The sequence below is a fragment of the Triticum urartu genome, chromosome 3 (assembly GCF_003073215.2).
Source record: "Triticum urartu cultivar G1812 chromosome 3, Tu2.1, whole genome shotgun sequence".
Lineage (NCBI taxonomy): Eukaryota > Viridiplantae > Streptophyta > Magnoliopsida > Poales > Poaceae > Triticum > Triticum urartu.
Window position 1 is genome coordinate 72,711,577 of NC_053024.1, and position 72,089 is coordinate 72,783,665.

At 44.3% G+C, this 72,089-nt stretch overlaps 3 protein-coding genes across 3 annotated transcripts; 1 reads left to right on the forward strand and 2 right to left on the reverse strand.

Annotated features, from left to right (window-relative positions):
• The first annotated feature begins 10,537 nt into the window (after positions 1-10,537).
• Positions 10,538-11,566, forward strand: LOC125548004 (probable WRKY transcription factor 51). The gene has a single exon (XM_048711719.1). The coding sequence runs from the start codon at positions 10,633-10,635 to the stop codon at positions 11,305-11,307; it is 675 nt and encodes a 224-aa protein (XP_048567676.1). The 5' UTR covers positions 10,538-10,632; the 3' UTR covers positions 11,308-11,566.
• Positions 11,567-17,806: 6,240 nt separating this feature from the next.
• Positions 17,807-20,301, reverse strand: LOC125542942 (probable WRKY transcription factor 72). The gene is made up of 4 exons (XM_048706171.1): positions 19,983-20,301; positions 19,725-19,796; positions 18,949-19,530; positions 17,807-18,826 (listed from the first exon to the last, which is right to left on the reverse strand). Exons 1-4 carry the CDS (start codon positions 20,043-20,045, stop codon positions 18,071-18,073), a joined length of 1,473 nt encoding a protein of 490 aa, XP_048562128.1. The 5' UTR covers positions 20,046-20,301; the 3' UTR covers positions 17,807-18,070.
• Positions 20,302-28,636: 8,335 nt separating this feature from the next.
• LOC125542943 (guanine nucleotide-binding protein subunit beta-like protein) lies at positions 28,637-35,803 on the reverse strand. Its single transcript, XM_048706172.1, has 8 exons — positions 35,502-35,803; positions 33,953-34,139; positions 33,730-33,818; positions 32,272-32,377; positions 30,187-30,395; positions 29,948-29,990; positions 29,531-29,790; positions 28,637-29,434 (listed from the first exon to the last, which is right to left on the reverse strand). The coding sequence occupies exons 1-8, from the start codon at positions 35,663-35,665 to the stop codon at positions 29,047-29,049; spliced, it is 1,446 nt and encodes a 481-aa protein (XP_048562129.1). The 5' UTR covers positions 35,666-35,803; the 3' UTR covers positions 28,637-29,046.
• Positions 35,804-72,089: the final 36,286 nt, after the last annotated feature.

Here is a 72,089-nt window from a genome sequence, read left to right on the forward strand (position 1 = left end):
AGAACTCGTGAGATAAGTTAGTATAAATCAACGCAAAACCTTATCATTCTCTACTATAGAAAATCACTAAAATTATAATTTGACATTGCATACTAAATGACTCTGCATATTTAATAGTCCTATCCTCAAATAGAATCATTAAACAAGCAAACATAACAGCAATCTGTCTAAACAGGATAGTCTGTAAAGAATGCAAGAGGAATCATACTTCCCTAACTCCAAAAATTCTAAAACATTACCAAACTTTAGATAATTTTTTGTTACTCATTGTGTAAAAATTTCAATATTTTATCATGTTCTGACTATTCACAAATATTCAAAACATAATAGCAAACTTTCTGTTTTTAAAACAGCAACATATGGACTTGAAAAAATAAGCATGGTAAAGGCTATACTTGACCTTTTTATTGAAATAAAAGATGCAAAACATTACTATAAATTACAGCAAGCAAATATTAATAAAATAAAATGACGCTCCAAGCAAAACTCATATCATGTGGTGAGTAAAAATATAGCTCCAAGTAAAGTTACCGATGAACAAAGACGAAAGAGGGGATGCCATCCGGGGCACCCCCAAGCTTAGATGCTTGGTTGTCCTTAAATATTACCTTGGGGTGACTTGGGAATCCCCAAGCTTAGGATATTGCCACTCCTTATTCCGTAGTCCATCGAATCTTTACCCAAAACTTGAGAACTTCACAACACAAAACTTAACAGAAAACTCGTAAGCTCCGTTAGTATAAGAAAGCAAATCACCACTTAGGTACTGTCAAGACATGATTCATAATTTTTCTCACATGATGCCTACTGTGCCCTATCATTTTTACAATTTATATTAAGCAATATAAGCCATAGAAACTAGAAAACAAGCAAACTATGCATCGAAAACAGAATCTGTCAAAAACAGGACAGTCTGTAGTAATCTGTAGCTCTCGAATACTTATATAACTCCAAAAGTTATGAGAAATTAGGAAAACATGAGCAATTTATTCATTAATCTTCTGCAAAAAGAATCAGTATTTTATCACGATTCTGTTAAAAATGGGAATTGTTTACCTGAGCGCAAAAGTTTCTGTTTTTCAGCAAGATCAAATCAACTATCACCGTAAGCCCTCCCAAATGTCTTCCTTGGCACTTTGTTTAAACAAAAGCTATAAAACATGATTACTATAGTATCTTAATCATGTGAACACACAAAAACAGTAGGGGTAAATATTGGGTTGTCTCCCAACAAGCACTTTTCTTTAATGCCTTTTTAGCTAGGCATGACGATTTCAATGATGCTCACATAAAAGATAAGAATCGGAACATAAAGAGAGCATCATGAAGAATATTACTAGCACATTTAAATCTAACCCAATTACTATGCATAGGGATTTTGTGAGCAAACAATTTATGGGAACAAGAATCAACTAGCATAGGAAAGCAAAACAAGCATAACTTCAAGATTTTAAGCACATAGAGAGGAAACTTGATATTATTGCAATTCCTACGAGCATATATTCCTCCCTCATCATAATTTTCAGTAGCATCATGAATGAATTCAACAATATAACCATCACATAAAGCATTCTTTTCATGATTCATAAGCATAGAAAATTTACTACTCTCCACATAAGCAAAATTCTTCTCATTCATAATAGTTGGAGCAAACTCAACAAAATAACTATCATGTGAGGCATAATCTAATTGAAAGTTAAAATCATGATGACAAGTTTCATGGATATCATTATTCTTTATAGCATACATGTCATCACAATAATCATCATAGATAGGAGGGATGCTTTCATCATAATAAATTTGCTCATCAAAACTTGGGCGACAAAAAATATCATCTTCATCAAACATAGAATCCCCAAGCTTGTGGCTTTGCATATCATTAGCATCATGGATATTCAAAGAATTCATACTAACAACATTGCAATCATGCTCATCATCCAAAGATTTAGTGCCAAACATTTTAATACATTCTTCTTCTAACACTTTGGCACAATTATCGGAATCCTTATTTTCACGAAAGACATTAAAAAGATGAAGCATATGAGGCAACCTTAATTCACTTTTTTGTAGTTTTCTTTTATAGACTAAACTAGTGATAAAACAAAAAATTAAAAGATTCGATTGCAAGATCTAAAGATATACCTTCAAGCGCTAACCTCCCCGGCAACGCCGCCAGAAAAGAGCTTGATCTCTACTACACAACCTTCTTCTTGTAGACGTTGTTGGGCCTCCAAGTGCAGAGGTATGTAGGACAGTAGCAGATTTCCCTCAAGTGGATGACCTAAATTTATCAATCCGTGGTAGGCGTAGGATGAAGATTGTCTCTCTCCAACAACCAAGCAACCAAATAACAAAGAGTCTCTTGTGTCCCCAACACACCTAATACAATGGTAAATTGTATAGGTGCACTACTTCGGCGAAGAGATGGTGATACAAGTGCAATATGGATGGTATATATAGGTTTTTATAATCTGAAATTATAAAAACAGCAAGGTAACTAATGATAAAAGTGAGCGAAAACGGTATTGCTTGCAATGTTTCGAAACAAGGCCTAGGGTTCATACTTTCACTAGTGCAAGTTCTCTCAACAATAATAACATAATTAGATCATATAGCAATCCCTCAACATGCAAGAAAGAGTCCCTCCAAAGTCACTAATAGCGGAGAACAAACGAAGAGATTATTGTAGGGTACGAAACCACCTCAAAGTTATTCTTTCTGATCAATCCATTGGGCTATTCCTATAAGTGTCACAAACAGCCCTAGAGTTCGTAGTAAAATAGCACCTTAAGACACAAATCAACCAAAACCCTAATGTCACCTAGATACTCCAATGTCACCACAAGTATCCACGGGTATGATTATACGATATGTATCACACAATCTTAGATTCATCTATTCAACCAACACAAAGAACTTCAAAGAGTGCCCCAAAGTTTCTATCGGAGAGTCAAGACGAAAACGTGTGCCAACCCCTATGCATAGATTCCCAAGGTCACGGAACCCGCAAGTTGATCACCAAAACATACATCAAGTGGATCAATAGAATACCCCATTATCACCACGGGTATCCCACGCAAGACATACATCAAGTGTTCTCAAATCCTTAAAGACTCAATCAGATAAGATAACTTCAAAGGGAAAACTCAATCCATTACAATAAGGTAGAGGGGGAGAAACATCATAAGATCCAACTATAGTAGCAAAGCTCGCGGTACATCAAGATCATGCCAAATCAAGAACACGAGAGAGAGAGAGAGAGAGAGAGAGATCAAACACATGGCTACTGGTACATACTCTCAGCCCCGAGGGTGAACTACTCCCTCCTCGTCATGGAGAGCACCGGGATGATGAAGATGGCTACCGGTGATGGATCCCCCCTCCGGCATGGTGCCGGGACAGGGTCCCGATTGCTTTTTGGTGGCTACAGAGGTTTGCGGCAGCGAAACTCCGGGTCTAGGTTTCTTTTCGGGGGTTTCTGTATTTATAGGAATTTTTGGCGTCAGTCCCATGTCAGGGGGGTCTCCGAGTCATCCATGAGGCAGGGGGCGCGCCCGGGGGGTAGGGTGCACCCTCCACCCTCGTAGATGGCTCGGGACTCTTCTGACCCAACTATTTTACTCCAGGGGCTTCTTTTGGTCCATAAACAATTATCAAAAATTGGCACGTCAATTGGACTCCGTTTGGTATTCCTTTTCTATAGAACTCAAAAACAAGGAAAAAAACATAAACTAGCATTGGGCTCTATTAATAGGTTAGTCCCAAAAATCATATAAAATAGCATATAAATGCATATAAAACATCCTAGATGGATAATATAATAGCATGGAACAATCAAAAATTATAGATACGTTGGAGACGTATCAATGACATCCATCGGTGGGACGATGGCTGCTAGGCACTGTCGTGGCATGCATGATGACCATCAGTGGGACGACGGTGGTCGGAAGCGACATGATGGTGTCTTCCCTTTCGGCGATTTCTCCTTTGGCTGCCTAGTTCTATATGAGTAGGTCGGTAGAGTGTTGTAGGGTGACTATAGTGGCACACATCATAGATGTATTCTTTCTAAGGTGAAAACCCATAATCTTGCCTTCTCACTTGATTAGGCAATGTCGATGTCCATGTGTCATTACATTGTTGAAGGTGTTGGTTTCAAGATCTACTCCGGGACGATAACCCTTAGTCTAACATCTAGTTGGAGCATCTAACATCGACACACAAGCGGTTGTTTCTTCCTGGAGGCATTGTCTTGGAGCGTTGCACCTTTGTATGCTAATATGTCGCCGTAGATTTGAGGGTGCTATCATGAGGCATGTCCTATGTGGATGGCCTCATGTTTGTCCTCTTTATAATCTGATTTTCAGAAATTATTGATAATTAATAACATATAGTTGTGTGCATCACGCTATGCTGAGGCCGAACGTCTTTTCCTCTGTTTGAAAAAAAATTCACTCGCAATGGAGCCGGACGAGATTACACACTCTCGTGACAGCCCTCGAGGTGTATGCAACTATTATGTATGCGCAACGTCTTTTCCTCTATTTGAAAAAAATTCACTCGCAATGGAGCCGGACGAGATTACACACTCTCGTGACAGCCCTCGAGGTGTATGCAACTATTATGTATGCGCACACAGTCGCACACCACACTTGACTTGATTGTGCACACGGCCAACCTCTCACAGGTTCCTGATAGCTATAAATGATGGTCTTCCATCGCCAAACCTAATCGGGTACTGGTAAACATTGAAAACTCATTTAGGCGAACATCAATAACAATAATATATATCCAACGGTGGGCTGGGTGTGCGTGTTTGTCCCTCTCAAACCACCATTTAGAGTGGCGTATTTCGAAGTTGACTGATTTCAGTTCGTTATCAATCAAATTTTGCACCATACAAACAACAACGACACACAACGCCATCAAGTTGATTGATTTTCAGTTTGGTATCGATCAATTTTTTGCACCATACATACACCAACACACGACATTATAAAATAAAAACCCTTTTTACATGATTTCCAAACCTTAATAGCAGTCTTGCTTGGTACGATTTACATGTTTTAGAATTTGTAGAAACAAATGCAACATGCTTATATTACTTGTGCTAGATAGAGATTTTACACAAAATCACATAAAAGAATTACACCCAAAACTTACTATATATTCTCTTTATAGGAAAATTACACCAAGAAATATATAGCATTTTACAACTATTAATATTTTGCATCATAGCTGCATGGCATTTCGTATACATTTGTCGAGTTATTTTAATGATGCATACTTATATACATAGCTGAGCAAATCGAACAATTAATCCGTCATCTAAGATGCGTTCACAAAGTCAAAATAAAATAAATACAATACATGCATGCCACTAATATATATCTATATCTATATATCTATACAAAAATAAAAAGAGAGAGTTGCGGAGATGCAACAAATCTCACATGTTCAATTGTATCTATCCAGCGTCTATGTCCGTCCGATGTTTTAGCATTAAATATGTTTAGCACTAACACATTTAGCACCTTTCACTAGTTAATATCATGTCCAATATCAACGTTAGTGTTAACCGAGTAATTATATACCCTACTAAATATCTTGACTATATATTAATGTGTAATACAATTAATACCTTGCATAATATCAACATGCATTGCACATACACAATTTACTAGTGGCAACAAAGCATGAAGATCATTCCCGTATGTCAGTGAACCAGGAAAGGCAGTCCAGAAAAACATGCATGTATACCCACTAGTACTAATTATGACTCATAACTAACAACAGTTTATACAATTAATTCCAAATCAAACACATGCCTAAAACAATCAAGTCGGCACGCATGCATGTAATTACCGCCACCCTAATTTTTTTCTTTTACTTCCCTCCTTTTTTTTCTTTTCTTTGCGAGGGTGTTACTTTTGCCTTACCTCCGGTATACAATGTGAATGCATGCATCTATCCCTATGTCTAGATGAATCTCCAATGAGTAAATCGTGAGACACCACTAGCAAATATCGCGTAGCTGGCTATTTAGTCTTCACCTTCATAATAACTTAACTTGTGTAAGCTTCAAAACATAAGCAAGATTTACTAGTTGTTGGCACAATGCAATAACAAGAGTTTAACAGTTAACCAAACGACAACTCATGCAAAAGTTGTCAATCAAAAGAGCTATAAAACTTTTCATTTGAAAACCTCAATTGCAACCTTGTGGCCCAAGATTTCGATGCAACCCAGCTAACCAAATGGGCCAAAAATGCATCCTAAAGGCCTGGGGGGGGGGGGGGGGGGGGGGGGGGGGGGGATGCAACACATCGGAAGTGCATGCAACTTCTATTTATGTGCAGACAATGACACACTACGAGATTGTGCGCGCGCCCAACATTTCACCGGCACCCGTTGGCCTTACCCATAAGTGGCATTTTTCCGTTGACAAACCTAATTGTTTGGTAGGGTATTGGGAAACATTGAAAACTTGTTTAGGTGAACACCAGTCATAATGTACATCCAATAGTGGGATTGGTGTGTGTGGTTGTCCCTCTAAAACCACCATTTGGGGGCTATCTATTTAGAAGTTGATCGATTTCAGTTTGTTATCAATCAATTTTTTGCACCATACAAACAACGACACATGCCACTATCAAGTTGATTGATTTTAAGTTCGGTATCAATCAAAATTTTGCACCATACATACAATGACACATAACATTATAATTAAAAACCCACTTTACATGATTTTGAAACCTCAATTGCAGCCTTTCTTGGTATGATTCGCCCACTTCAAAACTTGTAAAAACAAATGTAATAGGCTTGCTTGCACTAGATAAAGATTTTACACAAAAACACATAAAACTTTACACCAGGAACTTACTATTGTATGCATGGGAAAATTACAGCAAGAACTGTATGCCATTTTACAACTATAAAGATATTGCATCATAGTTGCATAGCATTTCACATACATTTGCAAAGTTATTTTAATGATGCATATTTGTTTATATAAAAAAAGCAAATCAAGCAATTAAGCCACAATCTAAAATGCTTCATGAAGTCAAAATAAAATAGAATACAATATGTGCACGCCACTATTGCCAACAACGAAGGGAGATCATTCTCGTAAGTCACTGAACCAAGAAATGCAGTCCAGAAAAAAGGTGCATGCATACCCACCGGTACTAATTATGACTCGTAACTAACAACAATTGATACAATCAATTTCCAAATCAAACACGTGCCGGAAACGATCAAGTCGGCGCGCACGCATGTAGTTACCATCATCCTAAAAAAAATTATGTCCCGCCTTTTTCTTTTCTTTGGAGGGTGTTACTTCCGCCTTTCTCGACTAATCTTCAATGAGGAAGCGAGACATCGCTGTTAAATATTGCTTGACTGTCTATTCAAGCTTCACCTTTATGATAATAATAATTATTTAAGCTTAAAAAAGAAGCAAGATTTACTATCCGTTAGCGCACCACAACAAGGGTTTACAAGTTAACGGAATGACAACATATGCAGAAGCTGGCAGTGGGAGCGTTATAAAAGCTTTCGGTTCAAAACCTCAATTGCCGCCATGCAGGACAAGATTTTGGTGTAGCCCAGCTAATCAAATGGGCCAAAAAGGTATCCCAAGGTGCAGGTAACGCAACACATCGGAAGTGTATGAAACTGCTATTTACATGCCCATCCTTTCACGTGCTCACAGTGGCCTTAGCTATAAATGACGATCTCCCATCGCCAAGCATAATCGTCTGGTAGGGTATTGGCAAACGTTGAAAACTAGTTTAGGTGAGTACTAGTTACATCCAATGGTGGGTTGGGGTGTCCCTCTAAAACCACCATTTGGGGGTTATCTATTTAGAAGTTGACTAATTTTCAGTTTGTTGTCAATCATTTTATTTTTTTGCACCAGACAAACAACTACACATGCCACTTGTAAGTTGATTGATTTTCAATTCGGCATCAATCAAAATTTTGCACCATACATACAACGACAGATGACGTTATTATAACTAAAAGACCCACTTTACGTGATTTCAAAACCTCAATTACAGCCTTGCTTGGTATGATTTACCTGTTTTAGCACTGGTAAAAACAATATAATGTACTACTTCTGCTAGATAAAGATTTTACAGAATAACACATAAGAAATTACACCAGGAACTTACTATTGTCTGTATATATGGGAAAATTATAGTAGGAACCGCAGTAGCATTTTACGACCATAAAGATTTTAGGTGTTGCTAGGTCTCAGTCGGCTAAGATTTAACAAAGTCTCAATCATGTGACATATCATGAAAAAATAAAATCTGAAAAGAAAATTTTGCACGGATCTCGAAGTATGATCTAACGAATATAGCGCCGACTGAGACATAACAAAGTCTAAGTCGACTGAGACTTAGCAAGATCGAAAGATTTTGTATCATAGTTGCATAGCATTTCACATGCAATTGCCTAGTTCTTTTAATGACGTTTATTTCTTTATATAAATGAGCAAGTTGAGCAATTAAGCCACCATCCAAAATGCGTTCATGAAGTCAAAAATAAATAAAATAAGTACGTGCATGCCACTAATGACAACAACAAAGGGAGATCATTCCCGTACGTCGAAAAGCTGTCCAGAAAAAGATGCATGCGTACCACTAGTACTAATTAATACTTTTTTAAAAAAAGTACTAATTAATACTCGTAACTGTAACAACGATTGATACAATTAATATCCAAATCAAACACACGAGGAAAACGGTCAAGTCCGCATGCACGCATGTAACTATTTTTACCCTTTTTTTCTAAATTTTCTTTGGACCTGATAAGTGTAATATGTGTGACACAAACATATGGCAACTTCAAATGTTTTTTATGACAAGTTAGTGACGTGAGGATAGCAAATTTGTTTTTTTTTTAGAAATGAGGATAGCAAATTTAGTTGTCAAGCATGACAACTTTTTTTCGGATGGCAGTTTCAGTTTCTTTTTGATTTTTTTTTTGATGGCAACTTTAGTTGTAATAAAAAAGTCAGGGTCGGAGTACTTCGTGCCTCACATGTGATATTTATCAGTTTGGATTTTTTTTACAGTTTTGCTAAAGCACATCTAGATGTGCCATAAGTATTGCAAATCTAAGTCATATGTCATTGATCTTACATTAAGATTCGTGTGAATATTTTCTTTCTCTTTTTTTTTCTCTTTATGATTGATTCACTTACTTAGATGTGCAATAACTAGAGCACATCTAGATGTACCTTAGACACACTCTTTGTTTTACTTCCCCCTTTCTTTTTCTTTGCAAGGGTGTTACTTCCGCCTTACTTCCGGTATACAATACAAATCCATGCATCTATCCGCATGTCCGGATGAATCTTCAATGAGGAAAGCGCGAGACACCACTGTCATATATCGCCGGCTGGCTACACAATCTTCACCTTCATGATAACATGAATTATTTAATAAGCTTCAAAAAGGTAGCAAGATTACTAGCGGTTGGCGAGCCACAAGATTTACAAGAGCTTTGCAGTGAACCAAACGACAACATATGCAAAAACTGCCAGCGGAGAGAGTTATAACACCTTTCATTTCAAAATAGTAATTACTCGGTGCTAAGAACTAGACATATTGGATGCTGTTTTTATTCTTCTTAAAATCAGCTAAGAATTGAGTCGAGACTATGGCTACTCAATTGCTGGCTAGAGAGTAGGCTAGCTAGGTGGCGCTTGTCTGATAGACTACCCTGGTCAGGTGCACCGCACGTACACAAAATTAAGAGTTAGTGGGATTCGATCGACCGGCCGGCCGGTGCAATGGACTTGACCGCCAACGCTAATTTGGACCCGAAAAGCTCTTCAACTGGATTTTGGGTGTACTCCACTGTTGCGGATTTGAGCGCCGTTGTCTCGTTGTCATCACATGTACGTAGTATTGTTTTCTTCAATTTCGCGTATCTGAGCCCGATGTTTATACGTACGTAGTATTATTTTCTCGCCAGAGCACCGATGTCTCGTTGTCATTACAACAGTGGAGTACTACACCCAAAATCCAGCTGACGAAGATCGTGATGGACCGGCCGATCGATCGGACGGCGAGGAACGTACATAGATGGATACATATACTTATCCTGTACGATCGTGGATGGCCGTGGCTATGCAATGGCGGCGCTGCGCGCCGGCCTGTGGCAACCGCCGGCGTACTGCAGCCAATTAAACGACGCACGCCGGCCGGGGCCATCCATCGGCGGCCACAACGGTCCAGATGAATGATCCAAAGGCCACATTTAAGTCTCCTCTTGACTAGCCAGGCCGGCCGTTGCTTCTCCGGACTGCCCGGCCGCCCGCCCGCCCGGCCGGTCCACGTCGGGGATAATCCGAAAGCGCACGCGCACGTACGCCCCCATCACGGGCGCCACAGCGATCAAATCGCCATGTGACTAGCTGACGCGACGCGACACCATCGGAACCTTCACCGTACGTACCCGCCGCGTGAAGCATCCATGAAGCTCGCCGGCCGTTCGTGGCTAGTATAAATCGCGGGCCATGCCGCGGGGAATTCCGTCAAAGCAGTTAGCTCAGGCCCACCGCCGCCCACCACTAACGTAGCACGCTAGTACGTAGCTCGTCTGTGCACTGCACTCATGGCAGCTTCGCTGGGACTTACCGGCCATGAGACCAGCTACCCGGCCCACCCGGCGGCCTCCTCCTTGTACAACTTCCAAGCCGGTGATCCCTTCGCGGCAGCGGCGGGCGGTGCCGCGGAGCTGAGCTTCCCGGAGCTCGTGGACGCCGCTCGGCCCTCCGACTACTCGCTGCTTCCGGCGTTCGGCGCCGCTGGAGGCGAGGCGATGAACATGTACGAGCGGAGTGTCGTCTTCCCTATGACGACCTCCTACTACTGCGACGGCGCCGGGATGTTCGACGGCGACGCTTCGGCGAGGGCGAGAGGAGGAGGGATCGGTGCTATGGCGGGGCGGCCGTCGGGGAGGATCGGGTTCCGGACTCGGTCGGAGGTGGAGGTGCTAGACGACGGGTTTCGGTGGAGGAAGTACGGCAAGAAGGCGGTGAAGAGCAGCCCCAACCTGCGCAACTACTACCGGTGCTCCGCCGAGGGGTGCGGGGTGAAGAAGCGGGTCGAGCGCGACCGCGACGACCCGCACTACGTCCTCACCACCTACGACGGCGTCCACAACCACGTCACCCCCGGCAGCACGCCGAGGGCGTCCCCGGCGTACTCGGCGCCGGCGGCACCCGCTTGGACCTGGAGCGAGCTGCATGCGGCGGCGGCGGGGGCTCACTCCTCGGAGTCCTACTGAACTGAGCTACTGATCGATCAGTACGAGTACGTAGCTGTGGTTAGTTTTATGATCGATTACGGTTCAGAAATCTCACGGATGCATGTATACGATTTGTTGCCTTGATGGTGGTGTGCCTGCCGTCACCGAATAATTCGGTCGCTTCCACGGCCATTGTGCACGGTGGAAACGCCGATCGACGGCATGCAGTATCTATCTGTAAAAAGAAAATAAATTGGTGCACGAACAGGTTAACAAACGCACATACGTACGGCAATCATTCATTGGCAAGTTGGTAGGCTCCACATACCACAATACTAATCCGTCCATCCTTTCAGATCCTCTTAAAATAATGTAGTTCTACGAGGTTTTGTACTGTAAACGAGTTGAGTTCGAGTGAGCTGAACTAGCTATGCTCGGCACTAATATTCGAGCGACTTCAAACAAATCGAAGCTCAAGGTCGAGCTATAAAAGTGGCCCAGCTTGTAATGATCCCAAGTTGATTTTAAACTAGTTTCGGCTAAATAACTTTTTTTTACTAATTTTAGATAATTTTTCGAACTAGATAGGACACAACACAACATAGGAAACCAATATAAAATATTATTCCAATCAAAATGATGATAATATAATTTTTTTCAAGGTAGTTTGTTTTATTCTCTCTCAATTGAAGACTGGTACTACTTAATAGCAAAAGATCGTGGATGAGCTAACAAGAGAGAAAACAAAGGTGCATCTGCTCTCAAACCTTGGCAACAAATAACAGGATAGCTAACACATTGGCCATGTATCATCTTGTTGTGGCCTAAATTTTCTCCAGCTTAATTAAGATTCAATGTTTGCTAGTAGATAAAATGAAGAAAATCATACACAAACACAACATATATGATACACCCTCCGTCCCATATTAGTTGTAGATGAAATGGATATATGTATCTAGATGCATTTCAGTGCTAGATACATCAGTTTAAACAACAACTGATATGGAATGGAACGAGTAATGAATTATCTTATTTCCATATAATATATATATCAACCAAAAATTGAGCGAATCAATGTTGGCTCAATATCAGCTCATTTTTCAATCAAGCTACGTAAAATACTCATGCTTAGCTTATTTCCTTTTAAGTCGGTCTTGAGTCGAGCCGAAAGACATATCAATATCAAGTGGCTCACAGTCTCGATGATTTCTTAGAAGCCTAGTGGACGGCGAACCGCATATATTATGCCATAGCAAGAACATAGTCTAGAAACAGGCCAAATTTCTTTTCTGATACAAATTTTTTGACTAGTCTTTTGTTTCTTGACCAGAAATTTGACTAACTTTGGGGGCACGAAACTCTGAAAAGATGACCAATTACTACTGGAATTCAAAGAGGGTCCTTAGCTAGCTTCGACCTAGGAATTAGCCGTTCTGTTCCTCCAAACAGATTTTCTACTATCTGTTTAGACTAGAAAGTGAGTAATTTTGGAGGCACAAAACTGTGAACTTCTTTTTGTGGGGTAAAAAAACTGTGAACTGATGTTTGACAATTACTATACACGTGTGTGCATGTTTTTCGGATGCACGTGTTTGCCCTCGCAGTCCAGGGATTAGGCCATACTTACTGTTTTTATAGAAATCATAATGATTGGATCAGGAGTGCCGGAGTGCGATGAGAATTTTTTTTCCCGCTGCAACACATGGGCCATTTTTCTAGTCAAGATTAAAGGCTGGTCTATATTGAGCCTAGATTTTTTTAGCCACATATTGACCCTAGATATGGGAGTCCCTAGTCAGCGCCTTAAGCGCCCTACTAGCCAACTGACCCACAAGTGTTGCTCCCGTGGGCCGGCCCAAGAACTAGCTCGTTTTCCCTGGCTCGCTCGGTTGACTTGCTTGATCTGTTCCCTGCTGTTCATCCATTGACTAGCTAAACAGTTGACTTTTCCAAAAAAAATCATGAAATTAAAAAAAACATGAATTTTAAAAAGTTCATAAATTCAAGAAGTTTGCGAATCTGAAAAAGTTCATCAATTTTAAAAAGTACGTGAATTTGAAAAGGTTCACAAAATTTGAAAATAAGTACATAAATTTCATAGAAGTTCTGAAATTGAAAAAGTTCATGAAAATTTTAAAAAGTTCATCAATTTTTCAAAAAAATCATCAAATTTTTAAATCAGTTTCACAATTTTTCAAAAAAAGTTCATAAATTTTCAAAAAAAAATCACTGATTTTTAGAAAAAGTTCACAAGTTTGAAAAAAGTTCATCGATTTTGAAAGAAAGGTTCATGAATTTTTTTTAAAAGTTCAACCATTTTGACAAAAAAAATCAGTAATTATGTAAAATTCAGAATTTGGAAAAAAAATGTAAAATTGAAAAGAGTTTGTGGATATGAAAATAGTATGAATTGAAAAAAGTATCACACATTTTTAAAAAGAAATAAAAATAAAAAAGAAAGGAAAAACCATATAAGAACCAACCAGCGAATTGGGAAACCCGGTTTGGGATACGAAGAGAAGAAAGGAGAAAAGAGTTGTAATTATTCACAAGAAGGTTTTTTCAGACATAATTATTCACAAGAAGTGAGCTGGACTGGTTGGTTATCGCAGCTTCTATCGCACGAGCAGGTCGCTCGTTCGAATCACTTCTGGCTCACGGTTAACATGAAAAAGAAGGGGGGAATGGGTCAACCCAAGAACCTGATCACCTCGGCCCATTAACTGGCCAAGATATATATGGCCTATTAGTTTATTTTTAGGATTACCTTTGGCCTATTAGTGATCCAGAAGCCCTTTTGTTATGCAGGTTTTTTAGGACAGATAGCGGCCTAAGTTAGTCTAGGGCCACTAGCGGGCCAGGTTTGTACGTGCCTTTTAGCGGTCCAAGTACCGCTAATAAATGGTCCAAGTTTGCCTCCATACACATTAGCAACCTATCATACCAATGGAGATGATGCAATGAATTATCTTAAAGATTGCAATTAATTAGTTTTTCGTAATCTGGAAAACAAATAATTTGTGTTATAGCTATGTATTGCTTACATATATACATCTCATAGTTCATACACACACATCACAGAACATGTATACTAACAGAATCACCATTTAAATTCTGTTTTTTAGAATGGATTGCCCTTGGATTTAGATAGCAGAAGCCACAACGTTTGTTTCATCTCCGTGTGCTTTGTTTTGTCTTTGCGTGCTTCTTTCTGACTTATTTCATCTCTTGTTTGACTTTGGTGAGGAGTGCATTTGATTACTCTATTTTTTTCCTCGAGATGTCGACTACATCTCACAATGCACTTAATGCTCTTCTTTCTGCCAATAGTAGACCCTCAAGAACTTAACACATGGTTACTTCAACTGCCCTTATTGTACTTCGACATCATGTGGGAATGTGGACGTGGCACTACTCGCACAAATTGATCTTTGGGTTGACCGTTGTGCCCTAGTTTGAACTACATCATGAAAAATTTCAGGTAGTGGACATGAGTAGGGAAAATGAAAGTTACAGCAATGACCCAGATAATGATTGGATTATTTTTACATGGTAAATTATGCATGAATTATTTTGCATATTGAAACTATACTTGAAGAACATGAAAATCTATATTTCATGACTTGAACTTGCAGTAACTGAAGACTAATTAAAAATCTATTGAAGATGATAGTCAGTGTACCACGAGTATATACAAATATCTCTTTTTCATCATTGTAAGGAGCATGATATGACAAAAAGGACAACCACTTTGTAGGCAACTTCGCAGCACCAATTATTATATTTTGAGAAAACATTTGATATCTCTTGAAAGGAGCACTTTAACATTGTGTACCTCATACAAACTAACAAGACTGTCCTACAACAGAATTGTAACACTCTTAAGGAGTCTAATGAAGTGTACATGCATTTCTTTATGATGTCCATGAGTTCTGGAACTCCATTACAACAGGTGGAAAATTATATCTTAACTCACACTTTACTTCCCCATTTGGTAATCAACCCCACCTAGAATGACTGGGGGGTGGGGCCACCGCCCATTGAGGCAACCTGGGGTAAATCATCAAAGCCCTAGTATAGTGTGGAAAATAATCTAATTCCCCAGCAACAAGTAGCACTTTATTAATTGGCCAACTCAGTTTGAGACTGAAAACAAGCAATTGAAGCAAATAGTTCAGCTATGGCTCAGAAAAACAAGCAATTGAACTCGTGTACGCGAAAAATCTTTCGCACCTGGATTACACATCGAGAAAACAAGCATACATGGATGCCTCAAGCACACCATTGGCCTAATGATATTTAACCATGTGGTATCTCTGCCTTTTAATGAAATGACCAATTAAACATCGCGTGCCACATATAATAAACTAGTTGGCCGTTTTCTAATGATCCTAAAAATGAAAATGATAGGGAGTCTATGAAGTGCAAAATCATTCATTAGTGCCACATATAACTCTTGGATCCACAATACAACACGCGTGATTGTTGGCCCGTTGGCCAACTTAGTTAGATCTTGACAAACAAGCATTTGAACCAAACAATTTAGTCAAACAAGCAAGTGAATTGTGTGCACTTGTCTACACTACAGTACTTGCCGAGAACCATCGACAAGCATGCCGCCATACACACCACATGTCATAGTAATTTAAATGAAGTGAATTACTGTAGCCCGATGTATAGACTCATTGTAGCTCTTTTTGTTGCAACATTCTTTGAAGATGTCCCTGATATCCCATACAAGTAAATATACTCCTTGTAGTTCATTGTTCCAACTATACATTTGTCACGGTTAATTTTAATCTCATATAATGGCTCGAATGAATTACTGATATATTGTATACAACAGTACAAGAAGGGTGCATGCTTAATGGGCGTGCTTCACTCTCGGATTTTGCTACTTCCAGGTGGCAACTCCAAGAGAAAAATTAGTTTGCTAGTTCTAGTTGCCAGCTCTATAATAAGTAATAACAACCAATTAATCTGGCAACTTAGGAAGATCTAGAACGCACATAAAGTTATATTCAGAGCAGTGTGACAACTTAAAAGGTACTACATGATATACAAAACAATAGTAGTAGGAATGAAGTAATAGCGATCATTTGATGTTGTAAATTATGACAAAACAAAAGAATTGGGCCTAAATGTTCATTGACTTGTAATTCATCATCAAGTACACATAAGTTGCTCACTGTGACAAGTTTTAATCTACTATTGCTAGTAGAAGAACACGATGCAGAATAAAATTGAATGTAGATATGTCCGAATTCTAAGCTACGTTATTACTCCTAAGAGAATCAATGTAGTCATCACTTGTCGAAGAAGAGTACTTGGTTCTCGCTGGCATGTGGGCATCATGAGTGTCCGTGGGAGCCCATAGTCATGTAAGTTTTGTCGAGGCTGATGGTGTTGCGGTGGTTGTCGGTGTAGGTGAAGCGGCTCCGTTGCTTATGTTCTGGTATCTATTGACACCCAGGAAGCTAATCTGATCTGCTGTAGTGGAAGACGTCGTCACTTAAACGGATCTAGTGTGGTGGACAATAGGCTCGGTGAACAGAAAAGGGTCAACCCTAATCACACACACCACCTACCAAAATTCATGAAATTACATCAAAACCTAATCCTCTTGTGATGAACGATGATGCCAATTGGACATACATTCCATGACCATTCGCCCCAGATAGTGTGTCCCATCTCATCGCATTGGCTGCGACAAAACATGGGTGCCACCATGGAGTCGTAATCCTACCCGCCGATGCACTTCGTTCCGGTTTTGAATGTATTAATTGCCTTCTCATGCCTACAATTTGTATCATGTTTTAGGGGGGTTTTTTTTTGCATTGTAGATGTAGCAGTTTACTGCGATCGTTTGCCCGTTTTTCTTTGATTTCACCAAGATCCCCGGAATCACGAGATTGGGAACATTCATTAGAGAACGCTCATTTGTGGTAGAAAATATGTGATTGGATGCCATAAAACCTTCCATACGATGAGAAGATGTGTCAGGAAACTGCATTCGGCTCTCCAGAAGAGAGGATGATGTGTGGTACGAGCACAACCACTCGTAGCAGCGGTCGTACCGCACGGCGCCGTCTCCCTTGGGTCGACTACTTCCATCCCATGCAATCGAATCTGACAAACAGAGAGATTCCACCATACGAAGCAATATCAGAACCTCACCACCGGAGGGGGAATCGACATAAGGGTCTTTACCTCACCATTGCTTCAATTACACAGACCACGACGTCGATCTCCATCGTCATCATCCATGCCATCGACAACAACTCTTCCATCCGTTTCATTGTAATCCTAAACCAATTGTGGATTCACAAGTGTCTCACTTTAATCATTCTTACGCTATTGATAAGAACACCTCGATGATGTCTTGTGCCTCTATGTCTGAGTAGATCCCTATTTCTCAGTGAGATCGAGGAACCCTGATATTTTTATGAACTGAATGTCAACAAAACACCAAGTCCGGCACACCATAACGCCACAAACTTTGTGCTTCATCGCGTATGGAACCCTAAGAACAAGTTGGTATACGAGAGCATAAACAAGTTTAATCCCCTAAATCACATGCCTCGCTATGTGCATATACAGCTGGGACGATCTGATCGCTTTCTTTCTCACAGTACATATACAGTTGACTCATCCATGCCATATATGTGCAATTAATTGTACATCAACTAATCCCTAGACTAGATCGATGACCATGTGTCGATCTCCCAAGCCAATTCATACACCAAAACGAAGTAAATTTAACTGCGTGAACAAAAAGATCTACACGGCGCGAGTCGATCGATCACTTGTGCGCCGCCGCCCCGGCGCCGCGCCCCATGTAGGACGTGATCGCCGCCGCCAGCACCGACTGGAAGCTCGGGTCCGACGTGATCGCCTTCGCGATCGTGTCCGTCACCGCCGGCGCGGCCGCGGGCGCGCCATGGACGACGCCGCCGCTGGACGTTCTCTGCAGGTACGAGGACGAATGGGCGGCGCCGTACAGCTGCTCCGCCCTCGTCGTCGCCATGCCCAGGCCGAAATGCTGCCCCATCGCCGGCAAGGAGCTCTTGCCGTAGAACGGAAGGCCCCCGGCGTACGGCGCCAGGTAGCCGCTGCTCCACGCCGCCGGCAGCGCCTTGGACTCGTACCCTGCCGCGTAGGGAGACTGGTACTGCTGCTGCATGAGCGAGTGCGGGGCGGTGAGGTCGAGCGTGACGGTGGGGCAGGACGCGATGGTGGAGATGGTGGTCGGGCCCAGGAGCCCCGCGGACGCGAAAGGGAGGTGGTGCCCGTGGGACGAGGACGAGGAGGAGCCGGCGAGCAGCATGGACGCCGCGGCGGAGGTGGTGGACGCCATGGCCGCGGCGGCCGGCGGCAGCGGGTGGCTGTGCGTGCCCTCGTACGTCGTGATCAGGATGGACATGTCGTCGGCGCATCTCTGCACCTGCTTCCGCACCGGGCAGGACGGCGCCACGGTGCACCGGTAGTAGGCGCGCGGGCACGGGTTCCCCTTGGAGATCTTCTGCCCGTACTTCCGCCATTGGCACCCATCGTTCATCTGCTCATCATCAACACACAGACTTGGTTAGCTCATCATGATTTTGAATTCAAAAGTATTTTCATCATGAAAACACGTACAGAATCTTGTACGTATGTATGTTGTACTAAGCGCGAACGTACCGTGGGGGTGTCGCATTTGACACGGACGGAAACCCTAGCCTTCTTGGCCTGCTGCTGGAGCACCTCGTCGTCGGCTCCGTCAACCCCGGCGCCGGGGCTCTTGCGCGCTTTGGTCGCCGGCGGGCACGCGGCGGCCGGCAGCTGGTGACCGGGCGCGGCGTCGTCGTCCGCGCTGCTGTCGGAGCTGAGGTTCATAAGAGGCGTAGCCGACGGGCGGGCGGCCTGCCTGTCGTCGCCGTCCGTGGAGCGGCGGCTGCTCAGCCCGAGCGACAGCTGATCGTCGGGGTCGGTCTCGGTGCCGGACGACGACGAGGACAGCGACCTCTGGTGGGCGCCCTTGGGACGGGCGTAACCGCCGCTGCCGAGGCACAGAGAGACGAGATCGTCGGCGGTAGGCGCCGGCGCGGGGGCGGCAGGGAGCTTGTCGGCGGCCGGTGGTTGGTGCTTGACCTTGACGGCGTCCTGGAAGTGCGTCTGGAGCGACTGGTAGTCCCTGACGATGTGGGAGAGCAGCGTCTTGAGGCGCTCGTTCTCCTCCCTCACCTCGCCCATCTCCGCCTTGGTCGCCTCCAGCTTGTCGTCCTGGACATGATAACCAAGAAAAATCATTAGATGATGCGAACTATATACGTATCATACTAGTGATTCTTCGTAAATAAACACGATATTTAATTTGGTGTGCAATTCATTCTCAACTTGCTGGTGGTGATTCTTACATACTAATTAAACAGCTCTCAATTTGACTTTCAGATCATAGTTCGTACTGTAGTTCGTACCTTGCTGGTGGTGATCGGATTTCTTTGCGTGGACGGGAAACTCTCAAGGACCATCGGAAGGGCGCTTGCGATCTGCAGACCAAAAAATTAAAGCTAATTCAGTTTCAGCTCGATCTCAAGAACGAACATGTAGCTATAGGGTACACGCTCATCGATCAGCAACTCAATTATTCATGGTGATGCACAGCACCGCCGAGTTAACATGCATCTACTCTAGTAGACAACTCAAGGGAAGGAGCAGATTATGCGTGTACATACATCCATGGTCTCCGGCTTGTTCTCCTCTTTCACCGGCGTCGGCCTCTCGACGGCAACGTCCATGGACGGATCAGTCACGAGATGGCAAAGGAGAGAGGGAGCTTTGTTTGCTTTGGATGAGCAAGAGACGGCTTGTGGTTGCAGTAGCCCCGCGCCCTCCTTATAAAGAAGGATCGGAATCGGAGCGACGACGACGACTAGGACGTCGAAGCCTACACTTTCTGACTCGCCGGGGATTAAACTAATGGATAACCAGCAGCTGCTGCGTGCCCCGCGTACCAAATCTCAAATCCCAGTGCCTGGCTCCTTATTCCTTAACCTACCATCACGGCGGCTCGGTTGCTGGTTCCCGTCCAGACCACCGATCGAGCGAGCAAACGAGCTTATAAACAATGTCAACGCGTGTACCCGGCTAACCAGCCTCCCTCATGGGCAGCAGGCAAGCAGGCAGGCAGGTCTACCAAGCTAGCTAGCGAGTGAGGTCAGCAGGCTGCCTTGGCTTCCCCGCTCCCCAATATAATACCGCCCTCGCGGCCGGTGGTCACCACCGGTGGCCGTCGTCAGCGTCGTCGCCGCCCACAACGTGTCCTGCAAGTCGCCGCCCCCCGCCGCGTTGGTTCCACGAGCGAGCGAGCTCCCCTCCGAATGCGGATCGCACGCACGTACGTGCGACCTTCATTGTCCAATCATCCTTCCCTTTCGCTCTGAGAGAGAGGCTTTGACTTAGCTAGATGTGTTCTTGGTTAGCGTATGTACGCACGCAGCATGAGCGTGCAGCCAGCGTTGAACTCGTTCTGGGGCCGTTTTACGTGTTGACTTTCGTACGGCTAACCCGGAGAAGCAAGCAACTGGCCATCGGTCGGTCGGTCCAATTTGAGTCTGAACTGTTCGCCTCTCCACGTAAAAATATATACTAGCATAAAATGATGCGAAAATTCTGATATAAACGCCTTGCTCGACGTGAGTGACGCACGCACGTAGTATTGATTCAGGATTTACGTGCATGCAGCAGGTCAAACGTAGTAACCGCGAGAACTCGGGCCGGTCATTGAACTCGGCCGTGAAAAGTAAAAACGTGGAACAACAAGGCGACAGTACAAGTGCAACCCGGTCAGCACATTTACCTGTTCCGTCCCAATCTGTTGTGATGGTAGTAGTACTGTAGTACGTAACCGTACTTGAAGTCGGCTTTGATTCGTTGGTTGCGTATGAGCAGTACATGGTACTAGGGGCTTGTGCGGAGTACTGTAGAGTCGCCGGCGCACATGCACAGTAGTAGTACTCGACCGATCCCAATTTATGCGACGCGACGCGACGCGAGGTCATATCACATGTGCGGGATCATAAAGAAAATGGCGTGCGTACGGCGTGTGACCGGATGCGATGGCGATCCGTTCTCTGCCAAGTCCAAGAAGTCTTCGTCTGCTAAGATTAAGTACTACTCCAGTTGTAGATGTGAGGATACGGTGGATCGGTCGCTCGACCTCCGGTGCCTGCGATGGAGCGTGACGTTCTCCACGCCGCGATCCGATCAGAGGCAAGTCGTCTAAGCCAGGCCTCGTGAATGCGATGTGGCCTCCCATCGGATCGGCCATGCAACGGATCAAATTGGATTTTTTTTTGACACGTTACAGATGCAAATGCTTATAGATACGCATGTACACTCATTCCTATGAGCATACTCACGCACATCATATCTCTATGAGATTTCCGAGAAACTGAGTCGGCACATCATGTTAGGATTAACAAAGTCACCACATGCGCGTCCGTGGTCGACGGAAACGTCTTCCTTCACTGAGCGAACATCATCGAAAAGGGTAAAAAAAATTCAAAAATGCAAACAGCAATGTCAAATTTAGGACTTGGACTCTGATAAACTGGTTCCATCACAAATTTTTTTGGAACCGGGTTCCATCACAAATTAAAAACCATAGCCATCTGAGATAGGCTCAGTTTGCCGCTGGATTAGATTACTCTGCTACCGTTAGCCAACTTGTTGAGGTCCGAGCGGGGCCCCGTTGAAACTAAGCCATGATTGCCACCGCTGCATGCATGCTTTGGTAGTTGGTTTGCGACCGATCCTGCGTGAGCAGGGCACGATCGTTAGGCTAAGAAAGAAATCGGCCTCAAGTAGCTTGCTCGTGCGTCTGTGTTCCTACGAGTTTCAGTTCCAACACGGTACTCGGCATCACGAAGACGCGGTGGGGACAAGGACACCGGCGGCATATGCATCGACGGAAATGAGGAGCGTGTATCACGTGTGCCGCCGTGCAGCTAGCTACTCGTACGGTGCGGCTGGCATGAAAAGGTCACAATAATTCTCGCTACAAAGCAGCACACGGCATGGAACGAAATTCCCAGTTCCGGATTCCATACACACCATATAGGAACAAGAAGGCAAATTCCACGGTGAATAAAAAGAACCCTCATACATGATCGGCGAGGTTAAGAAAAAGGCCCCCTTTACCTGAATTATCAATTGTTTACGCTCGTCTTGACACCCCACCGACGATCGAGCGAACAAAGGTAAGGTTGTGGCGTGTCAAATTGTTTGTTTTTTTTCGAAAAGGGAGGATCGCCCCAGCCTCTGCATCGGAACGATGCATACGGTCAATATTATTAATAAACAAAAGGTCCAACAAAAGTCTCCAAATCTCAAACAAAAAATACAAAAAAAAAGGCTCACGAAGAGCTAAGCAGTAAAAGAAAGGCCACAACCGGCTGGCAAAAGGTAGGAGCGCTACATGCCTATCCTATTACATGACCATCATCTAAACCGGTTGAAAATATCTCATGCTACCATCTCTCATCGGGTAGACCCAATAACCAAACGCTCCCTGGCTTCCATCGAAGTGAGTAGCGACCACATTGGGTGTCAACTTGTTTGTGCGGTCTGTTTATGATATTTTGAACAATATTTTTAACATTTTACGGTATTTTTAAACTGTATTGGTATTCAATAATGTGTGCCATATTTGATGCATACTAGAGAGCCACATGCACAAATCTAGGCACCATGCCGTTCTGATGAGTGGGGCCCGCTTACCCGGATTGCCTAAATAGCTAAAATTGGGTTAAAAATGGGATTCTGGTTGTTAGCTGTGGTCCAAATAATCATAAAAGTTAAAATGTTGATCAATGTGTTATTATGTCATAGACGCTCTTTTTATTTAGAAAGAACGATTTTGACCAGCTTTAAATAATGAAGCCCTCAATAACCAACAGTGCAACACAACACTCAACACATGAACAACAGGATACAAAGGATCTGACAAAGCAGCAACAAAACAACATATTACCAAGCAAACACCAAGTGAAATATGGAGCACAGCTTGTAGTCATGGGAGCAGAAATTTTACAATTCGTAAACTCTTCAGTTGAAGGGTTGTTTTTATTTTTAGGCTAGCTGAATGGCTTGATTAAGATTTTATCATATTATTACTCGAAAGTAAATCAAGGATTTCAGGATCCTTCCTTTATGGAATAAAATATTGGATCCTCGAGTGGTCTCTTTTCTTGTTGCTTCATACGAGCAAATCGAATCAAGAACAAGAAAATTGGAAGAATATGTATTTGTATTTCTATTCACTACCATTACGCATCTTCTCGACTTCCATTACTTTATTTTCTTCTTGAATGCAATAGCTCTGATCCATGATCAAAGAACCGAAAACAAAAGGAAGAGTCTGTCTCAAGAGGGAGTCTAGTCGCCAAGGGAAGACATGTCATCGCCATCAGTTGAGTGCCACGCAAAACAGTGCCTCACTAAAAGGACCCACCTGCCACTCGCCCCGGATTGGAGGGTGCCGCACAGTTGGCCGATGACTATGTTCATCCTAGAGCTTGGAAGGAAATTGATGTCGGGACCCCAAGGGAGACCTCTGAGCACAACCACCATACTGAACCTAGCGAGCTCACCTTGGGAACACCACCGTCAAGGCCACGAAACCATCAATGCAAGGATAAGAAGCTACTGGGTGGGTCGACGAGAGAGAGAGAGGGAGGGAGGGAGAGAGAGAGAGAGAGAGAGAGAGAGAGAGAGAGAGAGAGAGAGAGAGAGAATGCAGCGGGGAGGGGGGCAGGGGCAAATGATGAGGATGCGATACCTAATCCATAGGAAAATATGACCATTTGTCCAAGCGAGTAGTGCGGCAAAAAGGTGTCGAGATAAGATTGACCTGTGAAGGGCCATTTGAATTGATAAAGTGTTATTCAAAGTGAAAGTTTGGACATAAAATGTGGTTCAAAGAGTCACAGAAAATTAAAATTTGTTCCGTCTATGACTACATCACAAATACACGATACAAACTTCAAATATAGCCCCTTCCTATATTCCTTGAGGACGTGCAACATCTTCAAAACACGACAAAAATAGTAGTGGATTTTTCTTTCTCTCCGCAAAATATATAGATATACACCATGACTATATACACACCGGGGATGCCTTCCCTTGACTATACCCAGGGATTTTAGTCAGATTAGGAACCACCGAAGACACATGCGCAGAGGTGCGTCATGTATGAAAGAAACAGCACCGTTTCTAACGATAACAGGTTTAAATATACAGGAGCAGAAGAAATGGTGGCCAATAAGATAAGCACATGGCGGTTGGGGTCGACAGGCGCAGCAGCTCAAGCAAATTAGTCAACTGAAGCATCAGGGGAGGCGTCCTTCCTACCTAATTCCTATATGCTTTTTAATCCTTTCCCAAATGAATACAGCTAAGATACAAAGAAAACCGATGAGGTTCCTCGCTGGACGACGCATCCGATCATGTGATCAGCGGCCAAGCCGTTTCAACGATCTGGTCAAAACTTTGGACCCTAGGGCTTGGATCATGCGTGATTGATATTTCCAGCACATTTTTCGTAAGGAAAGACCCATGGCATGACTCCTTTGGCACATTATATTTAAGCAAATTTATATCAAATTGGAAGAAAACAAGGGGGTTCTGGCTCTTGCTTCCTCTAGGTGTTTGATGCTTGGAAGGCAATGCTATCTACTGCATCATCGTCATCATCCTCTTCTTCGCCGGTCTCTGAAAAATTTCCACCCACCCTTATTGTTTTTTGTGGCGTTGCGATTGGGAAATCAAACTCGCGTTACCGACGATTGATTCTCGGTAGCTGTCAAATGCTGCTGGTGCTAGCATTTTTCGTGGGTTACTGGGTCATGCATGAGATGAGAATTTGCAAAGTCAGAAGGGGAGATGATCTATCTTTTGCAAGTCAGAGGTCTGGCACATGGACCGGATCAAGGGCGCGGCCTATGGGAGCGGTTCTAGTGTAGTTTGGACACAAAAGGAATAGTATCTGTTGGGATCTTCTTGCAGTCTGTGCATCAGAATACTCGAGGTCAACAATTTGTCAGAAGTTATCGAAATGTCAGATCATGGATCTGTCTTAGCAAAGACTAGAGTTGAGGAGGACTAATAATGGTACAGCGAGAAGTCAATTGTCACAGCTCATACATCCCAATAAGACTTGATTGTCAGATTTAGAACATTGATTAATGGCGATTTTTCCCGGAATAACTACGTTTACTTGACCAAGATCAAGACTTGAACAACAATTGTTGTTGGAATTCATGTGGAAAGGAAACCTTCAAAAGAGTAGAACTTGTAAATGGCATCAATATATATTATATAAAGTGTTGGTACATATTCCTCTTTCTGCATAGAAACTTAAGAGTTTGGGTATTATTTTAAATTTCAAACGGCTAAAAGAGGTGATTATGATGGGCAATGTTGTCAATGTGTAAATCTTCAGACCCATGTGTTTTTGGCATATGCCATACCACAACTGAGTCCTAGCACTAATCGACATGGTTTGTTGTTATCGGTAACGAAACCAGTCAAGGCCAGTCGGTCATCAATCTTAGTTGTTCTCTGGTAAAATAACTGCAACAGCTGTATAACATTTCCACTTAACAAAATGCAAACGTCGAGATCAAAATCTGAACAGCTGAGCATCAGTGCATCACATTGTTGATTTCTGGAGTGTAATGACAGCACATTATGATCTCCATTTGGGAAACAGCAAGAAACCAGCATAGTCAAGCTTGGATCAATTTGTTTAGCTAATCACCTAACCTAAACAAGTAACATAACAACACTTGGCTTTTCATCTCTAGACTGAAATGGCTGGTATGGTAAAGACAAACATGTAGATTACCTGCTAATACTAGTTCATTTAAATACAACGGTGTGTCGTGGCACATATCATAGAGTGGTCTGGGCAAGTAATTAACTGAGTTGTTAGCAAATTGGTTAAGATGTGATGCTGATAGTAGCTTACTTGCTAATGTTCATTATACAGCATATGAAAGCAGACAATTGTTTGACCTAGCTGTTGATCAATCAAAACGAAGTAAACCTAAACGGGGGACTGCGTGACCCTCACTATTCTTCTGTCAAAGGGTTCAGACAAATAATGCAGCACAATGACTCACAACGAAGATGAAATGTTAACCTCTGTTGACTTTTCTGGATCGGTGCCAGGATTTTCTTGAGGAAAGATCCAGAAGAGCATAATCAACTAGTAAAATTTTGTGAAGATAACATGTAGTGTATGTTAAATGTTAGGTAAAGCATAGAGATGACAGCAGACACATGTTAACATGATGTGTCTGCTCATAATTCTGACTTCTGAATTACTGACCTGAGTTCCTATGCGCTAAATTATATCAAAGTTTGCCGAATTCATCCCGGCATGCCAATTCACATAGATTATTCTGTTATGGCACTGACAACACCCCAATATTTTGGTCTTCTGGCCACGATACGTCGGTGGTTAACTCGATAGGCCTGGTTTAATGCACAAGTAATCATCATTAGCGAGAAAGGCGGAAATGAGCTAAAAGATAAGGCTGTATTAGGTGGTTTCCAGGAAATGGCCCGGTTCAACTTGTCTCTGCAGCACACAAGGATGAGTCCTTTTCACACTTACTTGACACTGACTTCCTAAAGCTTAAGGGGCAGTGACAAAAAGGCATATTCGCAGTGCTCAACTAAAATATTCGAAGTAACTTTCTGTCCCCATGTTGAGCTTCAGGCTGAGCTCAGCCTCCATTCTCAAAAGAGTACCCTCCAAGCAGATACTGCCATTCTATGCACTATTAGCACGAACAAGGAGCAGATACTAAAGCAAAACCATTCTCTAGTGAAATACTGGTAGGAGGCTGCAATTCTCACAATTATTCCTTTTACTTTTACAAGAAAATATATGGAAAAAGTCTTACAGAAAAAAAAACTGATCTGAGACATGCAATATTTCCTGGTAAACGAAGAGGTCGAACAGAGTTCTGCTTTATTCAAGTTAATATGCAAAGCCAAAAAATAGAGATCACTAAACCATGGGAAAGATGGTTTCTTCTCAAGTCTACATGGAAAGCATGAGAAAAATGACAGCTTGTCCACATCTAAGATGATACTTCTTCTTAACAGCCTAGGAAAGTCTCATAGGAAGTAAACCCAAGACATTCTTATGCCAATCAACTTCGAGATTGCACGTTGTACCAGCGCAACTGGTTCAACTGCATAACTAATTAGATTTGTCACATATAAATGATGACAAAGATAAGAAGATTACTAGTTCAAATGTCAACTGCCTACAGTAGGCGCGAGAAAAAGCAAAGACAATTTGGTCACACCAACGATTTTTTCCATGGAGAAGATAGATGATTATAATCATAATAGAGACTCACCTCTGTCCTTAGCAATAGAGCCGCCGGATTTGTAGCGTGTAAACACCTTGCATTGGCAACTTGGACTGTGACATTGCTGACTTCAACATACTGCAGGTTAAACTTAGTTCTCCCTTATCTCCAGTGACCATGTTTGACATTGTAGCTGAATATAATACAGCAGTAACTGTGCTGGAATTCAGATAGTATTCACACTGAAGCATGGCTTCAGCCTAGGTTACCTTCATGTATAAGAACAAACAATCGAGCCAGAAATCAGTACTGGAGCACCATTTTTTTATGGAATTGGATACGAAAAGCCAGACCATTCTCTGAAGGTTACAGGCCAAAGCCCTCGTGTTAGACTCGGACCAAGTTAAAAGTCTTCTGCCTATTTTCTGTCCAATATGGTAAAATGGCGATCTCCAGGTTACCCCATAATTTGACCATTGTACTATTCAATTTACAAATTTGATGTGATTAACGCCGCATAATTTGACTAATAAACTATTTGATTTACATGTTTGATGTGATTAACAGATAGTTTGCACTGCTGCTTTGAGCTTTCCCATCAGCAATAGTTTGCCAAAACAGGAAAATAATAGTCTTCTCAAACTTCACATCATGCACCACAGTTCTTCAGTTTGATTGACTTCTCTCGAAAAACATTTTCCCATCTGTGAAACTAATAAACATTCAGCTTGATCGCAACACCTGAGGCCATCAAACTTCTCAGGAGATCATTTATGCTCCATGTGCAAGAGAGGATAAGGAATGAACTGCTCCACATCTAATACATTCCTTGAGAACAGGGATAGACTAAATCCCTGATAAACTGCAGCATGTCTTGTATCTGAACTTGTATGTTGCATAAGTGCAAAATAGGTAATAACTTCTGCTTGTGGGGTATGATTCCTGCGCTATGAGAAAATCTAACAATGATCATATGATTGTCAGCAAAGATTGGGAAATAAGAAGGAAAACAACACATGTGCTACTGGACTTCTGCATATATGTTCAGTACAACTATAACTGCCCTTCAGAGGTATACTGAGGGGACTAGGTCTCGCGTTTTTGAGAAACTCAACCTAATCCACTGTAATTCTATGGTGAAGAACAACATGATTATCCTGTCACCACTAGTTACAGAAAGGTTCATGTTATATATGTAGCTTTTTCGAGAAAAACAATATGTATGTAGCTACAGATGAAGCCTTACAAGCAAACTGCGCAGGCATGGTGCAGGCCCATTTGCAAAGAGACAGATGTGCACCAGCTTAGCATAAGGGCTGAGCTCTCAAAATCTCATCTTGTATGCAATGCTACCTTTTTGTTGATAATTTACGCTAGTCTTCTCCGTTTCGAAAAATAATAAGTTACGCTAGTCTTCATCGTCATATTCTTGAGATCCCCAGAACTTGGAAACTTCCTTGCCAGGTAAAGCTACAGGAACTGAGGATCTCAGAAAGTCTTGGTAGTGTAACAGGCTGCCTCTGGTTGAACTACTCCCTGCAGTGACAATCCTACACCCGTCCACAGCCATGGCTGACACTGTGCTTCTCCCTCCTGATTTAACAGGCTCATCGCAACTCAATCTGTTCACCAAGTGGCCCGTCCGGGTTTCCCAGACATGGACCTGACCATCCCATGGCGCGCCCATCACTACCTTGTATGGATCCAAGTGAAGCAACGTCACAGGACCATCTGAATGCAGTTCTGCGACTGTGTGCTTGAGTTCTTGAGGCTTACGAATATCCCACAGAAGAGCCCTGTCCAGCAAATAATGATAGATAGGTAAGGTTTGCAACGCAGTCGAAGCTAGAAGCATGAAGAAAGCACTGATTGTACAGATATTGTGAGCTTACTTGTCTTTTATGCCCGTGCATATTAGCCATTCAGAGGGCAGCATCTCACAAGAAAGTATTCTTTGGTTACGAAGTGCAAGAACAGAAGCCTTCTTCATCGTCCTCAAATCAATTGCTGTCACTTCGGATCCAGCAGCAATGTAACAAAGGGATTCGTAGCATTTGATTGCAATCGGTGGACCACTTGAGTTAAGATGAGCACCCCCAACACATGATGATGAGACACTGGAAGGAGGTGCCATTGTGTCCCACACTTTCACCTGTGATGCAGTATAACAACGTGAAAAGCAACATACAAACAATAGAGCTTACCATGAGCATCAAATGGCTCAGTTGTGGACCACACAGAATATGTTAAACAATATTACTCCTATTAATGAAATATTTCAGATAAAGTTTTCTTCGATGTTCTATTACCTTTGTATCTTTGGAACTGCTGACCAGCAGGGAGGATTTATGCCTGAAGAGCAAAGAAGAAGCTCAATGATCGTGCTGATGGATCATGATTTAAGAAACCTTGGAAAGTATAGGAACCTTGCAACTGTACAAAAGCCATCGAAATGCTTTCCAGTTTGATAAATGGTGCGCTTGCACACACAAAAAATAGCCGACTAATAGTAGAATAAGCTCCATTCAGATGGTTTGACAGTACGTACCAAGCAACAGACAAAAGTGACAGTGTTTTTTCATGCCCATGCAAAGTTGATATTAGAGGGTGTTTTTTTGCTCTTGTATTCATAGACCAAAGGCGAATGGTGCAGTCTTCACCACCAGTTGCGAGTATTTTGCATTCACCGTCATCAAGCAATTTGTCAGCCAGAGCAGTAACAGGTCCTGAATGGCCCTTGTAACAGCGTGATTGGCCCTACATAAAAAGGTTATAAAATCACGCTTAGCACTAGCTTCTCAAGGAGTTAGGTATATAGCCTTTCAAAACCATACCCCACCGCGATGTGTTATTGTGACTGAAGATGTTAGCTAACCATCACATTATTTACAAAGATAATTTAGATGCATGACTGTAAAATTGCCCAGATTTTCTAATGACACTGCAAGGTTTCAACTTCATGAAATGCCACTGCAGAGTTGCCATATTTATAAGCATGTCCTTGACCGAAGAATTTCACTAGTATTGGATAAAAGTGCCTGTGTCTCCTACCTCCTCACCACCTTCCTGCTGCGGCACCTTCTCTCCAGCTCACCTTGCTGTCTCTGCAAGTTGTGTGGAGCACGACGCCATCTCTCCGCCCCCCTGCTCTTTGGGTCGGGGCTAATCTCAACAAATATGTACTCAGCCACATGACGTGTGTGGCAACGATGAGCCCTATGGCCATGTGTAATGCACTGACAGAGGTCAGGCCCCGAGTATGGAGGTTGAGGCGGGACAAGAAAGCCCATGTTGCACAAGGGAAGAGGAACATGAAGAGGATGACTGAGAAGAAGAAAGAGGATCCGCAGGGACATAAATGTCCAATTTGAGGTAAATTTGGACGAATGTCGTATTTCTGTTTACATTACAACTCTACAGAGACACATATCGAAGCAGAAACTGTGTGTTGGCATTTCCAACTGGGCACTTCAAAAGGGCATATATCCAAATATTCCTATTTATATACCTCGTGACCAGGAAGAGGCTGAACTTGGGAAGGAAGGACACGCTAGGATGTACGGCACATCAGCATGTTGGAGGCTCATGTGTAATTTCATGTCGAAAATCCCATACATGCAGTCAGCCAGGCTGGACAAGGAATGAAGGCCACTGCATAAGGGTTCCAGTCCCTAGAATATCAGATTCGCACTATGTATATCCTTCCGTATGAGTTTAAGAAGATTAGATCTACTTTATCTCTTGTTAGTTTACAGCAGGCTAGATCCGGCCTTGTCTCTAGCAGCCAGTATTACATAAGCGGCACCCCTCTTAACCAGAATTTTCTTCTCCATCCTCACCCCACTTAACTAGGTCTCCTGGTTACCATGCTTGAGTACCACTTTCTCACCGGCAACTAGTCCATGGAATCTAACATGTAAGCACACGGAGGGGCAGACAAGGCAGAGCAAGGGGTACTGCCGCATACCTTTGTTAGTAGTTAGTGAGGTTGGCATAAAGTTAAACGGCAGGTCAGGGTATACAGTGGCCGCTTCACAATGTCATGAATAGATACCACAAGCACAAAACAAGGAACGAAAGCAATTGCAGAAGAGAAAAGTTAGCACGTAGCCACGTATTATTATTTTCATATTTGAATTGAGACAAAGAGGAACCGATGTCCATCTAACAGCTAAAATTTCTTTTCAAGAGTTTCTATCATTTTAATAACTATATTTTACAGTCATTCAATGACCATAAGTAATACTCCCTCCGTTCACAATTATAAGACGTTTTGGATATCTCAATATGGACTACATATGGACTGAAATGGGTGAACAGGGACACTAAAATGCATCCATATACATCCGAATCAGAAAAATGTTAGAACACCTTATAATTGTGAATGGAGGGAGTAGCAATTAGTTTGTTTTTTATTATTATTCCTGTTTCAAGTACCTCTGCACTCATGTACAAAGTCAGTGATGTCATCATGAATGGTCATGTTGTATCCTCACAAAAAAAGGACGTACTCCCTCTGTAAAGAAATATAAGAGCATTTAGATCACTGCTTTAGTGATCTAACCGCTCTTATGTTTCTTTAGAGGGAGTACATGTTGTATCAACAGGGTAATGTAACGTAGAAATGAGGTACCTTCCAGCAAAGACGGACTGTTCTATCTGTGCTTGAAGTGACTAATGCCATTTCATTTCTATGTGCATCACTTCGATACAATGGGGTGTCGATTAGTGGGAACAATCTGCAAAATGAACATAATAAGACATTCCTATCTCTGCGACTTTCAGCAGGCACAGTAATTTTTATACTGTGCAAAATAGGGGCATTAGTGGAAAGCCAATCACAGATAGAACTGTGAAACAATAAAAGTTTAAATTGTGAAATGAGGATACTGTATCCCAAACATAAACCAGCTAGTAATCATGAAAATGATTTGCAACAATTCCTCTCTGCTAGGAAAGAAGAAAATTAAGTGAAAGAAATGATACTGTAACAAGACGATAATGAAGTAAAAAAATGACATTGTCACCAAGACGTAACACAAACAAATCTACAAAGTCCAAAGATATAACCAAGGTACTGACTGAAGTGAAGTTGCCTATTTGTCTAACAAATGAAAGAAAAAATGAAGAAAAATAATATATAAAAGTCAGATAATGTCATTTGGTTCCAAGTAACATGTCAGTCATAACATCCTACTATACCAAACATAAGATGTTCAGTGAATGGGCATTATATAGTTTCATGCACCAACCATTAGAACCAAAAGTACAAACTGATGGAGAAGGTTGGGCAATCCATATATACTTCAAAATCCCTCTCACATGTGGCATGGGCAGAAAGAAAGCAAAGCAATTTATTTATTTAAATTGCAGAAGTCGAGACTTGAACCCAAGATGAGAATGAAGTAAAAACAAATCTACAAAATCTGAAGATATAACCAATGTACTGAGACTGAATGAAGTTGCCTATTTTTCTAACAAATGGAAGCAAAGATATAAAGCAAGACTAATACAACTAAAGTCAGATGAGGTCATTTTGTTCCAAATAACATGTTAGTCATAACATCCTACTAAATTCAGAAATTTTCTTTATGCGGGGATTCAAGAGTCATGTCCAAGACATAAAGTGGGGATGGATCTTAAATCCTAACATCTGTTACTCCCTCCGTCACAGTTTAGAAGGCACAGTTAAATTTACGTGCATTTCCATAATAGCCAAGGTTTAGGGCGCATTGCATTTATTTTTAGTAGCTAATTATTACTCCGATATACTATTTCTATATGCATGCGTAGTGTGAATGATATTTTTTAGCCCATCTCACAACCAATAGATAACCACCTAGGTCCCAGAGAATTTCTAAGCGCGCCTTCTAAACCGTGACGGAGGTAGTAGCACAGAAATGTACTATCTTTGATATTATTATAGGAATAGAAAAAAAAAAGGATTCAATGTTCACCCCTTGATTCCCCACAGGGTTGAGTACATGAAACTGACCCCCAAAAAAAAAACCTTGAACATCAGATAAGCTGACTAAAAAGTAACAAGATCTACAAATGTCTAAAGAGCAATGGTTATTTGCTTTATGGTTACCTCATACAAGTGATCCTCGCGCTATGGGTCCTGTAGGTTTCCACTAATTCCATGTCCAGACCAAGCCTCAATCTTTTGACTACTGGCCCCTGCACAGAGGAAATTGCACGGCATATGTTGCTTAGCACAAATAAGCTTTTGATACTGTAACAACCTGCATTACTTAAGCAGAAGAGCAAATCTGCTATATTAAAAACACATAATACTGTTGCATTTCACTCACTTGAGAGAACCAAACACCATTCCTATCAAGCATTAGATGGCTTGGTGTCGGCTCCGTGGGATCTAGATAATAAATAGATGATAAGGGATCATCAAATTTCATTTGATGTACTTCAGTGTGCCTCCGAATGTATAGTTCTCTAATCCCCAAAGCTCCACGAGGCACTTGTTGAAACGGCCATTGCCCCCTAAGCGTTCAAATGGTCATGATGCGATAAATAAGTGGGCAGTCAGATACATGTGTAGTTTCCAAAGTCTGAAAATACTATATAGCATAGACTCAAACATTAGATACAGTTATGTGAGTTCAGAAAAGGATTACACGACATTGATCAACTCGTAGAAACTGTAAAACTTGATGCAAAGCATAAAAGCGAACAAACGACCATCAAGCATTTGTAGTGGCATCAACGTAAAAGAAACATTCGCTGCCTGTCACTTTCAAATTGCATGCACCTTATTAGATAAAGTTCATATTGTGTAGACAGTGACAATTCCTCCACCTACATAATAGCTTTATCCAATTAAACTACCAAAAACTACTTTTCCTTAAAAAAGTTAGTCCAACAGAGTCAGAATATAAGTCATTTTGAATTGTATGAGTCCAATATTTCTAGGTTTGACTCTAGAATGAAAAATAACTAGCACCGACAACATCAAATTGATATCTTCAACATGTAATAGATAGACGTTCATAATGTATGATAGTACCTGAAACCCTAAACTTGAGCTCACTCTTAATGTACAAACCGCTCTCTTTTTTTGTGAAACAACATTTTTAAATTCAACATCAAGTTATCCAAAAAACGCCTTGAAAACTGTGTCAATGTCCAAAAAACACTATTGTTACGACGCATAGGGAGTATACCATAAACACCAACACTGTTGCTCCATATTTCAAATATTCTACTTTGCTGGAGAGATACAAATCAGACGATTGATAAGTCTGCAGCTTGCAATCCTAACAACCAAGATAACTAATAAAGTGCCACCAAACTGTGGACCCACGGACCCTCTGACAGTTTTATGATCAAGTTTACCTATCCAATGTCAACCAATCATATACAGCAATGAAGATGACACTTGAAAGTCAATCTGAAAAATGACAGGATCTCCTCCCTTTCAGTCCATCCCAATAATTGATGTACCGTTCAATCGAGGCTTCCTCAGCCTAGCTGACACCCAAACCAGATGTTCTCACAAGCTTAACTCTATTTGCTCAAACAAGAAAATCATAGTAGAGGGTTCATAATTTTCCAGTCACAACCGTCGCCGCGGCACCAAATATGGCTGCAAATCAATTTTCCCCAATTTGTTAGCCACACAAAAGCTTCGTATCCCAATCATAACAGGAAACCGATCATTTGTAAACTCCGGGCACAAAGGTCCCAATCAACAGCACACGTCTACACCGTGCAATCACCAAAAGGGGGCAAACCTATTGGGCCTGTACAAATTGCCCTATACAGCTGAGTGTACTGACGCCTAAATCTGAATTCCCGAATCGGACGAGAGCGAGAGGAAAGAGGAAAGTGGGTGAAGGAAGAGACCTGTAAAGGTGGTACCATACGGCGTCGCAGTAGGCGGCGGCGCGCAACGGGCGGCAGGCCATAGCAAGGCTGGCGACGTCGCGGGCGCCGAGGTGGCGCGCGCAGTGGGCCAGCGCGTCGCCGTCGAGGTCGACGAGCGTCCGCCCCGGTAACGGCATCGACATCGCCGGCGAGCTGAACCCTAGAACGTATCACGGTGGCCACCGTCTCAGGCGCGCGGGGAAGGGGGGAGAGACGGCGGCGGCGGTTAAGTTTGCTCTTTACCTCTGGGTCTGTCCCCAACTGTCTACGCTCCCATCCGTGTTCCGCACCGTTCCTTTGACATCGGACATACCAGTATTTTTTTCTCCCCCACTGTGAAAATAAATCTAGAGACAATCTCTATTGCATGTATACCGTGTATAACGCGGCTGGACCCGGCGCCTATGACCGTCTCTAGCATACCCCTAAATCACCCCAACCGCAAAATAACCATCAGTTTATACTTTTAGACGAAAAATGACCCAAACAAAAACCTTAAACGTGTCTGACACTTAAAAAAAATTTAGGGGCGCGGTAAATCCCCCCTCCCCACCCACGAAAACCCAAGTTTCCCCTGCCCCGTTGGTGCCCTGTATCCTGCAAAAGCGGTTGGCATGAGGGACATTTCAGCACGCGCGTTCCCCACATCCCCTCTAGTAGCCGCCTGATACGTCTTCATCGTATCTTCTTTTTCAAACACTTTTGTCCTTGTTTTTGGACTCTAACTTGCATGATTTGAATGAAACTAACCCGGACTGACGTTGTTTTCAGCAGAATTGCCATGGTGTTATTTTTGTGCAGAAATAAAAGTTCTTGGAATGACCTGAAAATCAACGGAGATTATTTTTTAAATATATAAAAAATATTGGCGAAAGAATCAAGGCCAGGGGGCCCACACCCTGTCCACAAGGGTGGAGGCGCGCCTACCCCCTGGACGTGCCCCCTGCCTCGTGGGCCCCCTAGTGCTCCTCCGGCCTCAACTCCAACTCTATATATTCGTGTTCGGGGAGAAAAAAATAAGAGAGAAGGATTCATCGCGTTTTACGATACGAAGCCGCCACCAAGCCCTAATCTCTCTTGAGAGGGCTGGTCTGGAGTCCGTTCGGGGCTCCGGAAAGGGGAATCCGTCGCCATCGTCATCATCACCTTCCTCCATCATCATTTTCATGATGCTCACCGCCGTGCGTGAGTAATTTCATCGTAGGCTTGTTGAACGGTGATGGGTTGGATGAGATTTATCATGTAATCGAGTTAGTTTTGTTAGGGTTTGATCCCTAGTATCCACAATGTTCTGAGATTGATATTGCTATGACTTTGCTATGCTTAATGCTTGTCACTATGGCCCGAGTGCCATGATTTCAGATCTGAACCTATTATGTTTTCATAAATATATGTGAGTTCTTGATTCTATTTTGCAAGTCTATAGTCATCTATTATGTGTTATGATCCGTTACCCCCGAGTGACAATAATCGGGATACTTACCGGTGATGACCGTATGTAGGATCGAAAGTATGTCTAGAGGGAGGTGATTAGACTACTTGACCAAATAAAAATCTAGCATTTTCCCAATTTTAAGTCTTGGCAGATTTTAGCAACTTAGCACAAACAATAATCAACCTACACATGCAATTCTAAGAGTATAGCAGCGGAATGTAAAACAATTGCATATGAAGGTAAAGGGAGGAGTTTGGAGGGAGCAAACGCAATGTAGACACGGAGATGTTTGGCGTGGTTCCGATAGGTGGTGCTATCGTACATCCATGTTGATGGAGACTTCAACCCACGAAGGTAACGGTTGCGCGAGTCCACGGAGGGCTCCATCCACGAAGGGTCCACGAAGAAGCAACCTTGTCTATCCCACCATGGCCATCGCCCATGAAGGACTTGCCTCGCTAGGGTAGATCTTCACGAAGTAGGCGATCTCCTTGCCCGTACAAACTCCTTGGTTCAACTCCACAATCTTGACGGAGGCTCCCAAGTGACACCTAACCAATCTAGGAGACACCACTCTCCAAAAGGTAATAGATGGTGTGTTGATGATGAACTCCTTGCTCTTGTGCTTCAAATGATAGTCTCCTCAACACTCAACTCTCTCTCATAGGATTTGATTTGGTAGAAAGATGATTTGAGTGGAAAGCCACTTGAGAAAGGCTAGAGATCAAGATTTATGTGGTTGGATTGGAATATCTTGACCTCAACACAAGTGTAAGTGGTTCTCTCTCAGAAAATGTATGTTGGAAGTGTAGGCATATTCGGATGGCTCTCTCCATGAATGAAGAGTGGGTGAAGGGGTATATATAGCCTCCACACAAAATCTAACCGTTACACATAAATCACCAAACTCGGTGGGACCGAATCATATAACTCGGTCAGACCGATTTAGTTCAAAATGTGAACGTTAGGATTTTCGGTGGGACTGATTCCATTAGGGTTAGGGCATAATGTAATCTCGGTGAGACCGATTACACAAACTCGGTGAGGCCGATTATACAAACTCGGTGAGACCGATTACACAAACTCGGTGGGACCGATTTTGGTAATAGACAAACAGAGAGTTGGTCAGGCAAACTCAGTGGGACCGATTCGCTCATCTCGGTTAGACCGAAACGTTACGAAGGGAAAACAGAGAGTTTGCATTGCAATCTTGATGGGACCGATCGCTCATCTCGATTGGAACGAAACGTTACGAAGGGAAACAAAGAGTTTGCAATCCCATCTCGGTGAGACCGAAGTGACTAGGGTTTCTGGCAGTAGCTATGTCAAGTGAACTCGGTGGCGCCGGATAGAAGATTTTGGTGGGGCCGAGTTTGACTTTTGGTTTGGGACATATGTGGATATGAGAAAGTAGTTGAGAGTTTTTGGAGCATATCACTAAGCATTTTGAGCAAGCAACTCATTAAGCAACACCTCACCCCTTTTTAATAGTATTGGCCTTTCCTATGGACTCAATGTGATATTGGATCACTAAAAGTAAAATGTAGAGTCTTGTGCTTTGAGCTTGAGCCAATCTTTTGTCCTTAGCATTTTGAGGTGTCCACTTTCTAATTCATGCCATGTCAATCATTGAGCTTTCCCTGAAATATTTATCTTCAAGTAGCATTAGCTCAATGATCTATATGTTGTTAGGAATTACCAAAACCACCTAGGGATAGTTGCACTTTCACCGTAGTTTGAGGAGTTCATGTATTCACTATGTGTTAATGCTTTGGCCAGGTACTCTATTAAAAGGAGGCCTTAATATCCCTTAGTTTTCAATAGAATCCCGCTGCCATGGGAGGGTAGGACAAAAGATGTCATGCAAGTTCTTTTCCATAAGCACGTATGACTATATTCAGAATACATGCCTACGTTACATTGATGAACTGAAGCTAGTTCTGTGTCACCCTATGTTATAACTATTGCATGAGGAATCGCATCCGACATAATTATCCATCACTGATCCAATGCCTACGAGCTTTTCACATATTGTTCTTCGCTTATTTACTTTTCTGTTGCTATTGTTACAATCACTATAAAACCAAAACTATTACTTTTGCTACCGTCACTGCTACTATCATATTACTTTGCTACTAAATACTTTGCTGCAGATATTAAGTTTCCAGGTGTGGTTGAATTGACAACTCAGCTGCTAATACTTGAGAATATTCTTTGGCTCCCCTTGTGTCGAATAAATAAATTTGGGTTGAATACTCTACCCTCGAAAACTGTTGCGATCCCCTATACTTACGTGTTATCAAGAGTATTTTCGAGTGCTGTTGCCGGGGAGCATAGCTCTATTCTTTGAGTCACCTGGGATTTATATCTGCTGATCACTATGAAGAACTTGAAAGATAAAATAACCAAGATTTTTCCCTCAACTACGAGGGGAGGTAAGGAACTTCCATCTAGCTATGCACTTGATTCACCTTCTGTTTTGAGTAAACTTGCGACACCTACTCCTGCTATTCATTCTGATATGTCGCATGTTATTGATGATACCACTTCTGCTTTGCATGATACTTATGATGAAACTACTTCTATGCTTGATAATACTGTGCCACTAGGTGAATTTCTTGATGAACAACTTGCTAGGCTTAGAGAGAATGAAATTATTGAAACTGATGATATTGATGAAAGTGATGATGAAGATTCTCCCCCTAGATATGAATTGCTTGTTGTTCCTGAGGGTTATGTAATGGATGAAGAAACTGCTAGGGACTTCTTAGCTTGCAATGTTAGATCTAATCTTAAGAAATTATTAGCTAAGCTTAAAGAAACATATTTGAATGCTAGAATGAAATATGACCCTACTTTTGCTACTTCACCTATCTTTATTAACGATAAGGATTATGATTTCTCTGTCGACCCTGAGTTAATTACTTTGGTTGAATCTGATCCTTTTTATGGCTATGAATCTGATACTGTTGTGGTACATCTTACTAAATTAAGTGATATAGCAATGATACGTCTCCAACATATCTATAATTTTTGATTGCTCCATGCTATATTATCTACTGTTTTGGACATTATTGGGCTTTATTATACACTTTTATATTATTTTTGGGACTAACCTATTAACCAGAGGCCCAGCCCAGAATTGCTATTTTTTTTGCCTATTTTAGGGTTTCGAAGAAAAGGAATATCAAACGGAGTCCAAACGGAATGAAACCTTCGGGAACGTGATTTTCTCACCGAACATGATCAAGGAGACTTGGACCCTACGTCAAGCAACCAACAGGGAGGCCACGAGGTAGGGGGCACGCCTACCCCCCAGGCGCACCCTCCACCCTCGTGGGCCCCCTATTGCTCCATCGACGTACTTCTTCCTCCTATATATACCTACGTACCCTCAAACGATTAGATACGGAGCCAAAACCCTAATTTCACCGCCGTAACTTTCTGTATCCACGAGATACCATCTTGGGGCCTGTTTCGGAGCTCCGCCAGAGGGGGCATCAATCACAGAGGGCTTCTACATCAACACCATAGCCTCTTCGATGACGTGTGAGTAGCTTACCTCAGATCTTCGGGTCCATAATTATTAGCTAGATGGCTTCTTCTCTCTTTTTGGATCTCAATACAAATTTCTCCCCCTCCCTTGTGGAGATCTATTCGATGTAATCTTCTTTTATGGTGTGTTTGTTGAGACCGATGAATTGTGGGTTTATGATCAAGTTTATCTATGAACAATATTTGAATCTTCTCTGAATTCTTTTATGTATGATTGGTTATCTTTGCAAGTCTCTTCGAATTATCAGTTTGGTTTGGCCTACTAGATTGATCTTTCTTGCAACGGGAGAAGTGATTAGCTTTGGGTTCAATCTTGCGGTGTCCTTTCCAAGTGACGGTAGGGGCAGCAAGGCACGTATTGTATTTTTGCCATCGAGGATAACAAAATGGGGTTTTTATCATATTGCATGAATTTATCCATCTACATCATGTCATCTTGCTTAAGGCGTTACTCTGTTCTTATGAACTTAATACTCTAGATGCATGCTGGATAGCGGTCGATGTGTGGAGTAATAGTAGTAGATGCAGGCAGGAGTCGGTCTACTTGTCTTGGACGTGATGCCTATATACATGATCATACCTAGATATTCTCATAACTATGCTCAATTCTATCAATTGCTCAACAGTAATTCGTTCACCCACCGTAAAATACTTATGCTCTTGAGAGAAGCCACTAGTGAAACCTATTGCCCCCGGGTCTATCTTCATCATATTAATCTTCCAATACTTAGTTATTTTCATTGCTTTTATTTTACTTTGCATCTTTATCATAAAAACACCAAAAATATTATCTTATCATATCTATCAGATCTCACTCTCGTAAGTGACCGCGTAGGGATTGACAACCCCTTATCGCGTTGGTTGCGAGGATTTGTTTGTTTTGTGTAGGTACGAGGGACTCGCGCGTAGCCTTCTACTGGATTGATACCTTGGTTCTCAAAAACTGAGGGAAATACTTACGCTACTTTGCTGCACCACCCTTTCCTCTTCAAGGGAAAACCAACGCAAGTGCTCAAGAGGTAGCAAGAAGGATTTCTGGCGCCGTTGCCGGGGAGGTTCGCGCAAGTCAAGATTTGACTCCCGACAACGAGCCATTTTTGGCGCCGTTGTCGGGGAGGTCTATGCAAAAGTCAATATACCAAGTACCCATCACAAACCCTTATCTCCCGCATTACATTATTTGCCATTTGCCTCTCATTTTCCTCTCCCCCACTTCACCCTTGCCGTTTTATTTGCCCTCTCTTTCTCTATCCTCCCTCTCTTTCTCTATTTGTCGTTTTATTTGCCCGTTCCTTGTTTGCTTGTGTGTTGGATTGCTTGCTTGTCATGATGGCTCAAGATAATACTAAATTGTGTGACTTTACCAATACCAACAACAATGATTTTATTAGCACTCCGATTGCTCCTCTTACCGATGTTGAATCTTGTGAAATTAATGCTGCCTTGCTGAATCTTGTCATGAAAGATTCGTTTTCCGGCCTTCCTAGTGAAGATGCCACTACCTATCTAAATAGCTTCATTGATTTGTGTGATATGCACAAGAAGAAAGATGTAGACAATGATATTGTTAAATTGAAGTTATTTCCTTTTTCGCTTAGAGATCGTGCTAAAGCTTGGTTTTCGTCTTTGCCTAAAAACAGTATTGATTCGTGGAATAAGTGCAAAGATGCTTTTATCTCTAAGTATTTTCCTCCCGCTAAGATCATCTCTCTTAGAAACAATATTATGAATTTTAAGTAACTTGATCATGAACATGTTGCACAAGCTTGGGAGAGGATGAAATTAATGATACGTAATTGCCCAACACATGGTTTGAAATTGTGGATGATTATACAAAAATTTTATGCCGGATTGAATTTTGCTTCTAGAAATCTTTTAGATTCGGCCGCGGGAGGCACTTCTATGGAAATCACTTTAGGAGAAGCTACTAAACTCCTAGATAATATTATGGTTAATTATTATCAATGGCACACTGAAAGATCTACTAATAAGAAAGTGCATGCGATAGAATAAATTAATGTTTTGAGTGGAAAGATGGATGAACTTATGAAATTATTTGCTAATAAAAGTGTTTCTTGTGATCCTAATGATATGCCTTTGTCTACTTTGGTTGAGAATAATAATAACCTTTGGATGTGAATTTTGGTGGTAGGAATAATTTTGGTAACAACACGTATAGAGGAAACTTTAATCCTAGGCCTTATCCTAGTAATTCCTCTAATAATTATGGTAATTCCTACAACAATTCTTATGGAAATTATAATAAGATGCCCTCTAATTTTGAATCTAATATTATAGAATTTATTACTTCGCAAAAGAATTTCAATGCTTTGATTGAATAAAAATTGCTTAAGATTGATGAGTTGGCTAGGAACGGTGATAGAATTTCGCTTGATGTTGATTCTTTGAAACTTAGATCTATTCCACCTAAGCATGATATCAACGAGTCTCTCAAAGCCATGAGAATTTCCATTGATGAGTGCAAAGAAAGAACCGCTAGGATGCGTGCTAAGAAAGATTCCTTCATAAGAGTGTGTTCTTCTAGTTTCCATGATAATAAAGATGAAGATCTAAAAGTTATTGATGTGTCCCCTATTAAATCTTTGTTTTGCAATATGAATCTTGATAATGATGGGACTGAATATGGTCCACCTTTACCTAGAAGGCGTTCCAAAAATTCGGAGTCTTTAGATCTTGATGCTAAAATTGTTTAAAGTAGGATTGAAGAGATCAAAACTTTAAATATCGATGAACCCACTATTTTGGATTTCAAGGAATTTAATTATGATAATTGCTCCTTGATAGATTGTATTTCCTTGTTGCAATTCATGCTAAATTCTTCTCATGCTTATAGTCAAAATAAAGCCTTTACCAAACATATCGTTGATGCTTTGATGCAATCTTATGAAGAAAAACTTGAGTTAGAAGTTTCTATCCCTAGAAAACTTTATGATGAGTGGGAACCAACTATTAAAATTAAAATTAAAGATCATGAATGCTATGCTTTGTGTGATTTGGGTGCTAGTGTTTCCACGATTCCAAAGACTTTGTGTGATTTGTTAGGTTTCCGTGATTTTGATGATTGCTCTCTAAACTTGCACCTTGCGGATTCCACTATTAAGAAACCTATGGGAAGAATTAATGATGTTCTTATTTTTGCAAATAGGAATTATGTGCCTGTAGATTTTATCGTTCTTGATATAGATTGCAATCCTTCATGTCCTATTATTCTTGGTAGACCTTTCCTTAGAACGATTGGTGCAATTATTGATATAAAGGAAGGAAATATTAGATTCCAATTTCCGTTAAGGAAAGGCATGGAACACTTTCCTAGAAATAAAATTAAATTACCTTATGAATCTATTATGAGAGACACTTATGGATTGTCTACCAAAAATGGCAATACCTAGATCTATCCTTGCTTTTTATGCCTAGTTAGGGGCGTTAAACGATAGCGCTTGTTGGGAGGCAACCCAATTTTATTTTTTATTCCTTGCTTTTCGCCCCTGTTTAGTAATAAATAATTTATCTAGCCTCTGTTTTGGTTGTGTTTAATTAGTGTTTGTGCCAAGTAGAACCGTTAGAAAGACTTGGGGAAAGTCTTGTTAATCCTGTTGTAAAAAACAGAAACTTTAGCGCTCACGAGAATTGCTGCCATTTTTATTTGGAAAGTGATATTTAATTAATTATTTTTTCAGATGATTAATAGATAAATTCCTCACGTCCAGCAATTTATTTTAGAATTTTTGGGGTTCCAGATCTTGCGCTAGCTACAGATTACTACAGACTGTTCTGTTTTTGACATATTCTGTTTTTCGTGTGTTGTTTGCTTATTTTGATGAATCTATGGCTAGTAAAATAGTTTATAAACCATAGAGAAATTGGAATACAGTAGGTTTAACACCAATATAAATAAATAATGAGTTCATTACAGTCACTTGAAGTGGTCTTTTGTTTTCTTTCGCTAACGGAGCTCACGAGATTTTCTTCTTTAAGTTTTGTGTTGTGAAGTTTTCAAGTTTTGGGTAAAGATTTGATGGATTATGGAACAAGGCGTGGCAAGAGCCTAAGCTTGGGGATGCCCATGGCACCCCCAAGATAATCTAAGGACACCTAAAAGCCAAAGCTTGGGGATGCCCCGGAAGGCATCCCCTCTTTCTTCTACTTCTATCGGTAACTTTACTTGGAGCTATATTTTTATTCACCACATGATATATGTTTTGTTTGGAGCGTCTTGTATGATTTTAGTATTTATTTTTTAGTTTACCACAATCATCCTTGCTGTACACACCTTTTGAGAGAGACACACATGATTCGGAAATTATTAGAATACTCTATGTGCTTCACTTATATCTTTTGAGTTATATAGTTTTGCTCTAGTGCTTTTCACTTATATCTTTTAGAGCACGGTGGTGGATTTGTTTTATAGAAACTATTGATCTCTCATGCTTCACTTAGATTATTTGAGAGTCTTAAATGCATGGTAATTTGCTTAAATAATCCTTATATGCTAGGTATACAAGATTAATAATAAAATTCTCTTATGAGTGTGTTGAATACTATGAGAAGTTTGATACTTGATAATTGTTTTGAGATATGGAGATGGTGATATTAGAGTCATGCTAGTTGAGTAGTTGTGAATTTGAGAAATGCTTGTGTTGAAGTTTGTGATTCCCGTAGCATGCACGTATGGTGAATCATTTGTTGGGGATCGTAGCAGAAATTTAAAATTTTCTACGCATCACCAAGATCAATCTATGAAGTAATCTAGCAACGAGGGGAAGGAGAGTGCATCTACATACCCTTGTAGATCACTAAGAGGAAGCATTCAAGTGAACGGGGTTGCTAGAGTCGTACTCGTCGTGATCCAAATCACCGATGATCCTAGCGCCGAACGGACGGCACCTCCGCATTCAACACACGTACAGAACGGAGACGTCTCCCATGCCTTGATCCAGCAAGGAGGAGGGAGAGGTTGAGGAAGAGAGTCCAACAGCAGCACAACGGCGTGGTGGTGATGGAGTGGCAGTTCTCCGTCAGGGCTTCGCCAAGCTCACGCGGAGGAGGAGAGGTATTGGAGGGGAGGGGCTGCGCCAGGTTCGAGGGTGTGGCTGCCCTCCCACCCCTCCACTATTTATAGGTGGGGAGAGAGGGGGCTGGCCCCCCTAGATCCCATCTAGGGTTGGGGGGCGGCCAAGGGGGGAGGAGTGCCTCCCAAGTCAAGTGGAGGCCCTCCCCCTTAGGGTTTCCCCTCTCCCATGCGCATGGGCCTTGGGGGGGGGGCTGGTGCCCTTGGCCCATTAAGGTTAGGGCGCCCCCTACAGCCCATGCTGCTGTATTGGACGTGGTGGAACATTTTCCGGACCTCCGGACCCCTCTGGAATCCTCCGGAACCTTCCGGAAGCTTCCCGGTACAATACCGGAAAAAACCGAACTTTTCCCGGAACCCGAACAACAACTTTCCATATATAAATCTTTACCTCCGGGCCATTCTGGAACTCCTCGTGACGTCCGGGATCTCATCCGGGACTCCGAACAACATTCGGTAATCACATACAAGTCTTCCTAATAACCCTAGCGTCATCGAACCTTAAGTGTGTAGACCCTACGGGTTCGGGAACCATGCAGACATGACCGACACAACTCTCCAGCCAATAACCAATAGCGGGATCTGGATACCCATGTTGGCTCCCACATGTTCCACGATGATCTCATCGGATGAACCACGATGTCGAAGATTCAATCAATCCCGTATTCAATTCCCTTTGTCTAGCGGTATAGTACTTGCCCGAGATTCGATCATCGGTATCCCGATACCTTGTTCAATCTCGTTACCGGCAAGTCTCTTTACTCGTTCCGTAACACATCATCCCGTGATCAAATCCTTGGTCACATTGTGCACATTATGATGATGTCCTACCGAGTGGGCCCAGAGATACCTCTCCGTCTACACGGAGTGACAAATCCCAGTCTCGATTCGTGCCAACCCAACAGACACTTTTGGAGATACCTGTAGTGTACCTTTATAGCCACCCAGTTACGTTGTGACGTTTGGCACACGTAAAGCACTCCTACGGTATCCGGGAGTTGCACAATCTCATGGTCTAAGGAAATGATACTTGACATTAGAAAAGCTTTAGCAAACGAACTACACGATCTTGTGCCAGGCTTAGGATTGGGTCTTGTCCATCACATCATTCTCCTAATGATGTGATCCCGTTATCAACGACATCCAATGTCCATGGTGAGGAAACCGTAACCATCTATTGATCAACGAGCTAGTCAACTAGAGGCTTACTAGGGACATGGTGTTGTCTATTTATCCACACATGTATCTAAGTTTCCTATCAATACAATTCTAGCATGGATAATAAACAATTATCATGAACAATGAAATATGATATAATAATAACTAATTTATTATTGCCTCTAGGGCATATTTCCAACAGTCTCCCACTTGCACTAGAGTCAATAATCTAGTTCACATCGCCATGTGATTAACACTCACAGGTCACATCGCCATGTGACCAACATCCAAAGAGTTTACTAGACTCAATGATCTAGTTCACATCACTATGTGATAAACACTCAAAGAGTTCTGGGTTTGATCATGTTATGCTTGTGAGAGAGGTTGTAGTCAACGGTTCTTGCCATATTCAGATCCCTATGTATTTCGCAAAACTTTATGTCATATTGTAGATGGCTACCACGTTCCACTTGGAGCTATTCCAAATTGTTGCTCCATTATACGTATCCGGTATCTCTACTCAGAGCTACCCGGATATGTGTTAAGCTTGCATCGACGTAACTCTTTACGTCGAACTCTTTATCATCTCCATAACCGAGAAACATTTCCTTATTCCTCTAAGGATAATTTCGACCGCTATCTGGTGATCCAGTCCTAGATCACCTTTGTACCCTCTTGCCAGACATGTGGCAAGGCACACATCAGGTGCGGTACTCAGAATGGCATACCGTATAGAGCCTATGACAAAAGCATAGGGGACGACCTTCGTCCTTCCTATTTCTTCTGCCGTGGTCAAGCTTTGAGTCTTACTCAACTTCACACCTTACAACTCAGGTAAGAACCCCTTCTTTGACTGATCTATTTTGAACTCCTTCAAAAACATGTCAAGGTGTGCGTTCTTTGAAAGTATCATCAGGCGTCTTGATCTATCTCTATAGATCTTGATGCCCAATTTGTAAGTAGCTTTATCCAGGTCTTCCTTTGAAAAACACTCTTCAAACAACTGTTTATGCTTTCCAGAAATTCTACATTATTTCGGATCTACAATATGTCATCCACATATACTTATCAGAAATGTTGTAGTGCTCCCACTCACTTTCTTGTAAATACAAGTTTCTAGCAAACATTGTATAAACCTAAAAGCTTTGATCACTCCATCAAAACATATATTCCAATTCCGAGATGCTTGCTCTAGTCCATAGAAGGATTGCTGGAGCCAGCATACCTTTTAGCATCCTTAGGATCAACAAAACCTTTTATTGTATCACATACAACTTTTCTTACGAAAACTGGTAACAAAACTTGTTTTGACATCCATCTGTAAGATTTCATAATCGAAAAATACAGCTAATGCTAACATGATTCCGACGGACTTAAGCATCGCTACGGGTGAGAAATTCTCATCGTAGTCAACTCCTTGAACTTGTGAAAAGACTCTTTCCCACAAGTCGAGCTTCATAGACAGTAACATTACCGCCCACGTCCATCTTCTTCTTAAAGATCCATTTATCTCAATGGCTTGCCGATCATCGGGCAAGTCCACCAAAGTCCATACTTTGTTCTGATATATGGATCCTATCTCGGATTTCATGGCTTCTAACCATTTGTCGGAATACGGGCCCACCATCGCTTCTCCATAGCTCGTAGGTTCATTGTTGTCTAATAACATGATATCTAAGACAGGATTACCGTACCACTCAGGAGTAGTACATATCCTTGTCGACCTACAAGGTTCGATAGCAACTTGATCCGAAGCTTCATGATCACTATCATTAACTTCCTATTCAACAGACGTAGGCGCCACAGAAAACATCTTTCTGTGTTGCATCACTCTCTGGTTGAAGTAAAGGTTCGACAACCTCATCAAGTTCTCTCTTCCTCCCACTCAATTCTTTCGAGAGAAACTCCTTCTCGAGAAAGGACCCGTTCTTAGCGACAAACAATTTGCCCTCGAATCTGAGATAGAAGGTATACCCAACTGTCACCTTTGGGTATCCTATGAAGATGTGTTTGTCCGCTTTGGGTTCGAGCTTCTCCGACTGAAGCCTTAAGCATTGTAGCCCCAAACATTAAGAAACGACAACTTTGGTTTCTTGCCAAACCAATGTTCATATGACGTTGTCTCAACAGACTTATATGGTGTCCTATCTAAAGTGAATGCAGCTGTCTCTAATGCATAACCTCAAAATAATAGCGGTAGATCGGTAATAGACATCATAGATCGCACCATATCTCATAAGGTTCGATTATGATGTCCGGACACACCATTACGCTGTGGTGTTCCAGTGGCTTCAACTGCGAAACAATTCCACAATGTCTTAAGTGATTACCAAACTCATAACTCAGAAAATCCCCCTTTGATCCAATCGTAGGAACATGATCTTCTTGTTATGATGATTCCTAACTTCACTCTGAAATCGCTTGAACTTTTCAAACGTTTCAGACTTGTGCTTCATTAAGTAAATATACCTATATCTACCCAAATCGTCAGTGAAGATGAGAAAATAGCGATACCCACCGCACGCTTCAATTCTCATTGGATCACACGCATCAGCATGTATGATTTCCAACAAGTCACTTGCCCGTTTCATTGTACCTGAAAACAAGGTCTTAGTCATCCTGCCCATGAGGCATGGCTCGCATGTGTCAAGCGATTCAAAATCGAGTGACTCCAAACATCCATCGATATGGAGTTTCTTCATGCATCTTACGCCAATATGACCTAAGCGGCAGTGCCACAAGAAAGTGGTACTATCATTATTAACTCTACATCTTTTGGCGTGAACATGTGTATTACCACGACCGAGATTCAATGAACCATTCACATAGGGTGCATGACCATGAAAGGTATTATTGATGTAAACAGAATAACCAGTATTCTCTAACTTAAATGAATAACCGTATTGCAATGAACATGATCTAATCATATTCATGCTCAACGTAGACACCTGATAACATTTATCTAGGTTCAATACTAATCCCGAAGGCAGATGGAGAGTGCGATGGTGATCTCATCAACTTTGGAAACACTTCCAACACACATCGTCACCTCGCCCTTAGCCAGTCTCCGTTTAGTCCGTAGCTTTTGCTTCAAGTCACCAATAATAGCAACTGAACCGGTATCCAATACCCAGGTGCTACCAGGAGTACTAGTGAGGTACACAATAATAACAGGTATATACTTTGTTGAAGTTGCCAGCCTTCTTATCTACCATGTATTTGGGGTAGTTCCGCTACCAGTGACTGTTCCCCTTACAATAGAAGCACTTAGTCTCGGGTTTGGGTTCAACCTTGGGTTCCTTCACTGGAGCGGCAACTGGTTTGCCATCCATGAAGTTTCCCTTCTAGCCCTTGCCCTTCTTGAAACCAGTGGTCTTGTTAAACCATCAACACTTGATGCTCCTTCTTGATTTCTACCTTTTGCGGTCTTAAGCACAGCGAACAGCTCCGGGATCAACTCCATCCCTTGCATGTCATAGTTCATCACGAAGATCTAGTAGCTTAGTGATAGTGTCTAAAGAACTCTATCAATCACTATCTTATCTGGAAGTTTAACTCCCACTTGATTTAAGTGATTGTAGCACCCAGACATTCTGAGCACATGCTCACTAGCTGAGCTATTCTCCTCCATCTTGTTGGCAAAATAACTTGTCAGAGGTCTCACACCTCTCAACACGGGCATGAGCCTGAAATCCCAATTTCAGCTCTTGGAACATCTCATATGTTCTATGGCGTTCAAAGCGTCATTGGAATCTCGATTCTAAGCCGTAAAGTATGGCGCACTAAACTATCAAGTAGTCATCAGGATGTGTCTGTCAGGTGTTCACAACATCCACAGACGACGTTGTAGGGGTTTGCACATCGAGCGGTGCATCAAAGACGTAAGCCTTCTGTGTAGCAGTGAGGACACTCCTCGGACTACGGACCTAGTCCGCATCATTGCTTACAATATCTTTTAACTTAATCTTTCTCTAGGAACGTATTGAAACAGGGAGCTACAACGTGAGCTATTTATCTACAACATATTTGCAAAGACAATTTAGACTATGTTCATGATAATTGAGTTCATCTAATCAAATTATTTAATGAACTCCCACTCAGATAGACATCCCTCTAGTCATCTAAGTGAAACATGATCCGAATCGACTAGGCCGTGTCCGATCATCACGTGAGACGGACTAGTCATCAACGGTGAACATCTCATGTTGATCGTATCTTCTATACGACTCATGTTTGACCTTTCGGTCTTCCGTGTTCCGAGGCCATGTCTGTACATGCTAGGATCGTCAAGTCAACCTAAGTGTTTCGCATGTGTCCCGAGGCCATGTCTATACATGCTAGGCTCGTCAACACCCGTTGTATTCGAACGTTAGAATCTATCACACCCGATCATCACGTGGTGCTTCGAAACAACGAACCTTCGCAACGGTGCACAGTTAGGGGGAACACTTTTCTTGAAATTTTAGTGAGGGATCATCTTATTTAAGCTACCGTCGTTCTAAGCAAATAAGATGTAAAACATGATAAACATCACATGCAATCAAATAGTGACATGATATGGCCAATATCATTTTGCTCCTTTTGATCTCCATCTTCGGGGCTCCATGATCATCGTTGTCACCGGCATGACACCATGATCTCCATCATCGTGTCTTCTTGAAGTTGTCTCGTCATCTATTACTTCTACTACTATGGCTAATGCTTTAGCAATAAAGTAAAGTAATTACATGACGTTTATGTTGACACGCAGGTCATAAATAAATTAAGACAACTCCTACGGCTCCTGCCGGTTGTCATACTCATCGACATGCAAGTCGTGATTCCTATTACAAGAACATGATCAATCTCATACATCACATATATCATTCATCACATCCTTTTGGCCATATCACATCACAAGGCATATGCTGCAAAAACAAGTTAGACGTCCTCTAATTGTTGTTGCAAGTTTTTACGTGGCTGCTATAGGTTTCTAGCAAGAACGTTTCTTACCTATGCGAAAACCACAACATGATATGCCAATTTCTATTTACCCTTCATAAGGACCCTTTTCATCGAATCCGATCCGACTAAAGTGGGAGAGACAGACACCCGCTAGCCACCTTATGCAACTAGTGCATGTCAGTCGGTGGAACCAGTCTCACGTAAGAGTACGTGTAAGGTCGGTCCGGGCCGCTTCATCCCATGATGTCGCCGAATCAAGATAAGACTAGTAACAGCAAGTAAATTGACAATATTGACGCCCACAACTGCTTTGTGTTCTACTCGTGCATAGAAACTACGCATATACCTAGCTCATGATGCCACTGTTGGGGATCGTAGCAGAAATTTAAAATTTTCTACGCATCACCAAGATCAATCTATGGAGTAATCTAGCAACGAGGGAAGGAGAGTGCATCTACATACCCTTGTAGATCGCTAAGCGGAAGCGTTCAAGTGAACGGGGTTGATGGAGTCGTACTCGTCATGATCCAAATCACCGATGATCCTAGCGCCGAACGGACGGCACGTCCGTGTTCAACACACATACGGAACGGAGATGTCTCCCATGCCTTGATCCAGCAAGGAGGGAGAGGTTGAGGAAGAGAGTCCAACAGCAGCACGACGGCGTGGTGGTGATGGAGTGGCAGTTCTCCGGCAGGGCTTCGCCAAGCTCACGCGGAGGAGGAGAGGTATTGGAGGGGAGGGGCTGCGCCAGGTTCGAGGGTGTGGCGGCCCTCCCACCCCTCCACTATTTATAGGTGGGGAGAGAGGGGGCCGGCCCCCCTATATCCCATCTAGGGTTGGGGGCGGCGGGCAAGGGGGGAAGGAGTGCCTCCCAAGTCAAGTGGAGGCCCTCCCCCTTAGGGTTTCCCCTCTCCCATGCGCATGGGCCTTGGGGGGGCTGGTGCCCTTGGCCCATTAAGGTTAGGGCGCCCCCCTACAGCCCATGTTGCTGTATTGGATGTGGTGGAACATTTTCCAGACCTCCGGACCCCTTCGGAATCCTCCGGAACCTTCCGGAAGCTTCCCGGTACAATTCCGGAAAAAACCGAACTTTTCCCGGAACCCGAACAACAACTTTCCATATATAAATCTTTACCTCCGGGCCATTCCGGAACTCCTCGTGACGTCCGGGATCTCATCCGGGACTCCGAACAACATTCGGTAATCACATACAAGTCTTCCTAATAACCCTAGCGTCATCGAACCTTAAGTGTGTAGACCCTACGGGTTCGGGAACCATGCAGACATGACCGACACAACTCTCCCGCCAATAACCAACAGCGGGATCTGGATACCCATGTTGGCTCCCACATGTTCCATGATGATCTCATCGGATGAACCACGATGTCGAGGATTCAATCAATCCCGTATTCAATTCCCTTTGTCTAGCGGTATAGTACTTGCCCAAGATTCGATCCTCGGTATCCCGATACCTTGTTCAATCTCGTTACCGGCAAGTCTCTTTACTCGTTCCGTAACACATCATCCCGTGATCAAATCCTTGGTCACATTGTGCACATTATGATGATGTCCTACCGAGTGGGCCCAGAGATACCTCTCCGTCTACACGGAGTGACAAATCCCAGTCTCGATTCGTGCCAACCCAACAGACACTTTCGGAGATACCTGTAGTGTACCTTTATAGCCACCCAGTTACGTTGTGACGTTTGGCACACGTAAAGCACTCCTACGGTATCCGGGAGTTGCACAATCTCATGGTCTAAGGAAATGATACTTGACATTAGAAAAGCTTTAGCAAACGAACTACACGATCTTGTGCCAGGCTTAGGATTGGGTCTTGTCCATCACATCATTCTCCTAATGATGTGATCCCGTTATCAACGACATCCAATGTCCATGGTGAGGAAACCGTAACCATCTATTGATCAACGAGCTAGTCAACTAGAGGCTTACTAGGGACATGGTGTTGTCTATTTATCCACTCATGTATCTGAGTTTCCTATCAATACAATTCTAGCATGGATAATAAACGATTATCATGAACAATGAAATATGATATAATAATAACTAATTTATTATTGCCTCTAGGGCATATTTCCAACATCGTTATGTTAAGAAGTCGGAGCATGATGTATTTATTGATTGTCTTCCTTATGAGTGGCGGTCGGGGATGAGCGATGGTCTTTTCCTACCAATCTATCCCCCTAGGAGCATGCGCGTAATACTTTGCTTTGATAACTTGTAGATTTTTGCAATAAGTATATGAGTTCTTTATGACTAATGTTGAGTCCATGGATAATACGCATTCTCACCCTTCCACCATTGCTAACTTCTCTAATACCGCACACCTTTCGCCGGTATCATACACCCACCATATACCTTCCTCAAAACAACCACCATACCTACCTATCATGACATTTCCATAGTCATTCCGAGATATATTGCCATGCAACTTTCCACCGTTCCGTTTACTATGACACGCTTCATCATTGTCATATTGCTTTGCATGATCATGTAGTTGACATCGTATTTGTGGCGAAGCCACCGTTCATAATTCTTTCATACATGTCACTCGTGAGTCATTGCAAAGCCCGGTACACCGCCAGAGGCATTCACATAGAGTCATATCTTGTTCTAAGTATCGAGTTGTAATTCTTGAGTTGTAAGAAAATAAAAGTGTGATGATCATCATTATTAGAGCATTGTCCTAGTGAGGAAAGGATGATGGAGACTATGATTCCCCCACAAGTTGGGATGAGACTCCGGACGAAAAAAAGAGGCCATAAAAAAGGAAGAGAAAAGGCCCAAATAAAAAAATGAGAGAAAAAGAGAGAAGGGGCAATGCTACTATCCTTTTACCACACTTGTGCTTCAAAGTAGCACCATGATCTTCATGATAAAGAGTCTCCTATGTTGTCACTTTCATATACTAGTGGGAATCTTTCATTATAGAACTTGGCTTGTATATTCCAATGATGAGCTTCCTCAAAATGCCCTAGGTCTTCATGAGCAAGCGAGTTGGATGCACACCCACTTAGTTTCTTTTGTTGATCTTTCATATACTTATAACTCTAGTGCACCCGTTGCATGGCAATCCCTACTCACTCACATTGATATCTATTGATGGGTGATGGTGTCCTGGACTAGGGGGTACTCACCACGTCATCTCCCGATCTGTTAGATTGGGCCGAGGCCCCCCATGGCCGTATACTCATGGGCTAGTTCGGACAGCTGCCGCATACATGGAAGATTCCACAAGACTTGGTGAGCAAGACAAGGACTCCTCCCCACCAACGTATTCGGCTAGGACTCTTGTTATCCTAGGCCTCTGGTGCATTATATAAACCGAGGCCAGGCTAGTCAATAGAATATATACATACAACCATACCATAGGCTAGCTTCTAGGGTTTAGCCTCTCCGATCTCGTGATAGATCAACTCTTGTAATACTCATATCATCAAGAATAAATCAAGCAGGACGTAGGGTTTTACCTCCATCAAGAGGGTCCGAACCTGGGTAAAACATCGTGTCCCCTGCCTCCTGTTACCATCCGCCTTAGACACACAGTTCGGGACCTCCTACCCGAGATCCGTCGGTTTTGACACCGACATTGGTGCTTTCATTGAGAGTTCCGCTGTGTGATCGGCAAAAGGATCGGTGGCTCGTCTGCAGGTCAACTGCGATGCCGGCATCTTCGTCGCCGGCTCGACTGGTCACCTTGACTCGACCGAGGACCGTGCTCCATCTCCGATCGTCATGTTCGGACGAGGGCCTTCATGAACATCAACTCCGATCTTTATCAAGATCATGGAGGAATCATCCATGGAGCTCGGGTGCTCAACATCAACATTGCCCTTGGGCGACCGTGCTGTTTTTTCGAACAGCGAACTTGTATTCGCTGTCACCACCTCTTTGAGCATCGCTTTGACGATCCCTTTGGTGAAATTGTGTGGAATTAAGTCTACAACAACCACGCAAAATTTCATCAAGTTCCGATGGAGGAATCTCTGACAATCTACGATATACCAGAGCACTGTCAAATCTGGACGAGAATCTGGACGAGTTTCGGGCGTGGTGTCCTGTTTCTAGCTCAGACATCCTTTGGAAGATCCAACCGTTGATCTGCTGCGGAATTCCTATATCTACCACCCCTCAAAAGTTCAGCTCAATCCGACCGTCCAAACCCCGGGAACCTCTCGATTAGTGCATCACTTTTCGGATCTGTTTTCTGCGCGAAAACGAATCCGACCCGAGTTCATCTTTTTTATGAACGGGATTTCGAACATCCTTTTTGAAGGAAGTTTTGTATGGGGTGTTGTGTTTTGTTCCCGAACACATCCCACTAATTTTAAAATCTTTTGAACATAATCTTCAACATCATGCTGGTGTTGAACTAGTTCGGCAATATTGCTCCACGACTGCCGACCCGCGCTAGACGCGCCGTCACTTTGTTGAGTCGAGCTCAACTTCTTCGGATCATCATCTTGGCAAGCCGAACAAGAGTTCGGCGTCGCAAAGGATAAATCATCACCAACATCGCCGCCCCATGGATTACACGGAGCGGGCACACCGGCATCGTCGCACGCTCACTTCACCAAGCCGTCATTGACCACGTCACGACCTGCATCGGCAGGGCCGCACTGTTGCTCCTTCAAGCCGGTGTCCATCACGCCGACCTACTTCGACTCATCGGCTGACATCCAGGCTTCGACATCCTGGCTGGACCGGGGGCTTCGCCATCTCTTCATCAACCTATACTCCAGAGACTTCGGCGTCACTAGTCGACCAGCTCCGTCACGTTAGCTGGATCGAGGGCTTTGCCTCGGCGAGCCAACCTTTGCCAGCATCGCCGTGCCGTCGCTTTATCGCCCATCAGGCAATGGGTGCGTGGATCGAGTCCCAATTTTGGGAATCACCTTTTTTCAGATTGCTACAACAAATAAACCAGGTGCTATTAATCCTAGTATTTTTTGCTTGTTTGGGTTCATTTTCCCCAAAGAATTATTACTCTGATTTGTCCATCATATGTATGCAGGTCTATCAAATGGTGGCCGCATTAACGACGATTGCATGGTGGTTCGGTCAGTTTCCGTACATAGTCCGGCGAACGCCGCATCCGGAACTCGGACCGACCTGTGAATTCTGGCTTTGCCACGCCTTTACCGCATCACGCTGACGCCCTGCATCGACATTGACTTCGGCGCCAGGCCATATTTATTTTATTACTCAATTTGCATAAATTATTTATTATGCAACGATTTTTTAATTATTATTATTATTACAATTATCTCCGGTTTGCATTATTTTTTGTGCACAGGAAAATGATCCAGCCGGACTATATCCTTTGGCGTCACCTCGACTGGACGGGGGGCTTCATCAACACTTCATTACCCCATGCCGGGAACTTCGGCATCACTCTGCCGGCCTGCATTGACCGTGCTATGTCACAACTTCGGAGTGCCGAGCTCTTTGCTCTGCCACCTCGGGACCGGCTTGGGGGATGGAACCTTGTCCCGCATCAAGCTCGGACTGCGTCGTCAATACCGAACACATTAACCAGCTAAGTTGCCTTCATGCTCCAAGTTTTAAAATTTTAACTTGTGTTCGGTTCGACCAAGCATTATACCTTTTTGGAAAAAAAGTTGCTTGTAAAAATTTCCTTGTCCAAACTTTGTTTGTGACGCACAAATTCAAATACCCGGTTTATTTGGGGGCTTCCTTTATGAAGCTTTCCTCTTGCACATGATTATACTTGTACGGCTTCATTCCTTGTTCGTGTATTACGCCACAATATGCACCATATTGACTTAAGCGTTTTGCAAGCTGGGTTGCCTGGCTCCTGTGCTTACCCCTACGTTCCCGATTGTTCGGCTAGGGAGTAAAGGGAGCACCTCTGCGATTGTCACGACCGGGTCCTCCGAGCTCTGACCTCAGACTGGGTGAAGCCGAAAGCTAGCGCTCTTATTGTTTTGAATCATGGTCGGCACACAACGGAACTCATGAGTACAAAAAATCTATTGCACAAGTCTCATAGTAATAATGAGCACCAAAGAAAGGTATCGGTGGGGGTACTATTTTCTTCGAAGATGATTCTTACACTTCGTCTGTAATATAGCATAAGTTCCCTGAGCGCGCTTTGTCTGTTACAGCCTTATGGCCCGGTTGCCTGGTTATCGGAAACACTATCGATATTCTCGACAGGTGGAGTACATAACACTTTTCGGTCCTTGACTGAAGAGGGAGAAGCCGACGGTCGGTTAAGACGCGTTTAAAGTTTGGGTGAACAAAGATATGATATTAGTACTTTGGTACATACAATCATTATACATAAAATTCTTTTACCCAAGTCACTTGGGGGCTCTTAAATTTATATGAGCCGTTTTATAATAAGTGTTCTTCTTCTTAGTTGTTGCAAAGTTTTTATTACTATTATTATTCATCACTCCTTTTTTCGAACGAGTGTGTGGTCACTAGCCGGGGAGCCTAATTTCTCTCTCAAAGCCGCTAGAGTTTAGTTTGCTAAACTGGCCTAATGAGAAGTACTCCGCCTTCGAGATAGGAGGTTGAAGCCGTAGGCTAACCCGCTTGAAGTCTTGAGATAGGATGTGTCATGTTAAAGCATGACAGAAGCACTCTTTTTTTCTAAGACCAATTTTCGGATTGGCACCGAACACATGATCTTGTTCGGACGTCAAGTTTTTACTGCCGTTTTTTGGTTTCCAAGCTTATGAAACTTTTAAACTATTTGTGTGTTTTCAGCACAGGTCTCGCAGTGCAACGCCGGACACCATTAGAGATTCGGCAAAAACATTCTCGGATATTGCTATATATGCATCGGTTTCGAATTGTGTCTTCGGTCAATAGTTGGGTTGCCCGGTTCCTGCACTTTCTTCCTACGTTCCGCTTTGTTCGGCTAGGCGTGCAAAGGGAGAACCACTTCGATTGTGCTTCCAGCTCACATGGTTAAGCACCTCAGTGGAGAAAGCCGAAAACTGACTGTCACAATGAGCGTAAACTGGTCAGCGATCCGATGACTGCGTTAAATGACGGGCTGTTGGGGATCGTAGTAGAAATTCAAAATTTTCCTACGTGTCACCAAGACCAATCTATGGAGAGACTAGGAACAAGAGAGAGGAGTGCATCTTCATACCCTTGAAGATTGCAATTTGGAAGCGTTACAAGAGCACGGTTGGTGGAGTCGTACACGCAGTGATTCAGATCGCGGTCGATTCCGATCTAAGCGTCGAACAACGGCGCCTCCGCGTTCAACACACGTACAGCCCGGTGACGTCTCCCATGCCTTGATCCAGCAAGGAGAGAGGGAGAGGTTGGGGAAGACTCCGTCCAGTAGTAGCACAACGACATGGTGATGGTGGAGGAGCGTGGTACTCCAGTAGGGCTTCGCCAAGCACTACAAGAGACGAGGAGGGAGAGGGGTAGGGCTGCACCAAGAGAGAGATCAAATCACATATGTTGGGTGGCCCCATACCTCAAGTATATATAGTGGAGGGGAGGGGCTGCGCCCTCTCTAGGGTTCCCTCCCCAAAGGGGGGCGGCAGCCCTAGATCCCATCTAGGGTGGCGGCTAGAGGGGAGAGGGAGAGAGGGGGGCGCCCTAGGGTGGGCCTTAAGGCCCATCTGGACCTAGGGTTTGCCCCCTCCCACTCTTCCTGCGCCTTGGGCCTTGGTGGGGGGGGTGCACCAGCCTACCTGGGACTGGTCTCCTCCCGCACTTGGCCCACGCAGCCTTCTGGGGCTGGTGGCCCCACCTGGTGGACCCCCGGGACCCTCCCGGTGGCCCCGGTACGTTACCGATAGCACCCAAAACTTTTCCGGTGACCAAAACGGGACTTCCCATATATAAATCTTTACCTCCAGACCATTCCGGAACTCCTCATGATGTCCGGGATCTCATCCGGGACTCCGAACAACATTCGATAACCATGTACATACTTTCCCTATAACCCTAGTGTCATCGAACCTTAAGTGTGTAGACCCTACGGGTTCGGGAACCATGTAGACATGACCGAGACAACTCTCCGGCCAATAACCAACAACGGGATCTGGATACCCATGTTGGCTCCCACATGTTCCATGATGATCTCATCGAATGAACCACAATGTCAAGGATTCAATCAATCTCGTATACAATTCCCTTTATCTATCGGTATGATACTTGCCCGAGATTCGATCGTCGGTATCCCGATACCTCGTTCAATCTCGTTACCGGCAAGTCTCTTTACTTGTTCCGTAACACATCATCCCATGATCAACTCCTTGGTCACATTGTGCACATTATGATGATGTCCTACCGAGTGGGCCCAGAGATACCTCTCCGTTACACGGAGTGACAAATCCCAGTCTCGATTCGTGCCAACCCAATGGACACTTTTGGAGATACCCACAGTGCACCTTTATAGCCACCCAGTTACGTTGAGACGTTTGGTGCACCCAAAGCATTCCTACGGTATCCAGGAGTTGCACAATCTCATGGTCTAAGGAAATGATACTTGACATTTAGAAAAGCTTTAGCATACGAACTACACTATCTTGTGCTAGGCTTAGGATTGGGTCTTGTCCATCACATCATTCTCCTAATGATGTGATCCCATCATCAACGACATCCAATGTCCATGGTCCGGAAACCGCAACCATCTATTGATCAATGAGCTAGTCAACTAGAGGCTTACTAGGGACATGGTGTTGTCTACGTATCCACACATGTATCTGAGTTTCCTATCAATACAATTCTAGCATGGATAATAAACGATTATCATGAACAAGGAAATATAATAATAACTAATTTATTATTGCCTCTAGGGCATATTTCCAACAGTCTCCCACTTGCACTAGAGTCAATAATCTAGTTCACATCACTATGTGATTGTAGAGAATCCAACACCCATGGGGTGTGTTCATATCTTGCTTGTGAGAGAGGTTTATCAGTCAATGGGTCTGAACCTTTCAGATCCATGTGTGCTTTACAAATCTCTATGTCATCTTGTAAATGTAGCTACCACGCGCTACTTGGGGCTATTCCAAATAACTACTCTACTATACAAATCCTATTTACTCCTCAGAGTCATCCGGATTAGTGTCAAAGTTTGCATCGACGTAACCTTTTACGATGAACTCTTTTACCACCTCCATAATCGAGAAAATTCCTTAGTCGACTAGTTACTAAGGATAACCTTGACCGTTGTCCTGTGATCCATTCCTAGATCACACTTGTACCCCTTGACTGACTCATGGCTTGGCACACTTCAGGTGCGGTACACAACATAGCATACTTTAGAGCCTACGTCTAAAGCATAGGGGATGACCTTCGTCCTTTCTCTCTATTCTGCCGTGGTCAGGTCTTGAGTTTTACTCAATAATCATACCTTATAACACAGCCAAGAACTCCTTCTTTGCCGATCTATTTTTGAACTCCTTCAAAATTTTGTCATGGTATGTGTTCGTTTGAAAGTACTATTAAGCGATTTTGATCTATCCTTATAGATCTTGATGCTCAATGTTCAAGTAGCTTAATCCAGGGTTTCTATTAAAAAACACTTTTCAAAATAACCCTGTATGCTTTCCAGAAATTCTACATCATTTCTGATCAACAATATGTTAACAACATATACTCATCAAAAATTCTATAGTGCTCCCGCTCACTTCTTTGGAAATACAAGTTTCTCATAAACTTTGTATAAACCCTCTTTGATCATCTCATCAAAGCGCACATTCCAATTCCGAGATGCTTACTCCAGTCCTTAGAAGGATTGCTGGAGCTTTGCATACTTGTTAGCATCTTTCAGGATTGACAAAACCTTCTGGTTGTATCACATACAACCTTTCCTCAAGAAAAAAACGTCGAGGAAACAGTGTTTTGACATCCTATCTGCAAGATTTCATAAATAATGCAGTAACTGCTAACATAATTCCAACAGACTCTTAGCATCGCTACGAGTGAGAAAGTCTCATCGTAGTCAACTCCTTGAACTTGTCGGGAAACATCTTAACGACAAGTCGAGCTTTCTTAATGGTGACACTTATCATCATTGTCCGTCTTCCTTTTAAAATCCATCTGCACCCAACAGCCTTACGACCATCAAGTAGTTCTTTTCAAAGTCTATACTTTGTTTTATACATGGATCCTCTCTCGGATTTTATGGCCTCGAGCCATTCGTCGGAATCCGGGCCCACCATCGCTTCTTCATAGCTTGTAGGTTCATTGTTGTCTAGCAACATGACTTCCAAGATAGGATTACGTACCACTCTAATGTAGTACACATCCTTGTCGACCTATGAGGTTTGGTAGTGACTTGATCCGAAGTTTCATGATCACCATCATAAGCTTCCACTTCAATTGGTGTAGGTGCCACAGGAACAACTTTCTGTGCCCTGCTACACACTAGTTGAAGTGACGGTTCAATAACCTCATCAAGTCTCCACCATCCTCCCACTCAATTCTTTCGAGAGAAACTTTTCCTCGAGAAAGGACCCGTTTCTAGAAACAATCAATTTTGCTTCCGGATCTGAAATAGGAGGTATACCACACTGTTTTGGGTATTCTATGAAGATGTATTCATCCGCTTTGGATTCGAGCTTATCAGCCTGAAACCTTTTCACATAAGCATCGCAGCCCCAAACTTTTAAGAAACGACAGCTCAGGTTTCTCTAAACCATAGTTCATACGGTGTCGTCTCAACGGAATTGTGTGGTGCCCTATTTAAAGTGAATGCAGTTGTCTCTAATGCCTAACCCATAAACGATAGTGGTAATTCGATAAGAGACATCATGGTATGCACCATATCCAATAGGGTGCAGTTATGATGTTCGGACACACCATCACACTATGGTGTTCCAGGCGGTATTAGTTGTGAAACAATTTCCACAATGTCTTAATTGTGTTCCAAACTCGTAACTCGGATATTCATCTCTATGATCATATCATAGACATTTTATCATCTTGTCACGACGATCTTCAACTTCACTCTGAAATTACTTGAACCTTTCAATAATTTAGACTTGTGTTTCATCAAGTAAATATACTCAACATCTACTCAAATCATCTGTGAAGTAAGAACATAACGATATCCACTGTGTGCCTCAACACTCATTGGACTGCACACATCAAAATGTATTACTTCCAACAAGTTGCTTTCTTGTTCCATCTTACTGAAAACGAGGTCTTTCAGTCATCTTGCCCATGTGGTATGATTTGCATGTCTCAAGTGATTCAAAATCAAGTGAGTCCAAATGATCCATCTGTATGGAGTTTCTTCATGCATATCTACCAATAGACATGGTACGCATGTCTCAATCTTTTCAAAGACGAGTGAGTCCAAAGATCCATAAACGTGGAGCTTCTTCATGCGTTTTACACCAACATGACTCAAATGGCAGTGCCACAAGTACGTGGTACTATTGTTGGGGAACGTTGCAGAAAACAAAAATTTTCCTACGGTTTCACCAAGATCCATCTAGGAGTTCATCTAGCAATGAGTGATTAGATGCATCTACGTACCTTGTAGATCGCGAGCGGAAGCGTTCAAAGAACGGGGATGATGTAGTCGAACACGACGTGATCCAAATCACCGAAGATCTTAGCACCGAACGGACGATGCCTCCGCGTTCAACACACGTACGGAACGGATGACGTCTCCTCCTTTCTTGATCCAGCAAGTGGAAAGGAGAGGTTGATGAAGATCCAGCAACACGACGGCGTGGTGGTGGATGCAGGGCGTCACAGTAGCAGGGCTTCGCCTATACTACGAGAGAGAGATGTAACAGGGGAGAGGGAAGCACCAAAGGCTGAGGTATGAAGTCCTCCCTCTCCTCAACTATATATAGGAGGGCCAAGGGGGGTTGGTGCGCCAGCCTAGGAGATCCAATCTCCTAGGTGCGGCGGCCAGGGGAGGTTTCCCTCCCCCCCAAGGCACTTAGGGGTGCCTTCCACTAGTGGGACTCCTCCCATATGGAAACCCTAGGCGCATGGGCCTATAGGGGCTGGTGCCCTTGGCCCATATAGGCCAAGGCGCACCCCCTATAGCCCATGTGGACCCCCGGGGCAGGTGGCCCCACCCTGTGGGCCCCCGGGACCCCTCCGGTGGTCCCGACACAATACCGATAACCCCGAAACTTGTCCCGATGGCCGAAACAACACTTCCTATATATAATTCTTTACCTCCGAACCATTCCGTAACTCCTCGTGACGTCCGGGATCTCATCCGGGACTCCGAACAATATTCGGGTTACTGCATATACATATCTTCATAACCCTAGCGTCACCGAACCTTAAGTGTGTAGACCCTACGGGTTCGGGAGACAAGCAGGCATGACCGAGACGACTCTCCGGTCAATAACCAACAGCGGGATCTAGATACCCATGATGGCTCCCACATGCTCCACGACGATCTCATCGGATGAACCACGATGTCGAGGATTTAATCAACCCCGTATACAATTCCCTTTGTCAATCGGTATGTTACTTGCCCGAGACTCGATCGTTGGTATCCCAATACCTTGTTCAGTCTCGTTACCGGCAAGTCACTTTACTCGTGCCGTAATGCATGATCCCGTGATCAACCACTTGGTCACCTTGAGCTCATAATGATGATGCATTACCGAGTGGGCCCAGTGATACCTCTCCGTTATATGGAGTGACAAATCCCAGTCTCGATCCGTGTCAACCCAACAGACACTTTCGGAGATACCTGTAGTGCACCTTTATAGTCACCCAGTTACGTTGTGACGTTTGATACACCGAAAGCACTCTTACGGTATCCGGGAGTTACACGATCTCATGGTCAAAGGAAAAGATACTTGACATTGGAAAAGCTCTAGCAAACGAACTACACGATCTTGTGCTATGCTTAGGATTAGGTCTTGTCCATCACATCATTCTCCTAATGATGTGATCCCGTTATCAATGACATCCAATGTCCATAGCTAGGAAACCATGACTATCTGTTGATTAACGAGCTAGTCAACTAGAGGCTTACTAGGGACATATTATGGTCTATGTATTCACACGTGTATTACGATTTCCGGATAATACAGTTATAGCATGAATAAAGACAATTATCATGATCAAAGAAATATAATAATAATACTTTTATTATTGCCTCTAGGGCATATTTCCAACAGTCTCCCACTTGCACTAGAGTCAATAATCTAGTTACTTTGTGATGAATCGAACACCCATGGAATTCTGGTGTTGATCATGTTTTGCCCTAGGGAGAGGTTTAGTCAACGGATCTGCTATATTCAGGTCTGTATGTACTTTACAAATCTCTATGTCTCCATCTTGAACATTTTCACGAATGGAGTTGAAGCGACGCTTGATGTGCCTTGTCTTCTTGTGAAACCTGGGCTCCTTGGCAAGAGCAATAGCTCCAGTGTTGTCACAGAAGAGCTTGATCGGCCCCGACGCATTGGGTATGACTCCTAGGTCGGTGATGAACTCCTTCACCCAAATTGCTTCATGCGCTGCCTCCGAGGCTGCCATGTACTCCGCTTCACATGTAGATCCCGCCACGACGCTCTGTTTGCAGCTGCACCAGCTCACTGCTCCACCATTCAACATATACACGTATCCGGTTTGTGACTTAGAGTCATCCAGATCTGTGTCGAAGCTAGCGTCGACGTAACCCTTTACGACGAGCTCTTCGTCACCTCCATAAACGAGAAACATTCCTTAGTCCTTTTCAGGTACTTCAGGATATTCTTGACCGCTGTTCAGTGTTCCTTGCCGGGATTACTTTGGTACCTTCCTACCAAACTTACGGCAAGGTTTACATCAGGTCTGGTACACAGCATGGCATACATAATAGAACCTATGGTTGATGCATAGGGGATGACGCTCATCTCTTCTATATCTTCTGCCGTGGTCGGACATTGAGCTGAGCTCAATTTCATACCTTGCAAAACAGGCAAGAACCCTTTCTTGGACTGATCCATTTTGAACTTCTTCAAAATCTTATCAAGGTATGTGCTTTGTGAAACACCTATGAGGCGTCTTGATCTATCTCTATAGATCTTGATGCCTAATATATAAGCAGCTTCTCCAAGGTCCTTCATTGAAAAACTCTTATTCAAGTAGTCCTTGTGTCGGTGTACTAGAGTAGGGGTACCCTTGTACCCCGAACTTGTGCACGGGCAGTTGCAGCATCCCGCGGCAAGGCCTGCCAGGTCACCGCCAAGACTCCCCGTGGTCCCTCTGAAGACCATTCAAGAACAAAGTACTCAAGACAAGACCCCGGCAAGAGGAGCTTGCCGGGAAGAAGACGAGACCCCGGCAAGAGGAGCTTGCCGGGAAGGCCATCAGAAGCGTCCCAAGACCCCGGCAAGAGGCGCTTGCGGGGAATGCCGTCCGAGGCATTCCAAGGAACTTGCCGCGGCGCGCTACGCGCCCCGACAAGGCCCGGTGAGCGACAAGCTCCCGGAAGCGACAAGTCGACGGCCGCGGCAAGGCGCTTGCCGCGGCAAGCCCCCACTCGACGCCCACGCTCCAGCACATCCACCCACGTGTCGCTCCGGGGCCCCTCCCGAGCGCACGTGGCAGGAGGCTGCGCAGCTAGGGGCGTGCAGTGGCGCGCAGGCGCTGACAAGACAACCATCGTGGCAAGACGGTGGCTTCCCTAGTGGTCCCTTTCGGTGCCGTCTAGGAGACACAGACGGACATTTAATGCCCTTGTCCCCTGCCGTCAGGGTTAGGTATGATAACACTGTAGCACCTAGCTGTGCCTACCCACGGCACCCTTTCCATTTTTGCCCTTGGCCCCCGTTGCTCTATGTCGGTAACCCCTTGAGTATAAAAGGAGGCCCGTGTGCAATGTAGAGGGGGTCGGCCATCTCGAGAGCTCTCGCGAGGTTCAGCAATTCCACACACTCACGCTCGATCTCGCTCCCGAGCTAGAAATCAATACCAATCCACAAAGCAGGAGTAGGGTTTTACGCATCCGTGCGGCCCGAACCTGGGTAAATCGCTCGCGTGCTTCGCCTCGATCTGCTCTTTGCGCAACCTCCGCCCCCCGCCGAACCAAAAGGGACCCGGCCCGCCGGTCCCATAGGTGCCCGTGGATCAGCAACCCCGGCATCTCTGGCGCGCCAGGTAGGGGGCGTCGAAGTTGTGTGAATCAGATCCGGCGTCCTTGCGAGCTAGATCTTCTTCATCTTCATCAACATCAGATCCGGCGTTCTTACGAGCTAGATCTTCATCTTCTTCATCAACATGCCACCGAAGAAGAAGGTTTCGGAGGCAGCTGCTCCGTCCGCGCCGAGCCACCCACCGCCGGAGCAAACGGATGGTGGGGCAGGCGCCGGCGGAAGGGCACGCATCGACGAGGGAACTCACGGTACTGCCAGGTCCCAGGGCAAGGCTGCGCCGCCCATCGGCGGCGTGGCCGGCTCCCACAACGACCGGGCGCACTCCAAGACCTCGGCGTCCGTGCATGCACCGCGCTCATCTCAGGAGGCGCGGGACCGGCAGCGTCATGGTACTCACGGTACCATGCGCTCGCTGGATCCGGATCGCGCTGGTGGATCTCGGAGCGCTCCGGACCACCATGCACGTCAACCTGCTGGCGTGAGCGAGACACGGTCACCTGGACGGGATACTGCTCCTTCTAACGTGGTTAGGAGTCCGAGCATATCCCGCTCCTCGCACCATTCGCTACCGCCGCCCGCCACCGCAGCAGAAGCTCTGGCGCGAGCTCAGCTGCTCCTAGACTACCCTCCAGTGGCGGACAAGATCGACGACTGGAGGGCCACTATCCAGAGTTTCATCGGCTTCGCCAACGGCGACACTCCTCGGCAGCCGACCACGTCGCAGCCGCAGCGAGTCAGCCAGGCGCGAACCGGTGGAGATAAGACTGGTGGGGGTGCAACCACTGTGCACTCCCCACCCCGAAGGCCAAGATCACCGACTCGCCGGATCCACCTCGACAGCGACTCCACCGCGTCGTCTGATCCCCGAGCTCGTCGCGATCAGCGCCAAGTTCTTCAAGAACGGCAACGGGAAGACGCTCGTACACACATCGAGCGCCGGAGAGAAGCGCGACGTCAGTCAGACCAGCGCGCTGGGCCCTCTGTTGACATGCATGCGCCAGGGGAACCAGGCGACTTGCCATACCCGGTGGGTTGCCCTGCGTTCACTCGTGAGCTGCGGCAAGTCCAGTGGCCCAGTACGAAGAACTTCAAGCCCGACGTACCAGAGAAGTACGACGGCAAGTTGCATCCGTCGGAGTTCCTCAGCATCTACACCATCGCGGTGCAGGCTGCTGGGGGGCGGGACGACAAGATCCTTGCCAACTACTTCCCGTTGGTACTCAAGCCCAACGTCAGGTCCTGGCTCATGCACTTGCCGGACAACTCCATATCCTCCTGGGCTGAGCTGTGCCATCAGTTTGTTGGCGCCTTCACAGGCGGCCACAAACCTCATGGCCAAGAGAGCGATCTTCATCTGCTCGTCCAGAAGGAAGGAGAGCCCCTGCGCCAGTACATCCAGAGGTTCAGCCGTGTACACCACAACATCCCAAATATCCACCCTGCCGCAGTAATCAGCGCATTCCATCAGAACGTGTGTAACCGCAGGATGCGGGAGGAGTTGGCGATGTGCAAGATTCGGGACGTCAACGAGCTTTATGCCCTGGCCGACAGGTGTGCACGCGCTGAGGAGGGGAGGAAATTCCCCGGAGAAAGCACTGGAGTAGGAGGATCTGACAGTGAGGATGCCGCCCCGACAAAGAGAAGCCGACGGCGCAACAACAGGAAGAAGCAGAACAACGAGGTGCTGGTCGTTGAACAGTCCGGCAATGAAGGCGACGCCAGGAAAGCTACAGTTGGTAGCTCCGGCAAGGAAGTTGCCGCGTGCACCAACTGTCAGGCTGTGACGGTCGCCGACAAGCGGGACGGCTCCGGCAAGCAATACTGCAAGATTCACCGCACCAAGGGCCATGACCTCCAGAGCTGTAAGAAGGTCGAGCAGCTCGTCCAGCAACAGAGGGCTGAGTACGAGCGGCGCGACAGGGAGAGAGCCCAAGGGGGTGCCGAGAAACCTGGCCAGAAGCGCACCGGCCAGGAAGGACGCCGCGGCAAGGCCAAGCAGCGGCAAGAAGACAGACCTCCCCGCGGTCGCGACAACGACGACGACGACGGCGAGGATGAAGACATGGATGACGTTGAGACCAGTGAGCAGGAGTTTTAGAAAGCCACAGAGGTCTTGTGCGTTGACGGGGGTGCTTCCCTACATACCTCGCACCGCCAACTCAAACAGTGGGTGCGGGAAGTCAATGCAGCGGAACCACCCATCGAATCGCGCAAGCTTCTGAAGTGGTCCAGCACGCCTATCATCTTTGACATTGAGGACCACCCCGATTGCACAACCGCGGTCGGGTGTCTGCCGATGTTGGTTTCACCAACTATCCGCAACCTCAAGGTCACCAAGATGCTAGTTGACGGCGGGGCCGGCTTAAACCTGATCTCCTCCGCTGTGCTCCGAAAACTCCAGATCCCTGACGGCGAGCTCGAAGAGACCGGCACATTCCAAGGAATCAATCCGGGAAGGAGCAAGCCGAAGGGGAAGGTCACGCTGCCGGTAACATTCGGCAGCGAGTTAAACTTCAGGACTGAGAAGGTCACGTTCGACGTTGCCGATATCCCGTTGCCTTACAATGGGATACTTGGCCGTCCAGCACTCGCCAAGTTCATGGCGGCCTCTCACTACGCGTATAACGTGCTGAAGATGCCAGGCCCGATAAGCGTCATTTCTGTCCCTGGCGACAAGAAGGACGCTCTTATCTGTGCCGACAAGATCTACCGGGAAGCAGCAGCCACGGCAGACCGCGATCCACTTGTCGCTGAAGCTCCCGGGACCAAGAAGACCAAGTCCGGCAAGAGCTCTGGTGCCCACTCCGGCAAGCGCACCTCTTCGGAGTGCTACGCTGCCGTCGAGGACGCACCATCGAGCTCCACCGGCAAGAAGACCCAGTCCGGCAGAAGCTCTGGTGCCCACTCCGGCAAGCGCGCCTCTTCGGAGTGCTGCGCTACCGTCGAGGACGCACCATCGAGCTCCACCGGCAAGCACAAGAAGACGATGGCAGCTCCGCCAGAAACGAAGAGGGTACCCACCAAGGTGGACGGCGCTGGTGGTACCTTCACCATCAGTGCCACGCTTGACCCTAAATAGGAAAGCGCGCTCGTTGCTTTCCTGCGGGCGAATGTCGACGTGTTTGCATGGCAACCGTCTGACATCCCCGGTGTTCCCAGGAAAGTGATTGAGCACCACCTTGCCATTTGTCCTCATGCGCGGCCCGTCAAGCAGAAAGTCCGGAAGCAGGCGGTGGAGCGCCAAGAATTCATTGCGGAGGAAATCAAGAAACTGGAAGCAGCAGGCCTCGTCAGAGGAGTGCTCCATCCCACGTGGTTGGCCAATCCTGTAGTCGTGCGCAAGGCAAACGGGAAATGGAGGCTTTGCATCGATTTCACCGATGTTAACAAAGCTTGTCCCAAAGACCCATTTCCTTTGCCGCGCATTGACCAGATTGTTGACTCCACGGCTAGATGTGATTTGCTTTCATTTCTTGATGCGTACTCCGGGTATCATCAAATCTTCATGGCAGAAGAGGATGAGGAGAAGACCGCATTTATTACTCCATGTGGCACGTACTGCTTTGTGCGGATGCCTTTCGGATTAAAAAATGCTGGTTCGACATTTGCAAGAGTAGTCCATATTGCTCTTGATCCACAAATACACAGAAATGTGGAAGCCTACATGGATGATATAGTGGTCAAAAGCAAGGACAGGGCAACCCTGATCCAAGACTTGGACGAGACTTTTGCAAATCTGCGCAAGATCAACCTCAAGCTCAACCCAGAGAAGTGCGTGTTTGGAGTTCCCTCCGGCAAGATTCTCGGGTTCTTCGTGTCTCAGCGGGGGATTGAAGCCAATCCCGACAAGATCAAGGCCATTGAGCAGATTGAAGCACCGAAGCGCGTCAAGGATGTACAAAAACTTGCCGGTTGCGTGGCTGCTCTCAGTAGGTTCATCTCTCGGTCTGCTGAGCGCGCCCTGCCATTTTTCAAATCATTGAAAAAGGCAGGTCCAATGAAATGGACTCCGGAAGCGGAGGCTGCGCTGCAAGACCTGAAGAGATACCTGTCCTCCCCTCCAATACTTGTCGCGCCTAAACCGCAAGAGAAGTTGTTGCTGTACATAGCGGCAACCAATCAAGTGGTTAGTGCTGCATTAGTGGCAGAGAGGGAGGCGGATGATGAGCCAGCAACCGCGGCAAGCGCATCCAGCGACAAGCAGGAGGCTTCCCCGACAAGCTCTGGTCCCGACAAAGATGAACCCGCGCTGATACACGAGGAGATACGGAAGAAAATGGTGCAGCGCCCAGTTTACTTTGTCAGTTCCCTCTTGCAGGGGGCTAGGTCAAGGTACTCTGGTGTGCAGAAACTACTTTTCGGCCTTCTCATGGCCTCGAGAAAGCTGCGCCATTACTTCCAAGCACATGAGACCACAGTGGTCACTCGCTTTCCGCTGAAGAGGATACTGCAGAATCCAGAAGCGACAAGCAGGATTGCTGAGTGGGCACTGGAACTATCAAGCTTTGGTCTCAAGTTTGAAAGCACCTCAACTATCCAGAGCAGAGCATTGACAGAATTCATAGCGGAATGGACGCCAACTCCGGATGAAGAAGTTCTGGAGACGAGCATCCCCGACAAAGAAGCGAGCAAAGAGTGGCTGATGTACTTTGATGGTGCCTTCTCGCCGCAAGGCGCCGGCGCTGGTGTGCTGCTTATCGCGCCCACCGGAGAGCACCTCAAGTACATAGTCCAGATGCACTTTCCCAAGGAGCAAGCAACAAACAATACTGCCGAGTATGAGGGATTGCTTGCCGGTCTCCGGATCGCGGTAGACCTTGGGATCAAGAAGCTCATTGTCAGGGGTGACTCACAGCTTGTCGTCCGCCAAGTAAACAAGAATTATCAGAGTCCGTTGATGGAAGCTTACGTCGACGAAGTGAGAAAGCTAGAAGAGCGCTTTGACGGCCTGCAAATGGAGCACGTTCCGAGATCTCAGAACGCCATTGCAGATGACCTGTCAAAGCGCGCCGCACTTAAGTTACCTGTGGAACCGGGGACCTTTGTGCTCAAGCTGACTCAACCGTCCGTAACACCATCAACTGGACAAAGCAAGAAGAGGAAGTTGATTCCTGGTGAATACCTGCCGGCAGAGCTTCCCGAAGCCGCCGCCAAGAAGGTCCCCAAGATCAACGCCAAGAGTGCCGGGGAGCAAGATGCTCCGGCAAACCCTAGGGTTTGTTCCGTTGAAGCTGAAGCTCCCGGCAAGCTTGTCGCGGAATGTCACGCTCCGGCAGAGACACAGC

Bases quoted from the DNA above. Each gene is read 5' to 3' on its own strand.
- LOC125548004 (XM_048711719.1), top strand. From the start codon at position 10,633: ATGGCAGCTTCGCTGGGACTTACCGGCCATGAGACCAGCTACCCGGCC.
- LOC125542942 (XM_048706171.1), bottom strand. From the start codon at position 20,045: ATGGACGTTGCCGTCGAGAGGCCGACGCCGGTGAAAGAGGAGAACAAG. The intron at 19,531-19,724 runs GTACGAACTACA...TATCATGTCCAG, and splicing joins ATCCGATCACCACCAGCAAG to GACGACAAGCTGGAGGCGAC. The intron at 18,827-18,948 runs GTACGTTCGCGC...GATGATGAGCAG, and splicing joins TCAAATGCGACACCCCCACG to ATGAACGATGGGTGCCAATG.
- LOC125542943 (XM_048706172.1), bottom strand. From the start codon at position 35,665: ATGTCGATGCCGTTACCGGGGCGGACGCTCGTCGACCTCGACGGCGAC. The intron at 33,819-33,952 runs GTGAGTGAAATG...TCCTCTGTGCAG, and splicing joins ATGGTGTTTGGTTCTCTCAA to GGGCCAGTAGTCAAAAGATT. The intron at 29,991-30,186 runs GTACGTACTGTC...TTTGCTCTTCAG, and splicing joins TCACTTTTGTCTGTTGCTTG to GCATAAATCCTCCCTGCTGG.